General features: G+C 32.8%; 7 protein-coding genes across 21 annotated transcripts in view; 4 read left to right on the top strand and 3 right to left on the bottom strand.

The window, feature by feature from the left end:
- The window catches only part of LOC129294784 (DNA replication complex GINS protein PSF3-like), a 3930-nt gene extending 1687 nt beyond the window's left edge, over nucleotides 1–2243 (top strand). The window contains exons 3-7 of the mRNA XM_054933275.1: nucleotides 1–21; nucleotides 110–210; nucleotides 673–765; nucleotides 1638–1777; nucleotides 1878–2243. The exon at nucleotides 1–21 is cut by the window's left edge and continues 48 nt beyond it. Coding sequence (XP_054789250.1) covers nucleotides 1–21; nucleotides 110–210; nucleotides 673–765; nucleotides 1638–1777; nucleotides 1878–1987 — 465 coding nt within the window. The 3' untranslated portion in view covers nucleotides 1988–2243. The remainder of the gene's footprint in view (nucleotides 22–109; nucleotides 211–672; nucleotides 766–1637; nucleotides 1778–1877) is intronic.
- A 6943-nt stretch (nucleotides 2244–9186) lies between these two features.
- Nucleotides 9187–13458, top strand: LOC129294767 (protein EARLY FLOWERING 4-like). Of its 2 annotated transcripts, XR_008589446.1 has the most exons (3): nucleotides 9187–10118; nucleotides 10995–11128; nucleotides 13443–13458. XR_008589446.1 is itself a non-coding variant. In XM_054933248.1 (1 exon), the coding sequence occupies exon 1, from the start codon at nucleotides 9592–9594 to the stop codon at nucleotides 9967–9969; it is 378 nt and encodes a 125-aa protein (XP_054789223.1). In that variant the 5' UTR covers nucleotides 9187–9591; the 3' UTR covers nucleotides 9970–10270. The 2 variants fall into 2 exon arrangements, 1 of the variants encoding a protein (XP_054789223.1); XM_054933248.1 differs by lacking the exons at nucleotides 10995–11128; nucleotides 13443–13458 and having other exon boundaries at nucleotides 9187–10270.
- A 1663-nt stretch (nucleotides 13459–15121) lies between these two features.
- LOC129294451 (phosphoinositide phospholipase C 2-like) lies at nucleotides 15122–20797 on the top strand. Of its 2 annotated transcripts, none has more exons than XM_054932839.1 (9): nucleotides 15122–15664; nucleotides 16323–16519; nucleotides 16886–17021; nucleotides 17099–17350; nucleotides 17449–17672; nucleotides 19036–19153; nucleotides 19614–19766; nucleotides 19925–20011; nucleotides 20253–20797. In XM_054932839.1, the coding sequence occupies exons 1-9, from the start codon at nucleotides 15359–15361 to the stop codon at nucleotides 20544–20546; spliced, it is 1767 nt and encodes a 588-aa protein (XP_054788814.1). In that variant the 5' UTR covers nucleotides 15122–15358; the 3' UTR covers nucleotides 20547–20797. The 2 variants fall into 2 exon arrangements, with proteins under 2 accessions (XP_054788814.1, XP_054788815.1); XM_054932840.1 differs by having other exon boundaries at nucleotides 16401–16519.
- Nucleotides 20798–27500: 6703 nt separating this feature from the next.
- Nucleotides 27501–34443, top strand: LOC129294590 (NF-X1-type zinc finger protein NFXL2-like). The gene is made up of 13 exons (XM_054933006.1): nucleotides 27501–28775; nucleotides 28854–28967; nucleotides 29061–29116; nucleotides 29656–29722; nucleotides 30346–30438; nucleotides 31525–31610; nucleotides 31927–32089; nucleotides 32226–32396; nucleotides 32609–32799; nucleotides 32930–33011; nucleotides 33181–33387; nucleotides 33671–33760; nucleotides 33839–34443. Exons 1-13 carry the CDS (start codon nucleotides 27633–27635, stop codon nucleotides 33995–33997), a joined length of 2622 nt encoding a protein of 873 aa, XP_054788981.1. The 5' UTR covers nucleotides 27501–27632; the 3' UTR covers nucleotides 33998–34443.
- A 2277-nt stretch (nucleotides 34444–36720) lies between these two features.
- On the bottom strand, nucleotides 36721–44392 carry LOC129294437 (uncharacterized). The gene is made up of 6 exons (XM_054932817.1): nucleotides 43828–44392; nucleotides 42549–42677; nucleotides 42350–42470; nucleotides 42169–42250; nucleotides 37254–37407; nucleotides 36721–37162 (listed from the first exon to the last, which is right to left on the bottom strand). The coding sequence occupies exons 1-6, from the start codon at nucleotides 44101–44103 to the stop codon at nucleotides 37028–37030; spliced, it is 897 nt and encodes a 298-aa protein (XP_054788792.1). The 5' UTR covers nucleotides 44104–44392; the 3' UTR covers nucleotides 36721–37027.
- A 3212-nt stretch (nucleotides 44393–47604) lies between these two features.
- LOC129294089 (uncharacterized) lies at nucleotides 47605–52324 on the bottom strand. Of its 6 annotated transcripts, none has more exons than XM_054932208.1 (8): nucleotides 51799–52324; nucleotides 50103–50988; nucleotides 49507–49786; nucleotides 49282–49389; nucleotides 48765–49043; nucleotides 48491–48634; nucleotides 47911–48027; nucleotides 47605–47765 (listed from the first exon to the last, which is right to left on the bottom strand). In XM_054932208.1, exons 1-7 carry the CDS (start codon nucleotides 52085–52087, stop codon nucleotides 47947–47949), a joined length of 2067 nt encoding a protein of 688 aa, XP_054788183.1. In that variant the 5' UTR covers nucleotides 52088–52324; the 3' UTR covers nucleotides 47605–47765; nucleotides 47911–47946. The 6 variants fall into 6 exon arrangements, with proteins under 6 accessions (XP_054788183.1, XP_054788182.1, XP_054788179.1 ...); XM_054932207.1 differs by having other exon boundaries at nucleotides 47605–47770; XM_054932204.1 differs by having other exon boundaries at nucleotides 47911–48119; nucleotides 51799–52323.
- Nucleotides 52325–54637: 2313 nt separating this feature from the next.
- LOC129294213 (vacuolar-sorting receptor 1-like) lies at nucleotides 54638–59258 on the bottom strand. 8 transcript variants are annotated; one of them, XR_008589321.1, is made up of 6 exons: nucleotides 58801–59257; nucleotides 58308–58360; nucleotides 58150–58237; nucleotides 57119–57255; nucleotides 55128–55212; nucleotides 54638–55017 (listed from the first exon to the last, which is right to left on the bottom strand). XR_008589321.1 is itself a non-coding variant. In XM_054932405.1 (4 exons), the coding sequence occupies exons 1-4, from the start codon at nucleotides 58991–58993 to the stop codon at nucleotides 57176–57178; spliced, it is 414 nt and encodes a 137-aa protein (XP_054788380.1). In that variant the 5' UTR covers nucleotides 58994–59257; the 3' UTR covers nucleotides 56557–57175. The 8 variants fall into 8 exon arrangements, 2 of the variants coding, with proteins under 2 accessions (XP_054788380.1, XP_054788381.1); XR_008589320.1 differs by having other exon boundaries at nucleotides 54638–55055; XR_008589318.1 differs by having other exon boundaries at nucleotides 54638–55212.
- Nucleotides 59259–67892: the final 8634 nt, after the last annotated feature.

Here is a 67892-nt window from a genome sequence, read left to right on the forward strand (position 1 = left end):
CCCAGTTCTGAAACTGACTATGTAAGAACGGCTGATTATCAATGAAAATGAGTCATTGCTTGGTGGATCTCCAATGATTTGACCGGGCACTGGTATGTTTGACTTTCAGATTGAAACAGGTTCCAAAGTGGAGATGCCTTTCTGGCTTGCTTATGAGCTACAACTGAGACAAGTAGTATCTATCAATGTTCCCCCTTGTTTCGATCAAAAGTAAATACCAAATCATAGTTCTGTTTGCAATTTATAGGCTTCTAGGCCTCTTGTAATAATGAATAATCATTAATTAGTACATTGACAATGAGTGAAGAAGCAATGACAATTTAGCTTTCTTTGTTTAATTCTTCTACAAGTTTAACGGTTAGGCAGGCCATGCATGTTAGTCATTGACTCTAAGACTTCGACTTGATTTGCATCTAATGCCATTTTCAACCCTTATTTTTTCCTACGATCTGATTAATTTGTCATAATGAGCACAGTGATGAACTTCCGTTGTTTTGTACAAGTCATCAAAATTGTTAACATAATATTTTAGCAAATCATCATCTGCACTTGGGTCCCAATGTATAAGAGGAGTGCCGAAGTTAACATTGGGCTGGTTTTATTCTCGGTTACAAAGTTTTGGCTTTATTTGTGCCTGCATATGTTCTTATAGTTGGTGCCTCTTGATTTCAGAACAAGACTCGAGATTCAGGCTGACTGTGCTAGTGTGGATCTGAGGTCTCGATGTCCATTCTTTTATGAATTTGGATGCAAGATAGCACCCGTGTAAGTCTCTCTTATACAATAATTTTCCAAGGTTTCTTGCATTGAAAGTTTGTGAATTTCGCAACGGCTTCGTCAGTTTCTTGCATTATTTGAAGTTTACAGTTTCATCCCCATTGACATTTTCTTGCTTATTCTTTTGGTCCTATCATCGATGATGTTATTCGGTTTCTGTCTACCTGGACATCTTGCATAAGGCCAATGAACTTTTCATGTATCCTTTCTCATAGAATATAAAACATTCTCATTCAAGTCATCATAACAATAAATTCCATTTCAAGAACCAAATTTCAAATAGAGTGATGAAAATAAAATGTGAAAGGATTACTGCTTGCCAAGAGCATGTGTGCTGAGTGGTGGCATCTATAATGAAATTGTTGCCAACGTTTTCTGTCCTGCTTTCTCCCGACCCTCCATCCTACCCTCATGGCACCACATAATGCATCGAGTGAAACAAAATAATCAAGTCTCCTAAACTTTGGGTAGTAAGCAATGCTGGTCATAATATAAGCCCTTTTTTACTTTGTCCAACCAACCAATATTTAAAGTGAGCAGTCGTGATTTTTGATCCGCCCTTGTACGTAACCTAGCATTTTCTCTATTTTAGATTAAGAATTACAGTTATTGAAGTTGTCTGAATGATTCGCATGTTATTGGTTATAAATATCACGTCTTGTTACGTAATTGAATTCAACTCATTATGAACTACTTATAAAGAACATAATTATCATGCTATAATTTATGAGCTTTGAATCTTATGCTTCTCAATGTGATTCTATTCATGATTAAAACAACTGAATTGATTTACGATTTGAGAAGCACACATTCAACTATCAAATTACTCCTTAAGTTTGAGCAAGTTTTCCTCATGGCAGGGTTGGTGATCGGACCATTGGGTTTCTTCTCTTGTCTGCATTTAAGAATAGGTACAAGGAAATCCTCACCAAGGCACATTCTGCATCATTTTCAGCTGCTTCCAAATTCTGGTCAATTCTAACAAAAGAAGAGGTCAATTGTGAGTTTTGTTCTTCGTATGAAATAAAACATGTTTCCTGTCTTTGTTAAGTCGCAACTTAACAATTCGCTTAACCTAATGATGTTCCTGCTTCTCGTAGTGTATAATGCAGCTCAATCCTCAATGGCGTCCTTCAAGAAGTGGCGAATTGGGGGACCTAGATTTCAGATAGCCTCAGTTCTTGGAAGAAAGAGGAAATCAACCGAGTAGTTGCTCCTTTGCCTTGTTAGATCTCTATTAATTCAATCTTGGGAGTATTTATGTAAATGCGGAGATTTTGAGGGGTTTATCTCCATAGAGTCTGATCTCTACTATCGATGGAATGCTCCTTGTGTTTCCACCAAAAAAAAAAAAAATTGGAACTGCATTTGCCGCTATGATCGCATCTATCAAATATTTTATTCAATTAATATTAGATGATTTTTATGTTTCAATGTGTAAAACATTTTATGAAATTTTAAGTGTAATTAGTATTTGTTATCTGAAATGCTTCTAAGATTATTAAAATTAACTGCTTCTCAATATTTTGTTTTATTAGAAAAAAATATCAATGATGGCATTAAATAACAGTAAATTTGTAACCAAATTAGGATGTCAACTAACAGTGTAATTAGTCTTTGTTTTTTTCCAGTAATTTTCTTAGAAGCATTTTAAGTGTAATTTAGAAAAGTTGAATCCAATGTTTTGAAAAAGATGGGATTCAACCTTTCCTACAACTTAGAAAATAAGTGTCAAGCTTCTAAGATTATTAAAATTACTTGCACATGTTTGATATTACAATTTTTAAAAATAGGTGCCAATCTTGTAAGAATTTTTTTTTTCAAAGGAATAACTTTTATCATGCCGTTTTCATATCATTTTACATGTAGTGGGTTTATGTTATTGTTGTCTTTAATGTTAAATATGCATGTCAGAGTTAAATAAATATAAAAACTAAATGTATATGGTGTGAATGAATATTATAAGAAGCAAATTAATAAAAGTTTATAATTAATTAAATTAAATTATTGAATGCCTTTTTATAAACAATATTAGAAGCTTTGTTTGTGGATCGACCATCCTCATTAAGAATTAATATTTTTAAACACTCTTTGATTTGAACATGAGAAATAGTAACATATAACTGGTATGTGAAAATATGATACAATTGATATTACATAGGCTTTTGTCTTGGCTTTTTATTAATAGTCATTAAAAGAGCTAACATAATAGAAAACTACCTCCTCATATTAAATGAAAACTTGAAATTGAATAGACACATAGCAATATACGATATACATACTTTTGTTCTTGTAGTTGGCTTGGACATTTGTTGGGTCTCGATGACATGTTTTTCAATTTATGTAACTATAAAACATGTATCATTATATAACCTTATAGACTTATCAATGTTTTGCATTAAAATAATTAGGTCACTAACTTTTAGCTCATTTCATGATTCGAGAAGCCTGACATTGTAATTGAATTTAGGAAATCTATAAAGTGCAAGTCATCAAGTGAATTCACATCTTATCATTTTTCACAGTACTATCAAAATTCAAGTATACAACTTCCTTTCGAGGATCATGGACAACATGCCCTCTTTTACTTCTTTAACTATAGCCAACATAGGGGTTAAGATAGCTCTAACTCTAAAATATGAAAAATTATAAACATTATAAAATAATTTGAGAAAGTCAAATCAATAATAGACTTTATTAGATTGTCTAAATCATCCAGTAACAAATTAGTTAAAATCTTAATATTCATAAATTCTTCATTAACTTAGCAGCAATCCCATCATTAATTAAGATAATCCAATCAACAAAATCCTAAATAGCACTGTTAGATGCCATGTTATTTAATGCCATGAGTCTTATGTTTCTTACTGTAAGAAGTTGACAATTATCTCAGATGTATGAAAAGTTAATGGTAGCAAAAACAATGCCTTCTCTGGATCAACTTGAAATAATAGGGAGGATCTGCCTAAAATCTCCACCAAACACAATAGCTTTTCCTCTAAATGGAAGATTGGCAACCAGTAAGTTACTAAACTTTAGAATATCTTTTAAGTATTTTTCAAGAGTTTTAAAACAAAACTTATGTGTTATTAGAGCATTGTCCCATATAATCAATGATGTGTGAGCCAATAACAGGCAAGTTACTTTCTCATTTTTAATATTTTTAAAACCGAATCGAATATTGAACCAAAAAAGTTAGCGGTTCATGATTTGTATGGTTGAACCCGATTGGACTAATGGTCAAACCGGTGATATAATAATTAAATTAAAAAAATTATATATGTATATAATAATCTAAATATAAGAAATAAATATAAAATTGCTACCTAAGTTAAAAATTAGACTTAATATTTCAAGTCTATTATGACTTAACAAGCCACGTGATATAACATAACATTAAATAATTAAAAAAATTGGTCATTTTCTAAAAAAATTAATAATTTTTTTTAAAAAAAGGACGTTTTTTTGAACAGTTCAATTTTTGAAAAATCGAATCTGGTTCCCGATTTGATCCCAATTTCCATCCTGACCGTTAATCCAAAGTGATCCAATCAACTCCTCAAATGATTTTTTTGACTCAATCAAGCTGTTAACTTGACATTTCGATCGATCTAACTATCTGGTTCGGTCTAGTTTTTTAATCATTGGCTGCATATAGTGTTTTTTGTCACAGAAAGTGGGATACCAAGTTATGAATGAGCTATCCGCCCTCCTAAAAGAAATAAAAGCTATCCTGCTTGATATTATACTAAGAACAATTTTACTTTTAGATTATAATGAAGCAGACAATGTCCTCTAAACATATATTTTCATGGTACCACCATATCCATAGATTAAAAAAAACTCCTCATTTATTAGATGCAACAGCACTAATAATTTTATCATAAATTGTCCTTTGCTCAGGACTTAGTATTTGAAGCAACTTTATCAATTTAGCAAACAATGCAACCTTAACATAATTTAGTTCATTTCTTATTAGTCTGTTCTTACTTGCGTCCAAGCTAGACATGTTAGGTAAAGGTATAGGCTTATAATTCATAAGATTTTTCCTATTAGATTGAAGTATTTCCTCAACCTCAATCAATGTAAAGTTGCAAAAATCAGCCTCATCTAATTATATTCTTGTGAAAAGAATGTTGTTGTGCCAGTAGTGTTGTTTGATAATTTATATAAATTATATCAATATTATTAAACTGTAGAAACAGATTAAAGAAAGCAAATGTTTGACATACTCTTGCAAGTCAAAAATATCAATAGAATTTGAATCATGTATAAATTATCTTGTGTATATTTTTGAAAATGTACAGTCTAGGACTCTTAAACCTTATGGCAAGCAAAGGACACGTTGATGCACAATACGTGTACTCAGTGATAATCTTAACAAATAATTCATGGTTTTTTTGGCATAGATAATTTTAAAGAAGCTATAAAAATTTTAACACATGTTCTTACTGGAGATGGTTTGGTTACAATTAGAGAAGATGTAAAGCAGCTCCTTAAACAATTTACATGGGGCGTAAACTGAATGCGCTTTGACCAACCAAGGAAAAGAATATGAAAGTTCAATAGATGCACTAAATATTGTCAATTTTGCACCTTAGACGAAGATATAACATGGTTTTATATCACATTAAATCTCAAATGAAATTAAGTGATATAGTTCTTTTAATTTCTTTTAAATTTGTAGACAAATTTTATTTTCCTACTTTTTTATTTGCACACAAGTATTTATACAGTATTTTTAGTTTAGATTTTTTCTGGCATGAAAGTGTTATATTACATTTTTATCTCATTTGTTATATTAACAATTGGTTAAGTTTTTAAGTCAAGGTATAATCACCACATGGTTATTTTTTGTTAATCGGATGGAATCAACATTTAATATTAGCCAAAATGTTATGCAAAATAATTATTATTGTACAAAATCCATATAATTAAAATTGAAAATGACTTAAAATTTGAAGTCCGGCCTTCGGTATTAATCTATATACATTAATTTGAATTCAACTGAATAAATATCTATACTTTATATATGATTGAAATTTTTGGACATGGCGAGGATGGTCTAAACTTAAGTTATTTTTCTAAATGTTTAAATAGATATATTAATTTGAATTCAAATAAATTTATAGATGCTCAATTATGTCAAGCTTAATTTTAGAAAAATATTAGTGTAAATTGAAATGCACGGAAATAATCAAGATATATTGAAAATTTTAAACACATATTATTTTTTTCCAAAATTTCAGATAAATAAATATTAATTTGAATTTAATTAGATAGGCATCTAAAATGTAATGTTTTCATTCAATTAGTTTTATCATTAATATAAAGTCATTTCCTAAAATTATTATGTTTGATTAGGTTCATAACTAAACATTGTTTTCAATTTCATGCCTTTATTTACTTTATTACTTGAAGGATTTTTCTCTGTATGTTTGTTAAAGGCTCTTAAATAAATAAAAAATAAAAAAGAGACCCCATTTATAGAATTATAAAGAATCATTAAATTTATAAAGGATAAAATTATTGCCATCGTATTAATGGAAGAACCCAATAAAAATATATAAAGATATCAAAGACACTAAAAAAAAAAATTGAAGAGAGAATCCTAAGTAATTAGGCTAAGAAAAATATTGATCAAAACACAATACTCATAATTAATGAATATGAAGACGCATTTCATTTCTACGTCTTCACACCTCTTTACCATCAACAAAATAAGTTCATCATTGCTATTATCATTATCAATAGTCATGCCATGTATATTTTTTACCTTTATTGGAGCACCGATTGAAAGGTCATGATCCTTCTTCGCATTCATGGTAGAATCACCACCATGAGCATCTTTTCCACTTTATTTTGAGCATGTTTTAGAGCTAATAATTTTTGAAGGAGTGCTTCCACCTATATTACTAACCTTCTATTTTTATAGTTCAATACCATATTTGATCCTTCAAAATTTAATCATTAATATAAAATTTTTAAAAAATAACATATTGCTCATAAAGAAAAAATAGTGTAGAAAATCAACTATTTAACAGGCGAGTTGTCAATATTAATTAAATTAAAATGATAACTAATTCAATAGCTATTATATTCATATTGATATTGATTATCATTTTTGAAAACTTGTCATATTAAATAAAATTGTCATTACTCTATTTTTTCATTATCTTAAACTAATTCCATACACAATCTTTATATATAAAAGACAATACATGATTAAAGTTTTCGAATAGAAAAGAAAGAACTAATATAGAGTATTATCTTAAACACGCTACATAGATTTTTCAAATAACAAATTCAAAAAATTTAAATACATGTCAACTAAGTAATTATCATTGGCTGCCTCCCTATTTGTAATATCTAAAATATTAACAAAATTGAATCCAAAACAATGGATGGAATCTGTCTTAGAATGCAATTTCACAGTAGTAGAGAACATAAAGCTAAACTTATAAGAAGATCCGTTGTCCGATACATTCTGAAGCACTGAGAAACCCCAAATTTGGTCATCCTATAGCAATGCTCTCCCATAGATAGGATAAGTATTGTATATTGATTGATGAGATTCAAATTAAAAAAGGAAATACAAAAGATATAAACACTTACTCCAACATTTTTAAAGACCAATTCAACACCGTTAGATTCTTCAAATGCATTTTTACTTGGTAATTTTTAAATATGAATCACCTTAACCACAATATATTAGCATGTTGTGTTGATGGTATGAATTGTGTGGATCTTAGATATAAAAATCATGAATAATATGAATAATAGTCAAGAGAAAATAAACCTAACACATTAGAGGAGTGACTTAGACGTTAAGGTGTGAAGTGTGCTATTAGCATAACCTAATAATTTGTAATTGATTAAGGCTAAATTTAGGAGGAAAAATTAAGGGATATTTTTTAAAATTAAAATGATAGATATTAAATATTTATTTTTGTGAGCATAAATATTTAAGGTATTTGAATTTTAACAAACTTCCTTTTCAACATATTAGTATTCTCTAAAATTTAACATCTTAATATTCTCCATAAATAACAAATGGTAATCCTATATACTTTATTATTAAATAAAATAAATTAATATCTATGTTATGACATTTATAATACATGAAATTTAATATTATGAGATCCAAATTATTAAATAGATTAATATATATAATAGATCTAGATAATTAAAAACAAATTCTTTTTCAAAATATTTAAATAGATAGAGATTAATTTAAATTTAAATTTAATATATATATGTGTATGTGTGTACTCGATCATATGAATATAAACTTTTGGCATATATTTAGGGTTGATGAAAACTTTAAATGGATATATATTAATTTGCATAAAATATTATCATATTTGAATTTTAAATAGAAAAAAAATAAATTTTTATATGCATCTAAAAATTAATAATTCATCCCGTATTCAATTCCAAATCTAAATAATATATTTTATATACATTAAAAAAAAGTAATTTTAAACTTAACTTTAAACCTGAATTTGAAGTATAAAATCCCATAAAAAGGCATTTTGAAATATAATATCTCCTAATCTTTAACCCTATTTATATATATATATATATATATATATAATCTATTAAATAAAATTCAAGTAAGGTTTACGCGTCTAATAGCTTTTATATCTTTCAAAATTTATCTTTTAACAAAAATATAGTTTTCCTTCTCACATAATGAATAGCATAACGAATAAAATGGTGTATTTGTCTTTAAAATTTAAAATGCTACATTCATTTTAAGAAATCGTTTTAATTTTTAAAAATTTAAAAAATAAACAGGTTATCAGTTAAGTTATGAATTCCCGAAATTTTTTATATGTTTACTTCGCAGAGATTTAGAAGAATAAACCAAATAACCTTTGAGTTCATACAGTTACAATTTGGACTTTAGAATCTCCGGACGGAAAAAAAGAAAAAGATAAAAGAAGTTTGGAATCTCCTTTATACGCTACGCTTCTGGTCACTCCGCGGCTTAGCTTTTCAGCGCATATGGGAGACTGTTCCAAGTTGTTTTTCCTCTCTTTATTTTATCATATTACAATTTTTTTTCCCTATTTTGGAAATCCATATAAACTTCATTCAAAATTAGAAATCATATTACATAAATCTTCTATCTATTTTTAAAATTTAATCTCAAGTCACTTAATTCTTGCTTCATGGTCAAATCACATATTTTAAAATATCGAATTCCCTGTCAAAATGTCTTGTAATTTAGCACTGGGCAATGAAAAAGAAAAAGGAAGGCATCGGTAAGCGTTGTTTTGGGGGCAGGTTTGGGAATTTATTCAGGGAGGGCGATATTTATGGGGGGAGATATTTTGAAGACACTCAGATTCGGATCCACGCAGGCAAAAAGACACCGTCTCTTTTAGCCGTCGTGGCACTGTCTGTCTTTGCACTTTTAACACTTTTCCACCCCTTGATATTTTCTGTCCCCCTCCACCGCACACCCCCACTCGCATTCAACAATCCACCGCTCTCCCATCGCCACTGTTCTCATACACCATGGCTTGAAACGGGCAAGAGTTGGTTGCTTTGGTATTATGTGCGGGCCACGCCCTTGCTTAGTCGCGTCCGTCACATATAATGGGGTCTGATTCTCCATTGATGAAGGAGAGAAGATGATCGATCGGAAGCCATATTATTCTTTCTCATCGCCAACGCTGATCAACAGCTCCTTGCTCCCCCACCTGTATATATGTATGTTGCCTCTTCCTCATCCTCTCCACGCTAAACCAACCGAAACCAAACCCGACTTCGGCACTCACCCGCTTCCATTACTCTCTTCTTCAAATGGAAGACCCCTCCCACCGCCGCCATCACAAGAAGACCCACTGCCACCGCCCCTCCACCATCGCCACCCCCACCACCGGCGAGCCCGTCGACGAGGTCAAGGAGGCCGAAGAGGGCGACCCTCAGGTATGGGCCACTTTCAACAACAGCTTCCGACAGGTTCAGTCCGTTTTGGACCGCAATCGGCTCCTCATTCAGCAGGTGAACGAGAACCAACAGTCCAGGATCCCCGACAATATGGCCAAGAACGTCTCTCTCATTCAGGAACTCAACGGCAACATTTCTAAGGTCGCCCATATCTACTCTGATCTCAACTCCGAATTTACCACCATGTACCACAAACGCTCCACCAACTCTGCCTCCCGACGCGACAAATGAAACGACGCCACGTCTCCACACTCTTTGCCCTTGTTACCACTTCTCCCTATCTGTATCTCGTGTGTTCCTGGGCCGGAATAAATTATTGTACCTGTGGTTGAAAAATATTTAGTGATTACATCCCGAGTAAGGACGATGAAGGCAAAGCCGTGAGTCGTCATCTTCAACTTGTCATTTGTAGACATACTTAATTAGTCCTATAAACATGTAGAGCCTTTCTTTTGGCCTAGCAGAATAAGTTGTCGGGTCCAAATTGCACGTCAGGGGTCCTGAGTGCACTAATAAACTAACTTGTATGATCTCTCCCAACCTCCCTGAATATCAATCCTTTCATTTTGTGCTGGGCCGACGTTTTTTTGTTCTTAAATACGCACTTTTCTTCATTATATTCCATTCTGAAAGGTCGAAAAGAAGAAAGCAGAGCAAGGCTCTTTACTTTTGTACTCTTTTTGTTATGAGCATGAGCATAAAATTGAATTTAGCCACGAACGGAGTTTATCCTCTCTTTTACAGATCATGGATTCGATGTAGTGTTTGACCATTAATATTCTGAATTCTTGATGTTGCACGTCTCTATTGGTGGCACCTTTTTCCTGTGTGAAGTAGACCCCCCGCCCCCTTTTTTGGGATAATCATTGCCATTTAATCAAGTTCTGCCAGTGGAAATAAAGGTTTCAGTCAAGATCTATGTGACAGTATTTGAAGCAGCACAAAACTTTGCTGAGTGCTTTTAGCGATGTAGAATGTATATACTTGTCTTGAGACTACTGTTTTAGATTTTCTGTCATTTATTTTTAAAATTTAGTAGCATCTTAATTTGTCATTTTGTTGAATTTTTATTCAACTTGAACCAAGTTTATAAAATGCGAGTCTCATAATTTGCATGTGTTTGAGATGATCAGTCATATGCGTAGTGATGGTAAATCTTTTTTTATATATTTTACATGATATATAGATTATATAAGGTTTTCAGTGTTGACGATTAATGAAGATTCTATGTTACTCTTTCTTTCTTTCTATACAAGGTTACAGTCAAGAGATATTGATGTAAAGGCTGAGCCTCACGAGGTGGGGAATGCCTCTCATGCCTCACCACTCTTACTACGACCTCCCTCCAACACGATCACTACTGTTTATTTCATGGTTGCCATTGCGAGAGGTAAGTAGTTATGTGGGTTAGGTATGCTCTTGTGGCTGCATGTTGTTTTGCTAGTTAAGATCAGCTTCATAACAAAACCTAGCTCACCAACAACACCCTCGTTGTAATTGTAACAAAACTAAAGCCCCTCCAAATAATTAAGGTTCTAACATATGCCGAACAGATTCTTGACTTTTCCGTACCACGATCATCAAGGCAGCTATGCTTTGAAATAAATTAATAAACCTGTACGTCCATTTTATCTTCTTCTACTCAATCTTGTCAAAAATACAATATATTTTAGTCTACTTTTTTTAATATGCATTTAATTCAAACTAGAAGAATAACAGGCAACAGGGCTCGTTTTTTTTTTTTAATACAAGGCCACAGAAAACTTATGTAAGAGAGAAAAGCAAAAAAAAAAAAAAATAGGTCAAGTTAAGACTCAAAAAGTTGACATCCTAAGAGTAGATCATTCAAAATCAATGTGTCTATATTATCACTTGAAACTTGGCGAGCAAGCCAGTCCGCACAGTTGTTGAATTTTCTAAACTCATAATTGAAAGTGATAAGTCAGGCTCGTTTAATTTAACAGGATTTTTGGATTGGTTTCAAGTATATAATTGGACTTTGTTTTAATAAAAATAATTTAAAATAACTTTTATTAGAAAGATGTCTAATAAATGAGCGAGTCTTAACTGTAGTGGTTGTCAGCATATTAAAGGTGAGATGCCAAAGGCTAAGGCTTAAAGCACATGATAATGGGAGTTGGCTTCCCTCCGCTGAAGCAGAAATAAATCAAAATCATTTAAATCTTTAAATTTAATATTTAATATTTTTATTTTTAAAATAAAAAATGTATAGAAATTAAAAAAATTAATAAATAAGTTTATTAATTTGATAATCCAAATTTAGTATTAAATTTTTTTAAAAAAAGTTTACTACTCTATTCAAAATATATTTGCACTGTCCAAAATATATATACAAAATCAATTTAAATTTTTAATAAGAAAAATGATAATAAAATCTCTATAAAATATATAAATAATAATTTAATTTTTTAAAATGCTAAAATTTCACTAAAATCTCTACGGACTTTTCTTTTATTAATGAATTTATGTAAATGATTAAAGTATTCTTGTTGAAAATAAAATGATTCACAAATTTTCTTTAAATAATTAAACTTTTATTCTTATATTCGCAACAACGCAACAAAAAATTAAGAATTTAAAAAGAAAAGTTGTGATTATCTAGATAAAACTTGTAAATCATTTTATTTTTAATAAGAAAAATTTAGTCATTTATATGAATTCATTAATGACATAAAAGTCAGACTTAGTAGAATTATGATATCTTAAGGGATTAAATTATTATTTATGTAATTTAAAAGAATTTTATTGTCATTTTTATTTTTTAATATTAAATTTGAACTATTCATATTAAATATGAACTGTCAAATTAATAAGTATATTCATTAAAATTTTTATAATTTTTATTTTAAAATATAAATCAAAATTAAAAATAAATATATTAAATATTAAATTTAGATCATTCAAACTAAATTTAAATAGTTTAAATTTACTCCTGTTTCAATGGAGAGGTTGATGATGCTTTCCTCCCACCCTATGATAATAAAGCTAGAAAAATGGGTTGAATCTGCGGGCTAACTTGTTCAACCTACAAATTTTGATGGGTTGAGTTGAAATAATTAGCTCATTTTTTAAATTGAGTTGGCCAGTTGGGCTAGCCCAACCTACAAAAATGACAAGTTAAAATGGATTAGCCTATGGGCTAAACGGGCTAGCCTGCAGGTTAGCCTATTTTTTTAAAAAAATAATTTATTTTTTCAATTATAATATATCTTCTTATAAATTTATAATAATGATTATATTTTTTAAACTTATAATTTATGATTTTCAATCATATTCTATATATTTGAAAGATAATGTAAATTTTTCTTACAATTTACAAATAAAATTTTTATTATAGTTTGCAAATCAATTATTTATTAATATTTCTATAAGAAATATTTTAAATATATATTATTTGTTAATCTTATAATATCTATTGATTGAAATTATAAATATAAATTCATTGGCAAAAATAATTTAGATTTATATTCAAATTTTATTTTAAAACATAATATGAAAAAAATCATTATCTATATATATGATATGTTGATTATAATTTTTAAATAATTTTAAAAAATAAAATCATATTTTGCGGATTGATCCGTGGACTCATTAGCCCGTTAATATATGAGTTGGGTTTTTTTTAACCCATTTATCTTGACAGATTGGCCCAACTTAATCTGCTAATATGCTAACTTGTGCAGGTTAGCCTATGGGTTGCCTTATAACTTATTTGTACAGCTCTACGTGATAATGGAATCATGGGAATGGACATTAGCAAGTGGGTTTTTTTGTTTTTTTTGGACAGACATCAACGAGTAGTAGTAATCCAAATGTTTTCAAGTTACCAGTACGACAATTCGATACTTCCGTGCTCCATCCTGCTCATCCAGCATATAAACATTTTTAAATTACATATTGATAAAGTTTTTTTTTATAAAAATACATATTATTTTTTATTTAAAAATATTAATCATTTAATTTTTGTAATTTTAATCTAATTGTAATTTTGTCCCTAAATTCTGATTTATTATAACTCAATTCTTAAAATTTTAATTTAGTTATAACTTAGTTCCTAAATTTTGCCTCTTATAATTTAATTCCTATATATAATTTTAACCACTTAAATATTGATCTTTATATTTTAAAAAATAAAATTATAAAGATTAAAAATTTAAAATATTTTTAATTTTTATAATTTTACTTTTATAATATAGGGACTGATATTTAAGTGGTTAAAATTAGAAAAAATTAATCTTTTAATTCTTCAACTTTTAACTCACTTGTAATTCAATCCGTCAACTATAACTTATTAAAATTTAGTCCATCAATTATGACTTACTGTGATTCAATCCCTCAACTTTTATCTCACTTATAATTTAGTCCTTATTTTTAATTTTTTTAAAAAAATTTCCTTATCAAATAAAAAGAATAAAAGAATACTCTCCTCTTGCTCTTTGATGTAGGATGTAAATTAACATAAAAAAATAGAACTAACAAAAGTTGAGGGATTAGATTAAAAGTGAGTCAAAAGTTGAGAAATTGAGTTATAGACGAGTTATAGTTGAAGGACTCGGCCGCAGTGAGTAATAGTTGAAGGATTAAGTTATAAGTAAGTTAAAAGTTGAAAGATTAAAAGATTAATTTTTTTAAAAATTATAAAGACTCAATTGCAAGAAATAAAGTTTAAGGATTAACTTACAATCGAGTGTTAGAATTGTAAAGACTGAATTATAATGAGTCAAAATTTAAAAATTATTTTATAATTGGGTTAAAATTACAGGAATCAAATGATTAATTTTTTTTTATATTGAATTATCAATATACTTCACGATGAATGAAAAATAAATTTATACAAATATCTATATTCATACATATAAGAAGTAAAATGGAGAATATATTTTGGACGGCCGGGATGGCGTGTATATGAAAAAGAAGAAATGCATAAAGACTTGATATAACAGAATTTCAGAAAATTCAAAACCTTCATTATTTGTGGATCACAATTTTGGGGCGCATGCAAAGTGAAACGCATTTGTTGACCAACCGGAAAAAAATGGAGTTTTTTTTTATTTTATTCTATTATCAGTCGTCATCAAGAATAATTATCAACAAGCGATAATGGCCACTTGATGCTTTTCAGGCGAATGGGTCCTTTTAAGTTGGGAGAATTACATTAAAATTTTATATAAAAAACTTAATAATTATAAAGTTCATAAATAATTAAATTAAATTGTATTAATAATACACTTAATTAATAACATAATTTAATTTAGTTGTTAATAAATTTTATAATAATTATTTTTTGTCTCACACTGGTTGTAATTCTTTCTTTTAAGTTTTAACACCTGTTAACAACGATGTTATGCCATAACAGATCGATTATAGAGTTCGAGTGCGCACGTGCGAGTTGGCAGTGTTCTCAATGGTCGCTGGCTCTTGGGTAGGATATGCAGTATCCATCCTCACCTTCATGGAGACAACCATTGCTCACGAGTAATCACATGTCGTCGCTAACAATTAGGATTTAGTAACGCATCCGATTCCCATCACAAGGCACTCCTCATCCTCGATCCCTCCCGCATCTCTGATTCTTGCAATTTGGGGGAAAAAAAAATCTATGTCCAACCAGGCCTACAGAGTCTGCTGTTGTCGCCGGCGCTTCAAGCTGGCCGTCTCCGAAGCGCCGGCCGGGGTCAAGACTCTTTTCGAACAATACTCTGAGAATGGTTTCATGAATGCTGCTCACCTCCAGAGGTTCTTGATAGAGGTGCAGAAACAAGAGAAAGCCACCGAGGGGGAAGCGCAAGACATCATTGATAGCCTCCAGCATTTGAATATCTTTCATCGGGCTGGCCTCCATCTTGATGGTTTCTTCAAGTACCTCTTCAGTGATGCTAACCTGCCGCTGTCACCTTCTCTTGGGGTAGCGTTGTCTTTTCTTGATTTACTTGAACCTCTGTCCTCTGGCCTTCAATTTAGTGTATCTTAAATTTAGTCTCATCAAATTCATTCACTAGTGTTAGAATCCATAATTGAAGTTGTTCTGAAAAGAACTGATGGAATGGGGAAGAACTAGATTTTTCTAAAATTCGGTAACGATATGGCATCGCTGGGGGAAATCATCTGCATCAGGTTTCCTTTTCTGGCAATACCCCCATTCCTGTTTTTGTTTGGAAATAAAAAAAAAAAATTCTCCTGGTGAAGCGAAATAGACCATGTTCTGTGCTCAATACGATGTAATGCACTAATGCTATCCCATTAATCCATGGTGTATTCAGTTGCATTTACAATAATTTGTGATATAATTTGGGTCTACTTAATTTTGTTTACAACAATATTCCCTTGTTTTCAAATTTCCTTTACGGACTCTAAATTTGTATAATAAAGTCACCCCCTTTTCCCTCGTGAACTACGGGGGCAAAGTATCTGTCTAATTAGAAAAGGATTCGGGCCAATTTGTAAATATGAAATTACATCTAAACATCCAGAAGTCATTATTACCTACTTCTGCGGTACTCTATAGTTATAATTTCTTTTTGTTCTTGTTATTTTGTTTTGTGTAATTATTTCTTTTGTTCTAGGTGCACCATGACATGACTTCACCCCTGTCTCATTATTTCATATACACTGGCCATAACTCCTACTTGACTGGGAATCAGCTTAGCAGTGATTGCAGCAATGAACCCATAATACATGCACTGCAGAGAGGTGTAAGAGTAATCGAATTGGACTTGTGGCCTAATGCCACAAAGGATAATGTGGACGTTCTTCATGGAAGGTATAAGCTTTTTCATTAACTAAAGGCTCCCCTAATACCGCCTCAAATTTCTTTTTCTACGAGAAATTTTTTTAGGGAAAGTAAATACCTCTAATGATATGATGACAATTTCTTTTTCTGGTCATTTTGTCATGATGACGCTTAAATCTGTTGAAGGAAAACCTGCTTGACAAAAGATTACTTTTTTTCTTCGAAATTTGGCATAATGGACGAAACATAAGATTAGGCAGGCTTGATTTTTGTTTTAGGAAATAAATTTAGTAGAAGTCATAGTTGCAAAACTGGCTCAGGTATACCAGTTGAACTTAGAATTTTCCTGGACTTTTCAAATTTAGTTTACACATTTATTGTTTATTTTATACACAGGACGCTGACTACTCCTGTGGAGTTCATCAAGTGTTTGAGATCCATCAAACAGTATGCCTTTGAAGCATCTGAATATCCAGTTGTGATAACTCTAGAAGACCACCTCACTGCAGATCTTCAGGCTAAAGTGGCTGGGGTGAGTTTCTGTGAGTTTATCGTTATTCAAAATGATTGCATTCTTGAGGCTGACAGCCCCTTCCAATTTTTATTTAGATGGTCACCCAAACATTTGGAGACATACTATTTTATCCTGACTCAGAGGCCTTGAAGGAATTTCCTTCTCCTGAATCGCTTAAGAAAAGGATTATCATATCAACCAAACCACCCAAGGAGTTCCTTCAGGCAAAAGAAGCAAAGGAGAAAGAGGATGATTCACAGAAGGGAAAGGCCTTAGGAGTAGGAGATGAAGAAGCATGGGGAAAAGAGGTCCCGAGCCTGAAAGGTGGTTCTATAGCTGATTACCAGGTCTGAAACTCTAAGGCGATGCTTTATATGCATTCCCATCACATTTGTTTTGGCAAGTAGAATTGATGATTTAATTTACAGTTTACCACCTTTAACAGGACAATATGGATGAAGATGATGACGAGGATGATATTGATGAAGCAGACAAGTCAAATCAAAAGGCTGCTCCTGAATATAGACGTTTAATTGCCATTCATGCTGGTAAGCCTAAAGGTGGATTAGATGAATGTCTCAAAGTGAATCCAGATAAAGTGAGACGTCTAAGCTTAAGTGAGCAACAGCTTGAAAAGGCTTCTGAAACTCATGGAAAAGACATAGTCAGGTATTAATAATTGATTATAGTGAGTTCTTTTGGCATGAACCGGCATCCTATAAATCAATAATAGTTTTTAGAATATTGCTCTTCTATTTTCAGCAAAATTACTAACTGTCATTGTTAGGTTGGCAACTTTTCCTATTGACCTTGCTGGGATTTTAGGAAATTTGAAGTGTGGTATTAAATTGTCTGAGTATGATATCCAGCATATCTGATGGCACCCTGCTCAAGTGTGTCTTGCCACGTTATAGTTGATAATGTTAGGGGCTCATTGGTCTATATGCTATTTTTTTGATCACACACAAATATCTTTTTATTAGAGATAATCCTATTCAGGGAGTGATTGGGCACTACATGTAAGCACTTCTTCCAATAAGAATTCATCTTGGTTCGTCATGTTGTGAGAGACTAGCCTTTTTCGTTAAACCGAATCCATGTTAGTTGGTCTATATGCTATCATGATTTAGGTGGCATATCTAATAAGTGTGATGGAGACTAAAATAACATGAGATGACTCGATCCCATATTCAACGAGATGTTAAATGGGGTGTTTATGTATGGATTGGTTTTCCACTTCAATGAGTTGCTTTTGTGAGTTTTTTTCCATCCCATTTGAGTATCCATTAACTAGTATCGGAGTTGGTGGTTCACCCAGGGAGGGCTCCAACAAATGGTCGCAGAGTGCAACTGCGGGAGATTGTTGGGTTAACTTTCTTCTTTTTATTGACTCTATAATTTTGGAGGGACCTCTATGTTTATTTGTTATTTGGAAAATTAAAATATAAAACACATCATGTCCTCGAGATTTAATTATCTATGACACGGTATTGCTTCTGCATCTCTTGGCATGTTTTTGTTCTTTTATCCTAGGGAGTGACGAGACTCTCTGTTTAATTTTGTTCTTCAATATTTTTTGTTCGGTTTGTGAGTTGGAAGAATACAAAACTGAGTTTCCTGTGTTCTTTCTGTGTGAAGGAATTGTTAAATACTTAAATGCGACCGTTGTCCCACTTTGACTAAAATTATTTTGTAATATTCTTTTTATTTTAAAAGAATGGACTGGTGTCTGGGTCTGTACAAGTTTTTCGACGCTAGCTTATGATATCTCGGGCCATTAGCCGAGATTCGGGGGGAAAAAAGGGATCAGGTTTTGTATTTCAGTCATCCGGGGAAAAAAAAAGTCAAACAGTTCCCTTGCTCGGTCTTGTCCCGGGTTAGCCCAGGCTAGACCAGACTACGTGAGCCTTATTCAGGCCGGGATCTGTGTTGATAGTCGCCTTAGTCCTACCCGATCTATGTGCAACGTTACATTAATATATCCAAGATGGAAAGGGAAGTATTCATTGCTCAAATCGTGGCTTTTCTGCAGGTTTACTCAGCGTAATATACTAAGGGTATACCCGAAAGGCACTCGAATTACCTCGTCAAATTATAACCCACTAATTGGGCGGATGCATGGAGCTCAAATGGTTGCATTTAACATGCAGGTTTCCATCGCTTGCTTTTATTTTTTTTTTCCCTCTCATCCCTTTCACTCAGGTTTTTTATTCTTATGAGTATATAGTTATATTTTATTTCTGTTCTTTCCTTCTTTTTTTTTTTTTTTGTTTTTCCCTGTTGGGGAGTTTGATAGCCTTAAAAGCTACGAGAACTAGATGCGAGCGTGAGGTTCAACTCTAGGACATTAGAAATTTGGGAAAGTCCAATGTGCTTCTAAACTATGACTCTATGAGGATGATAGCAATTAATAATATGATTTACACTAATAAAAGATATTCGAAAGTTAGCATGTGGTCTTGGCTGCTGCTTTCCCCGAGTCTCTAAATCGTAGAAGATTTCTATTACACATATCTTTGACGCCATATCTATATTAGTTATGACTATGATATTGTTTAAGATCAAGAAAGATATTTGTTCCATTTTTCCTCGTGGGTGATTTCTTGACAGGGGCACGGCAGATCACTTTGGTTGATGCAAGGAATGTTCAAAGCCAATGGCGGGTGTGGTTATGTTAAAAAACCCGATTTTCTATTAAAGACCGGTCTCAATAATGAGGTCTTCGATCCTAAAGCTGAGTTGCCTGTGAAGACTACATTGAAGGTGAGTGCTTTATTACTTGGTGATTCGATGGACTCAGTTATTCAAGCTTGTGTCAATCGGATCTAGTTTTTCTGCACCTCCTAGCAGCGGCATATAGGTATTGCTTTTAATCCTATTTTAAAGCTGAACAAAGATCATTCTTGTTTACTCTTATGTAGGTGACTGTATACATGGGGGAAGGATGGTATAATGATTTCCCCCATACACACTTTGATCAGTTCTCACCTCCAGACTTCTATGCAAGGGTTAGTTAACATGTTCTCCCACATCTTTATGTTTGATGTCTCTAAATTTCATGTTCTAGGTCTGGTTAATAGTCTCCTCTTTCATTATAGATTCGAAATGCAGGGGATGCTCACACAGCAATGTTTATTCATTATTGCTGCGGTGAAATACCATTCACTCGACATTTGTGTTCACCCATTTCGCAATTTATTATTTGTTTTGACCAATGACCTTGATTTAAATCGAGCAACTTTTGTGCAGGTGGGGATTGCTGGAGTGCCTGCTGATAATGTCATGAGGAAAACAAAAACAGTAGAGGACAGTTGGTTGCCTTCTTGGAATGAAGTGTTTGAGTTCCGCCTTACTGTTCCAGAATTGGCTGTGCTTCGCATAGAAGTTCATGAGTATGACATTTCTGAGAAGGATGACTTTGGGGGGCAAACATGCCTGCCTATTTCAGAGCTAAGAAGTGGAATTCGAGCAGTTCCACTGTGTAGCCGCCAGGGAGATAAGTACAACTTTGTAAAGCTTCTTATGCACTTCGAATTTTATTGACATTGTGCAGGCATTTAAAGGTTATATTAGTTAGTTCCGAGTTTGTTTTGTAAGTATTGCCATGTGATGTGAATAATGCTGTTGAAAGATGCTCTGTGATGTGTGATGAGTTGTTTCCCTGGTCATTCTTGATGGGGTTGAGAGTTGGGTTTGTGCTGTAAGGCTTGTTAATATGTATGTATGTATGTATGTATGTATGTATATAACATCCTAAGCAAAATTTTGATGGAGTGCTTCAATTCTTTACCTTACGAGCATGTTGTCAGTTTAGGTTCGCACATCGGCATCCTTTTCCTGTTTCTTTACTCTTCTAAGATGGGTAGGAATGGAAGTGACCTAAAACAAAGGGATAGAACAGAGCAACGGTAATGTATGTTAAAAGTTGAACAGAGCCGATGTGATCGTGAGGTGAACAGAGCTGCAAACGCCATAGCAAATGAAGCATGAGGCCAATTATCAGGTTTGGTGATGCTGGTGGACCCTCCGTCAACGCTTTTTTAGTTGTTGACGCTGTTGTGTTAGGCAATTAGTGGCTTTGCTTTGTTTTAATTTCCTCGTTTCATCAAAAAAAAAAAAAAAAAGGAGCTGACGGCCAGATTTCAAGATGGACTCTGGATTCCCTAATTTATTGTAACATTGAAAGTTTATTGTTATATATGAGAAAAATTAGAAAAAAATTATTAAATGTTTATTATAAAATATACAATGCTTTATAAAAAATTATTTCATTTCTATAAGTACCGAATGAAATATTAAATTTAAATTTCATCATAAAATGTTAAAAAGTACATGTAAGCTTGAAGAAACAAACAACTAATATTGATTACATGCGATGAGTTTCAGTTGATAATAACAAAAATACTTTTGCAAAGATGTCATGATAAGAGCAAGGCCATAGCCCATCCCATAGCTTGTGGCTGGACAAACTTGAAATTTGAAGGGAGCTGGTTAGGAAAAAAGATTTTTATCTATTTGATCTTTATATAGGTAATTTATTATTAACAGATTTTTAGTTTTATATGAAATTTTATATACATTGACAAGAAAATGTAAAAATTTCCCTTTTGTATTTTACATTGACATGACAATAAAAGATCATCATAGTTGTAACTTCTACTTTTAATTTTAAATTCTTCTGTACTACTAGGAAACTTGATATCTTAATAATAATATTAAAGTGCAAACTTAATGTATATGATGTTTGTTGATTGTTCTAATATTAATATCGTTAATAATTAATATAAAGGCTAAAGTATAGTTTTTTGGTCAACTAATTTTATAGAAGATCTAGTTTGATCTTTTAATTTGATAAAGTTCTTTCAATCATTTAACCTTCATACTGTTAATTTTAAATAATTATTATTTTATCAATTATGGTTGTTTTAAAAAATTAAACTTAATACATTAACACATAAGAATATTTTGTTAATGTTTAAAAATTCAATATATATATTTTTTATTGATGAAACAGTGTTAGAGTTAAGTGATTGAAAAAACACTCTATACAATTAAAAAATTAAAATAAAATTTTGTGTAAAATTAAATGATTAAAAATATATTTTAACCTTAGTATAAATAAAATTGAGAAATTAAATTATTGAAAGTATCATGATTATAAAAGAAGATAAACAATTTTATTTTAAAAAGGCTAAAATGCATAAAATATCTTGAATTTTAAAATAATTGTACATGATCCTCTCACTTTTAACCATTTAAAATTAATCCCTTTAACTTTTAATTTTATTTTTTAAAACCCTTTATTGATAAGTATTCTGTTATGTTATTAACAAGTTTGCTATGTTAGCTTAAGAAAAGCAACACAGGAGCTTACATGGGATCTTATGTAATTAAATAATAAAACTAAAAAAATTATATTATATTTTTATTAAGGTTAAAATGTCATTTATCTTTTGAAAAAAACCCTTGTTGCCACATACTCATTCCTGACACAGAGCAAAACTCTTTCAACATCATAATATGTGTTAAAAGTAAAAATTATAGTTTTCTCATTCCTTAAATGGTGTTAAAAATAATAAAAATTTTATTTTTTTATATATTGTGTTATGTATATTGTATTAATATGACATGACAAACTTTATTAATAACATGACAGAGTTAATCAATGATGTGTGAGGAGCTTTAAAAAAAAGAAGAAGAATTAATTTTTTATTTTTTCAACTTTTAACTAACTTATAATTTAGTTCATCAATTATGACCTACGGTAACTTAGTCCCTCAACTTTTGACTTGTTTATGACTTAATTTCTTAACTTTTCACTCATCTATGAATTAGTCTCTCAATTTTTATTTATTTTCTTTTTTATTTTCTCTTTTTTTATAAGGATAATTTTAAAAAATTGAAAGATAAGGATGAGTTATAAGTGAATCAAAAGTTGAAAAATTAAGTTGTAGCAAATCATAATTAAAGAACTGAGTTATAAATAAGTTAAAAGTTGAATGACTGAGAGATTATTATTTTTTAAATAAAACTAAATATTAGGGAGTTAATTTTAAACATTTAAATGTGATATGCAATTTAGCCTTTTTAAAAGGGTTAAAGTTCAATTTTAACTCTGTATTTATTTTTGAGAAGCACTAGATATTTTTTATTTTTAAGTCTAGTAATTTTTTTCCTTTGAACTACTTTTTTTAGGTGCAAAAATGTAATGTGCCATGAAATCTCTTGCTATCTATTGATATGTTATTGTTGTGAAGTTTGATTGTTTCAATTTTGATAGGTTTCATTTTCTTTGTCAATAAAGATAAGAAGCTTTGTTGTGGCTCTTAAGGCTTGGCGCCAGATAGAGGTGAGAATTAGGGCAGGCCCGACTTTTAAGGGCTCAAGCCCTAAAACCCAATTACCCAAAATTTAACCTAATTTTGAGGTTTGATCCTTATTTAAAGGGCTCAGGGCTGGGCCCTTAAGCCCTTTTTTCCAAAAAAAATTAATATTTTAATTTAAAAAAATATTTTAAAAATTTAACATGAAACAAATCAAAGTCTTACATAAAATTTGACAAAGATTTAAAATTTTAAATTTAAGATGAAGAATAAAATATTCAACAATGTAAATTTAAATCCTCCTTCTCATCATCTAAAAATAAAATATTAGATCCCTCATATATAGATTCACTTATTGAAGATGAAGGGAGAGATTCAATGTCAATTATCCTTGCAACTTTTTGTTCATTACCTACAATAAATATTAATCAAATTATATCATTATTAATTAAATATGTGTGTATGTATAAAACAACCAGGCTTATCAGGGTTTAAAAGGTCGCTCGAGCTTTTTTTCATAGGATTTATTAAAGCCAGGCTCTCAAACTCGGTTACTTAAAAATAATTTAATTTTTAAAGCCGAACCTTTATTTAAATAAGGCTTTTAAGCCCAACCCTCTAGAATCAGCCTTTATTCTTAATTACAGCACAAGAGATGGACGATAGTTTCATCGAGTTAGTTGTTGAGACCATACTGCTGCCGGTACCCTCGCCATCGTTATCGTCTCCGGTGCGGTTGTGAAAATTCCTTGCTTTACTATTGCTCATGGAGGCTTAGACTTTGATGTAGAGGTTTGTATGTAGGGATCTTCCAACTCTCTGGTGGATTTTAGTTTTACATTAATGTGTGTGATCTTGTGATTTGTGCCACTAAACCTAGGATATTTAGGGAATGGGCTCCACATCTTTGAATTATCAAACTAAAGACTCTTTGGGATACCGATGAAGATGTCCCCGGTCCCTAAATGAGCCACAAGCTCGCCGCCATTATCCCCACCAAGACGCACAGCCCACGCCATTGAAGGAGGCTCTTCCTCTACTCCTCGCATTCGTACCAATGCTTATTCCACAATAAAACCCTCTCTCTCTCTCTATGTATATATGTTTCCGTTCAAACTTGAATCTTGCTTACTTGTGGTTGTTTGCTGTGTTCTGTAGGTTTAGGGGGAGTCACAAAGTCAGTTCATTCCTACGACTTTACCTCGGAAAAAAGGACCGAGTGATTCCCATTTTCAATATTAAAATTTTGAACTTCGCTTCATTTTTGTTCTTTCTTGTTAGTGGTTGGAATGCTGCTGAAGTGACGATCTTTGCTATTTTGAATGTTCAGAATATATATGAACCGCTGCTGAGCCACCCTCTCCTCGGGTTGCCCATGCTACACTGTTGTTGGAACTATGGTTGTTTTCTAGGTAATTTAGAAATAAATCCCTGTGGGAAATTTGATGATGGTCAGTTTTGGAAAGGAAATCAAATTTATTTTCCAGATATAATGATCTAATTGATTGATACTGTATGGCTAGGGTCTTCTCGGGCATTAAACCGGTGATCTCTTTGTGCTTGACCTGACCAAGCTTGAGCATATATGCATTTAATTTAATTTTATTTTTGGGAAATGGGACCTAAATTTGGGGCATTTGCTTCTTGCAATTTCGAATTCGTTATCTTCTTCCAATTTCAGGGTAGTCAATTTGTGAGAGGAGAAAGATGACTTGGCCAGATGAGAACAGGACGTGGTGGCTTCTGATGTGTAAAATTTGCTACTACGCCATACATATCACACACTAACAAAAAGATATTTTTCATCTCAAAAAAATAGTTTTGAAAAAAAATTAATCCACTTAAAAGTACAGTACCCAATATTTTTTGAGAACAAACAAAAAAGGAAATTGGACATTAAGTTTTAAAAACGAACCCTACTTTCCTATTCCTAAGTCCTAATGCTTAATTAAAGCTGAGCTTGTCGGATTATTTTTATTGAGCTTGAAAAAATTTAAGACTGAATCGCTAATTTAAAGTTTAAAATGATAAATTAGGTTTAAAAGGATTCTTTTACATTTTTTTTAAATTTTAATATTAAAAAATTAAATATTATATTAATTTTAAAACCCTAGCCACATTTTATAAAGGTTAAGAAAAAATATATAAAAAAATTTAATATTTTTTTCACTTATGAGGTTTTATAAGGAGGATGATGAAATTATCTTGATATTGATAATAATAAAAATAATTAAGATTTAACTGATGATATTAGTAAAGCTTGATTGTTATGTTTCTTAATTTTATAGTGTTATTGTTTTTTATTAAACTTAAATATATTTTAAAAAAATTTTAAATTAAATATATATATATAGATATAGATATATATATGAAGTTAAGGTCCTCACGGTCGGCGCTTTAGAGCATGTTTGGATTGTACTCTAACCTTAGTTAGAGTGGGTCAAACTGAGGTTAGGATGCAAAATGTTAAAGAAATTTTGTTTGGATTATCATAAAATTTCAACCTCAGTTAGCATGCAAACGAGCGTTATTCAAGAAGCCCATTAACCTGGCTTTTGGTTCTCAGCGTTAGCGTTGCTGCCCGTTGGAAGCATTAAATGCGTTTTAAATTTTTATGTTTTCTCTCTCTTGTCTTTTATCTACTTGAGCTCTGCCTTTAGCATATCCAGCATGAGAGAATAGGAAAAAAAAATACCATCCAAACAGAGACCAGCTGCGATGGACGATTTGCGATGCGAAGGAAGAACAATGGAAGCTTTGCGTGCACACCCACACACACAACAGCGTCGACTAGTTTTAAAAAAGCTAGGAGGAATCAGCTACCGAATATGATGGAGAAAGAAGAAGAATCCATGAACTTAATAGCAACAAACTGAACTCCTCTGCGCACGCGCTCGTTGACAAAACGAACAAGAAGAACAAAGGAGATAGAGGATGATGGAGGAGGAAGAATGGTTGGAAAATCACTCCGATTGGGAACAGAAGAGAAGAATCGAGAAGGGTTTTTTTTGAAGTTGTCTCCTACTCCCTGTTTTTTTTATATGCAGAACACGAATGAAATGGGAATTAGGGGAGAAAATCTAATTTTTTTCTAAAAAGGGTATTTTGGTAATTTTGTAGTGTTTAGAGCAGAATAAAATTTCTCCCTTATCGCTGCGGAGACTCAACAATATGTAGGCGACAAGTACAGACTCCATCAAGCCAATAACTTCTTGTTGCATCTATTTTAAAATTATAAAGTTATAAAAATATCATCAAGTTATTAATAATTTTAATATCATAATTATTTTCTAAATCATTGCATGTCCATATATAATATATTATGAATTTCACTAACATTTAAGTCAAAATACCAACAAGAACAATTGATCATTTTATTTTAATTTTTTTGCTAAAAAAATTATTTATCACATTTTTTAAAATTCCTAAATTTCCTAGCCATTACATTTATTTTTGGAGTGTGGAAGTATTATCATTCAAATTTGAAATGCACTATAAAAAGAACTTTTGGAGTGTGGAAGAATCGGTTTGCAATTATATGAAAAATGCCTAAATTTAGATATAAAATATAAGTTCAAATTGTTTGTGTAACAATAAAAATACATAACTTTATTAGAAGAAATTCAATTACTATTGAGCAATTCATGCAATTTGAAGATGAAAGTATAGATGTCCATGAGTAAAATACCAATATTAGTGAGGCATCCTTGTCAAATCTACCCAAATCGTCAAGACAGATGCAGCGTGTTCGTGATATAATTAAATATCAATTGACTATTAATTTATTTTAGATTTTCATGATTGAATATTTAAGATATTTTACTTATTAGTTGTGATTTTAAGTTTAATATTTTTTACTTATTAGTTAATCAAAAAATATAAACATGCTTATTTAAGGTTTAATATTTAAGATAAAAAAATTTATACTTATTTTTATCATTAAACATCTCAACTGACTTTTGAATTAAATTATCCAAACAAGTTTCAATTTATCTAACTAACTTTTGAAAAAAAAAATATCCAAACATAAATTACATTACATTAACTGACTTTTCTTCTAACTTCATTTTGCTAATCTCAGTTAAATCTTAACTTCAATTGTAAATTTTTTAATCCAAACACACACTAAATTTTAAGAGCCAGAGTCGGGCGGATTAAAATGATGCTGTGAGTCGAAATTAACAGGGTAGCCCACCACTAGCCCGTTTAAGCTCTAATCATGCACAAACGCAAGGCAACGCCCCCGGGGCCGAGACTATAACCATCCGCGACACCGGGTGGCCGATTCGACGGGCACATCCCCAGCATGAACTCTGCCAATTATCATTGTCACCCACCGCTTCCCTCGGACTCCTCCGACTCCGACTCCGACCACGGGCAGTCTAGCTCGGTGCTCCTTCGCCACGCGGACCTCTCAGACTCCATTTTCAAATCTTATTTCGAGTTCATAGGCCAGTCATCCGCAACCGCTGCTGATCTTTCAAAGATCCAGTCTTTTCTCACATCCTCCTCCTCCGGCGCTCTATCATGCTTGATATGCCTCGAACGCATCAGACCCTCCGACCCTACTTGGTCCTGCACGTCACTCTGCTACGCCGTCTTCCATCTTGTCTGCATACAGAGCTGGGCGCGCCAGGCATCCGACCTCGCTGCCGTACGCGTGGCAACGCGCCTACCTATTACAGCTGACAAGGCTGCCGAGACTGCCACATGGAACTGCCCTAAATGCAGGGCTGAATACTCCAAAACCCAGATCCCTAAATCCTATGTGTGTTTCTGTGGAAAATTGGAGAATCCTCCGAGTGATGATCCCTGGATATTGCCACATTCATGTGGTGAGATTTGTATTAGGCCATTGAAGAACAATTGCGGGCATTATTGTTTGTTGCTGTGCCATCCAGGGCCATGCCCATCGTGCCCAAAGCTTATCAAATCTCGATGCTTTTGCGGTTCACTTGAAGACGTTCGCAGATGTGGATATAAGGGATTCTCCTGTAACAATCCTTGTTCGAAGCTCTTGGACTGTGGTGTTCACAGGTGTTCTGAGATCTGTCACGTTGGCCCCTGCCCACCTTGCCGAGCCCGTGGAGTTTTTAAGTGCCAATGCGGGGAGAAAAAGGAGGAGAGGGAGTGTTGTGATCGCATTTTCCAATGTGATACTCCATGCGAGAAGGTTCTTAGCTGCGGGAGGCATGTTTGTCAGAAAGGATGTCATTCGGGTGGGTGTGGCGAGTGCCCTTTTCAGGGTAAGAGAACGTGCCCGTGCGGGAAGAGTATTTATAAAGACATCCCTTGTGATGCCGCAGTACAATTGTGTGGGGGGACTTGCGATAAAATGCTCAGTTGCGGATTTCACAAGTGCCCTGAGAGATGCCACCGTGGGCAATGCATTGAGACCTGCAGAATTGTTGTAAGGAAATCCTGCCGCTGTGGGAGCCTGAAGAAAGAGGTAAGTGTCATGATTTTGACTGCATCTTGATAGCAGTCTTAAAGTCAAAGTAGGCTAAGTTCACTGAATGTAGAATAGGTACCTTGCTATCAAGAGTTGTCATGTGAAAGGAAGTGTCAGTGGATACGTGACTGTGGGCGGCATCCGTGCAAACGTCGCTGCTGTGATGGTGACTGCCCTCCGTGTTCAGAGGTGTGTGCATCTTCTTGTGTTATTCATTTCGACAAGAAACTTGTTATGACAATGTGAGTATGATTTTTGATTTCTTATTTTGAAAAATGTTAGATATGTGGCAAGAGGCTTCGATGTAAAAACCATAAATGTCCCTCTCCATGCCACAGGTATGTCCCCTTCTCATGTTTCAATGTCCTTCGGCAAGAATTTGCATTTTGTTTGAATTTCTTGAATCTGAAACCGCCTGCTTGTTCTGTTTGAAGATCGAAGTCACAGGCTCCTCAAACCCAGTGATATTATGACCCTTTTTTGATCATTCCTCCTGAACAAGGGTTTGCTTAGATTTTTAGACACACACACTCTCAAAATTTTTGAAGGCTTTCATATATTTCAAATATATAAAACTTTTGAAGGCTTTTACAAAGGTAAGTTTGTAGACTGCTGCTGGCTGTCCTGTATGTAAGGAGAAGACAAAGATGTGTGTTGTTGGAAATACAATAATACCCATAGTGAAATCTTAGCTTCAAAAGAGTTTATACACGCTACACACACAGACACAGAGACTACATGATAAGGTAAACTATTGTTCTTGAATCTTTTTGTAAAAATTGAGAAACATTATCATTTAGAACATAGGACAAAATTGATGCAGTTGAATTTTGAAGTTCAAGGAACCATATGATGATAGCTGAATTTGCTCTTGCAGGGGTCCCTGTGCTCCATGCCCAATAATGGTGACAATCTCGTGTGCATGTGGTGAGACGCATTTTGAGGTCTGGGTTTGGCTATCAGGATTCTGTGTATATCTAATCTAAGTAGGAGCAGGATCCTATCTCACATGACATGCAATTTAATTTCTTAGTTGTGTATGTTATCGTGAATGATGTATCTTAGTTGTAGGCTTGGAGATAAAATCCAATTGAGTTGTGCATTTTATATAGCTGATGTCAATTGTCAATCCTACTCATTGTTATTAGTTTCGATATGTACTATAGCTATGAAAGTCCTAAAAATTTATGTTCATATGATTTCAGGGTCATCATTTTCAATACCTACATTTTCAAAGCACGTGTCATTTCAAAATTTCTTATATTTTTTGGGATCAAGATAATTTTTGATAAGATTCAAGCCAATGCTGGTATTTATTTATCTTTTATTATGGAAAAGTTGTTATTTTTCCTTTTTAATCTTGCTGATTGTTTATGTCAATAAAGTTGCAAATGCATTCATAAAATATATTTTCTCTTGTTGCTTCCTATTGTGTTTGTACATTCTATTTGTAATTTTTATTCGACATCTTTTTCTATAATCTGGATCTTCAATCTTTAGATGACGATTACATTAATTTCTGCTAGTACTTGGTAACAACTGTGCTGAGTGGTGGATTTTGCCCCAGGTTCCTTGTGGTACTGAAATTAATCAAAAGCCTCCTAAATGCCCAAAACGTTGTCCTATTACTCCTTTATGCAGGCATGCACCAAATTCTAAGGTACAATTGATTAATGATTTTGTTTGTTGTAGGTATTTACATTTCTAGGTGGAGATTTCTTGAAACATTGTGTGCTTTTCATCAACACTCCCCAAAGTGTGTGCATGTGGCAGTGATGGAGGAATGAAAACTAGGGGGGAAAATGAAAATGCTAGAATCTGTCTCCTTCTTAATAAACGTTGACATCATCATGCCTTTGGCTGATTAACTGGCCTCTTCTTACTCTGATAGTCTCTGTTTGTCGAACCATTATGAAATTTAAGATTTAAGATGAGCTAATTCTAGTGTTTACCTTTTAGGGTTGGGATTCAAGTTCAACCCTTCGAATACTTGCTACCTGATTATGTTCTTAATGTGTAATTAAATACAACTGTATAAAATACCGCAAGCATATTGGAAAGCATTGGATAAAGGGTAATAACAATTGACTATAATAAAGGATAAAGAAGTGGGTACTATAACTAATGTGAAAGTGACTGTCAATTTTTTTTTAAAAAGATATATTGACGAAGCTTATTTTATCAATCACAAATCGTTATTCTGTGAAGTGTGAATTTGAATGTTGCTGGTGAATGATAAATATTGTAACAATAAAATAGAAGCTTATTCGGTGATGCTTGAATTGATGATTTTACTGATATATCTTAACATCAAACTGGTGCTTCAAATGGATTTTAAGTTTTTTTTTTTTTTGGTGCATTAAGTTTTCTTGTTTTTATTTCTTTGTTTTATACTTTATAGTATGATCTAAATAAGATAAATGATTTCCCTATTACTTGAGTTATTGGCCGGGCTTAATTGGTTTTTCTTGTAAAATGCATGACCTGATGGTTGTTAGTTATTAGGTGGTTTTTTAGGGCTGTATTTATGTGAAATAAACCTTGTGTATATAAGCGCTTGAGGTATGCATCGACAAGAAATTTTTATCATGGATAGGATTTTGTTTATTTTTTATTATTTACCTATGTATGTTGATTTTATCATTATACCTGTATGTTCCTTAAAGTGGAAAGATATTACATGTTTATTAATGGATGTTGCATCTTTCTCCCCCTTATCATTAATGATTTTATAATTCTTGTCTAGCCTCACAAATGTCATTATGGAGCCTGTCCTCCTTGTCCGCTTCCTTGTGAAGAGGAGTACTCTTGTGGCCACAAATGCCAATTAAGGTTTGGGATTTTTCTATCTTCACAAATTTAAGATATCACTCGGGGATTGCTTCACTTATTTCCTTTTTTTGAGAAAGGAATCGAATTTCAAAAGTCAAGCATGGACTTTAAATAGTTGAGTTTTGAACTTCCAAGATTTTAAACTTGAGTAGAAAATACAAGTTGGTACTTGTTTTCTGCTCAAACATATCATAGTAGTTCTGTGAGTTTTGTTATAAAAAAATTTGTATCATATGATTGAATAGCTGGGGGCTTATCTAAATTATAGTCGGCATCTTTTCTTTCCCTAACTCTTTTATTTCCTCTCCACACTAAGGTGTCATGGTCCAAAACCTCCTCCTAATCCAGAGTTTACACTGAAGCCAAAGAAAAAGAAGATAATGCAGCGCACTGAAGGTGTTTCTGGCACTCCCTGCCCTCCTTGTCCTGAACTTGTATGGAGATCTTGTGTAGGGCAACACATTGGAGCAGAGAGAATGGTTTGTTTTACTTCTTCTCTTAAGCTGTATGTTAACATCTTGACTAGGAAGATTCTTCTGAATGATTTTGTTCAAATTCAATTTGCATTCATTTTCTCTTGCGCCTTTAATGAAATTTTCTCCCCCCTCCTATTAGATGGTCTGCTCTGATAGGTTGCAGTTTCACTGTGAAAATTTGTGCGGAAACCCTCTATCATGCGGCAATCATTTTTGTACTAAAACCTGTCATACCTTAGAGAGACTGTCTTCCTTGAACCGGCTACAGAGAAGTGAGCCTTGTGAAGATTGTTGTCTTCCATGCCAAAAGGTGGTGAACATTCTGTTTCATTATATATTAGTCTCCATTGTGCTGTTTTCTTTCTCATTTATTGGTTTTTTTGCTGCGAAACTATCATCACATTGGTTGAGTTAAGCTAATGAAGCTTATCATTTATCTTCATTTCTGAAGTTCAGAAATGATCTCTTTACTTTCTAAATTCAACTATAATTTTCGTTTTTGCATTAAACTTCATTGATCAGGTAAGAGAGCCTAAGTGTCCACATCACTGCTCTCAGCCTTGCCATCCTGGAGAATGCCCTCCATGCAAAGTGCTCATTAAACGGTCTTGTCATTGTGGCTCAATGGTCCATGTTTTTGAGTGCATTTACTACAACAGCTTGTCTGCCAAGGACCAAGAGACTGTTCGATCATGCCAAGGACCTTGTCACAGGTAATTTGGAGCCTGGAGCGAGTATTATTCTTGATCTAATTTATCATTCGGAAACAGTTTTAACTGAAAAAGTAGCAGATAGATGCTTAACCAGATGATTGAGAGCTTATTGGTCAACTTGGTTTTGCAGAAAGTTGCCATATTGTACACATCTGTGCCCTGAGACGTGTCATCCTGGTCAATGCCCATATCCTAATAAATGTTGTAAAAAGGTAATGTGAGATAATATAGTTATCACTTCATGGTTCGGTATTTAAGATACATAACTCACTACAATGAGACAGGTATAAGTTTATGCACTATCCGATTCCAGCTACTGCAAAGTAGATGCACCTATTATTGAATGCATTGATCTTCAGAACTGAACTCTTTCTTTGCCAGGTCACTGTTCGTTGCAAATGCCAAACTCTGAAGAAAGAGTGGCTATGTCAAGATGTTCAAGCAGCCTATCATCGTGATGGATGCCATCCCAGAGATATACCAAAAAATCACTTTGGAATTGGACTTATTCCTTGCAGTTGTGATTGTAAGAGTAAAGTGCAAGTTGTTGAGTCAGAACTACAATTACGTAAATCCCGAGTTATGGAGGTGACTTTCCACATCGAAATCCATCTGCTATCCTAGGGTTTTTGACTCTCTAGTTGTGTTGTACTTGTGGAAATTTAGCTTTCCAAAGAATGTATTCTTGTCGTCATTGCCGGTGAAGTTGGTTACAAATTTATTATGTTGAGTATACTGAAATAAGCTGCGATTGGCAAAATGTACATGCAGAGACGACTGCATATGAAGATTGATAATTCTTTGACTATTCTGCAAAATCAGTACCAAAATGTGTGAGAAGTTCTAATACACTTTTGTATGATTAATGAAGGAAAAAGCACCCGAGACTGGAAAGTCAGTACCCAAGCGACGGAAAAGGCGGGAGCGCATACAGGAGTCCAGCCAATCAACAAAACTGCAGGTATGCCAATTCTCTAAAAGAAACAGTAACTTTCAATTTTTTTCGTTCCCAACTAAGATGAAGGCAATCATTGAACAGAAAATTGCATCTGCTACGAAGCGGTTTCTTCTATTTGTCCTTCTCTTTGTGGCCCTTCTTGCTGCTTTATACTATGGTTACAAGGGTCTTTTATGGCTCAATGATTGGATGAATGAAGTTGATGAGCGAAGACAAAGAAGATATTCTCGAATCTCATGAAATATGATAGTTAATTTTATCCACCCATGAGGAGAGTGCCCCAACATGCATCTAGTGCATGCCTTGGGTTCTTTTTTCATACCCAGTGGAAATAATGACCCCACAGATTCTTTGCGTCCCGTTTGTTTTTTTTTGCTTTTGAAAGAAGAAACTTTATCTATCTATTATACCAAGTTGATGGTGTTTAAACATGATAGTTTTGAAGTGTCACTGCTCATCATCATGAACTTAAAGGTGGAAATGCCTTTCCAGTTTTAGCCTTATATGTAGTTTTATTTCCTTCAGCCAGGACATTTTTTAGTTTTTCTTTTTTTTTTTTTGGGATAAATTTAATGTTCTTCAGTGAGAAGTTTTAAAAGTTTTCATCAACATGAAGGGATGGCATCAAGAATACATAGGGGTTGGTTGTTGGCTCAGGAGACATCAAATAAACTGTCTTTTTGACATCTTAGTTTGACTAGAATGGATGATGATGAGTCTTCTTGTTCCATTCTGAGTATACGAACTCCTAACCTATTTGGTTAGTTTAACTGCGTTAATGTTCCGTCTTTTAAAAAAATACAATTAATTAAATGCAATAAATACTTAATATTCATGTCAAGGGAGAAGGGCAGAATTGAAATGAAATACTAATTGTTTCATCAGCTTTGTAAAAAGACGGACTCAAGAAGTTTCTAAAAGCTTATGAATGGTAATGGTGTGTATTATGCCGGAGTTTCTTTTCATTACTTGTTTTTTTCCTAAATAAATGATGTAAATGCCGAAAGATAGTTGGATCTGGTGCACTACGGCATTCATGATATATCTAATATTAAATAAAATTGCGTTATCATATTTAATAACTTTATTAATCAAATGTTGTGAAGAAAGTGGGACTTCATGCCTTTTGATTTGTCGAACGCACAGTTGTGCTCTGCTCTGAGAGTCAACCCAGCATACTCTGAACCCTGAGGAGTATGATGTTATGAAAACTGAATCGGCTATTAAATTGTATGAGATATTAATTTATGGTTTAATAGTCAAATCATAGTTTAAATAGAAGTCCAATCAATTACAAATAAATTAATATATTTTACATATTATATATTTAAAGTAAAAAGAAATAATTATATATAATAAGAAAAGTGAATATATAAATTTTAAAAAAGATAATTTATAATTTATGACATCATTTTCATCTTAAATATATATAATTATTTCATAATTTATAATTTATAACTTTAAAATAAATGCACACACACACACACATATATATATATATAATTCATACATATTCTTTGTATTTTTTCATTTCATCATGTTTATTGGGTATAAATATGTATAAATTATATTTTAAAAATTTGAATTAAAAATAAAAAAATAAAAAAGTAACATTGCCGGTTGAACCTGTTTTTTGTTGGTTTTGGCCGATTCGCAACTGGTTCATCCGGTTTATAAGCATTTCGCAAAAAAGTGATTTTTAGTTGTAATTAAATCGGATTTATGACCGGTTTTTTGTTCAACCAATCAGACTGGCTAGCTTGGTTTGGTTGTGATAACAGTGGAGGAGCATTTAGCCTAGGTTACCAAAACCCCGATCCAATTTTATCCACAAAGAAGGGAATCGCCTGCTGCACGACTCCACGTGGAAGTGTTTCCAAATTCACTGTGTATCTGATTCGCAGTAAATGTGAGCCTCATAATTGCATATAGCTTAAGGAATACGTTGTAGTATTTGTGAATTATAACTAACGTGACCTTTTTAAGCATGTTTGGATGTTACATACTATGGGATGGTGCAGAGGGGCGGGCCAAGCTAGAAATGATTTTCCCTCACGAGGAAAATAATAAACATGCTGTTTGAAACTTGGGGTGCTACCCAACTATTAATTAATATTATTACCTAATTTCTTTAATAACTACTGTACATATATGACTATGAGTAGTCTTTTTATTCAATCCAAAAATTTTGACTTGGATCCGTTTGAATTATTGCATAGTGCAGTACGAGAGGAAAAGAAAAGCTGAGAGGTAGCCATGTTCCATAGTTACGGTCCCATGGGTGGGGAATAAAAGGACTGATTTTGGACAATTCCACACCAAATTAATTGATCTTAGCTGAACATAATTAGTCAGGAACCACTACTAGGGAAAGATCAATCACTTCAACTAATCTATTTACGCGGTAAAGTTGGAATGAACACTCAATGACTCTGAATGAGAATAGGAATGATTTTATTAAATGTTTGATATGACTGAAAGAAGATAGGACCATGACTGCATTACTATATTTGGTAGAATAGAAGAGGAAAAAATACATCTAAAAAACTGAAAAAAATTATTCACAAATAACAATCAATAATAAATCACCATTTAAAAAAACAAGTATATATTCTCATTTCAACAATCAATTTCATATTGGTTATTGTCTATAGATAACTGTCTTTATAGGTCCTAAATGTGATTTTTTCATAAATATGAACGGAATTAAAGGGGCAAATGAGCCTTATTGTTCTCCTGCATTGAACAGTATCATTTCATGAAAAATTTGATGAAATGATTAAAGTCAAATTTGATGGAAAAGGAACGGGAGAAAGATTTCAATTCCTTCGTACCAAAAACATGGTAATTCTCCATTTTATCACCTTATTATTCCATTCCATTCCATTGAATTCCCTCACACCAAACCCTGCGTCCCACGTATCACTTAAAAAACAATTGACACTGTAAACAAAGCAATGTAATGAATACTTTAACTGCTAATAATTATAAATAAACAGTTGTACAAGAGACTAACAAGATTCATTACATTGCGGCAGATTGCAAGCCTATAAACAACATTAACATAAGAATCAAACTTCTATAGATGTAGATACATAAATGGCGAACGGTTTTGACTACAAGAAGCAGAATCTGAAACCTCTAGATTTCCCAGAAACAAATTGATGCTATATAGAAGGTCTATTTCTTCCACCGACCGATGTTGCTTCCAGCAATAAAACTAAAAATTGTACAAAAAGCAGTAGAGTTTGATTCCAAAAAATGTTAATCCTACAATGTCCAACAGGAAGCGGGAATTCCTTGCTTTTGAAACCACTCAGGCATTTGGTACTTCTCGTAGAGCACAGGTCTTACATCCTTCTGCTCAGAGAGGTGCTTGAGAAGAGGAAGAATGACATCTAGAAGCTGATAATAAGCCATAAAAACAACAGAGACGAATAAATAATATAAAATCAGAGGGCTATTTTTAAATGTTCAACGGTCCAGATCCATGTACCTGTGTGTCATGTGGTTGCCCAGCAGAAAACGGGGCGCATGGAATTCCATTTAGTGGTTGCAATAAAAAGCTGAAGGGATTGTTGTCAACAATAACTATTCGGCACAGATCCTTTGATATTCCAGAAAGATCTTTCACATGTTCCCTATATTGCCTGTCAAGAGAGATTAATGTACCAGTTGATGTGAGAACTTGAATGAATAGAGAAACTTAGTTAATCAGTGAGAATTCTCGCCGACAGTTTTTTCCCCGTCGTGGCACAAATTTCTTCCAATTATTTATGAAGTAGACTGCAGTTAAAATTTGACAAACACCAGCGGTAAAAATGCATCGGCATCAAGAAAGTCTAAGTTCTAAGAACAATAATTTCCAACAAAAAAAAAATCCAGTTTGTGTATGATTTGTTGAGTAGTCATTTATGTTATACAAAAGATATTACTACCTCCAGACCTATTGATAAGAAACAATCAATAGTTAAACAAATAGGCCCTGCGCTAGCATAAAGTTGTAATTGCGTATATTGCCCGTCAAACGCTCACATGTTCCCCATATTGCCAGTTTGTGTATGATTTGTTGAGTGGCCATTTATGTTATTCCAAAGATACAACAACAACAACAACAACAACAAGTCTTTATCCCACTAGGTGGGGTCGGCTACATGGATTGCAAGACGTCATTGTGCTCTATCATTTATTAAGCTTTTAGAAATATTATTAATTAAGAGATCACGTTCAACAACTTCCAAGAGTGTTCTCTTAGGCCTTCCTCTACCTCTCTTAATCGGACTCAAAGTTATATGTTCCACTCTTCTCACTGGTGCCTCCCTTGGTCTTCTTTGTACATGCCCAAACCATCTCAACCGATTTTCTACCATTTTTTCCTCAATAGCTGCCACCCTCACTTTTTCACGTATGTGCTCATTTCGAATTTTATCTTTACGTGTATGTCCGCACATCCATCGTAACATTCTCATCTCTGCTACTCCAACTTTATGCTCTTACTGTCCCGTTAGAGCCCAGCATTAACTACTATATAACATTGCCGGTCTGATAGCAGTACGATAAAACTTTCCTTTAAGTTTATTAGGCACCTTACGGTCACAAATAACTCCTTTAGCTTTTCTCCAATTAAACCACCCAGCTTGAATTCTATGTGAAATATCTCCACTGATTTCGCCATCATTTTGGATAATGGCTCCCAAATATCTAAACTTTTCCACTTGAGGTATAATTTGATCTCCCAATTTCACTTCCAAATTATTTTCGAATAGTCCTTTATCAAATTTACAATATAAATATTCCGTCTTACTTCTACTCAGACGAAAACCTTTCAACTCCAATGTCCTCCTCCATAACTCAAGTTTGCAATTAACCTCTTCTCTTGTCTCTGCTATAAGAACTATATCATCCGCGAAGAGCATACATTTCGGGATTTCCTCTTGAATATGTTCCGTCAAAACATTTAAAATCAAGTTGAACAAATAAGGACTCAGAGATGATCCCTGATGTAGCCCAATCTTTATAGGAAAATCCTTTGTTTGACCACTAGGCGTTCTTATACTAGTTTTTACCCCCTCATACATATCTTGTATGGCTTTAATATAAGCAATCCGTACTCCCTTTTTTTCCAACGCTTTCCAAAGCACTTCTCTTGGTATACGGTCATAAGCTTTTTCCAAATCAATAAAAACCATGTGTAGATCTTTATCTTTACAACGATACTTTTCCATTAATCCCCTTAGTAGATAAATCGCCTCTGTAGTTGATCTACCTGGCATAAAACCAAATTGATTCTCAGAAATACTTGTCTCCAATGTCAACCTGTGCTCAATTACTTTCTCCCACAATTTCATTGTGTGGCTCATGAGTTTAATCCCTCTATAGTTAGTACAATTCTGAATATCTCCTTTATTTTTATAAATAGGAATTAATGTACTTTTCCTCCACTCATCAGGCATTTTCTTGGACCGTAAAATCACATTAAATAACTTAGTTAACCATCTCACCCCTTCTTCACCTAAACATTTCCACGCTTCGATAGATATACAATCAGGTCCGTTCGCTCTACCATTTGCCATTTTCTTAAGAGCTTCCTTTACCTCCTTATCACGTATTTTTCGATAGAATGACAAATTTTGTTCTCCTTCACCAGTTACTAAATCCTCCAAGTTACTAGATGAATCCTCTCCATCATTGAAAAGTTTAGAAAAATAAGTCTCCCATCTATTTTTAATTTCATCATCTGTAACTAAAATTCTTCCCTCTTCATCCTTAATACACCTTACCTGTTCTAGATCTCTTGATTTTCTTTCCCTGCTCTTGGCAATCTTATAAATATTTTGCTCTCCTTCCTTCGTCTCAAGGTTCTTATAAAATTCTTCAAAAGCTTTAGAACGAGCTTCACCCACAGCTCTCTTAGTTTCCTTCTTAGCCATACGGTACCTCTCCCAATTTTCCTCATTGTTACACAAATGTATGGCTTTAAAACAGTTCTTCTTATACTTGATTTTGTCCTGTACACTATTATTCCACCACCAAGACTCCTTATCTCTCGGACCAGGACCTTTCGATTCTCCCAAAACTACTTTTGCAACCTCCCGTATCTTTTTAGCCATATCCTCCCATATGATGTTAGCACTTCCCTGAGAATCCCAAATTCCTTTATCCAAAAGATTTCGCTTGAAAATATCTTGCTTCTCACCTTTTAATTGCCACCACCTAATCCTTGGTGTTACTACTTGTCGACGTTTTTGGATTTTACTCATAATACACACATCAAGGACTAGGACCCTATGTTGTGTCGTTACAGCATCTCCAGGGATCACCTTACAATTTTTACAAAGTTTTCTATCTGTGTTCCTAACCAAAAGAAAATCAATCTGCGACCTTGAGGCTCCACTTTTGTAGGTGATGAGATGCTCATCTCTCTTCTTGAAACAAGTGTTGGCAATCTTAAAATCATACGCCAATGAGAAATCAAGAAGAGTTTGCCCTTCATTGTTTAGCTCTCCAAAACCAAAACCACCATGCACCCTCGCATACTGACCAGCTTCCCTCCCGACATGCCCATTAAAGTCTCCTCCAATAAAAATCTTTTCACTCTGTGGTATGTGTCGAATCAACCCCTCCAGATCCTCCCAAAATAATTCCTTAAGACTGGCTTCTGTCCCGACTTGCGGCGCATAAGCGCTAACAATATTAACAGTCTCACGTCCAATTATCATTTTTAAAGAAATAATTCTGTCTCCAATTCTGCTAACTTCTACAATGTTCTTCTTCCACTCCTTATCTATAATGATGCCTACTCCATTGCGTGCACTTACTTTTCTTGTATACCAAAGTTTGAAACCTTGAATATCCTTAGCTTCTTCTCCACGCCATTTTGTTTCTTGCAAGCAAAGGATATTGATTTTCCTTTGAATCATAACCCCTACAACCTCTACAGATTTACAATTTAATGTCCCAACATTCCAAGTACCAAATCTAATTTTGCTCTTATGGACTAACTTCTTTAGCCGCGTGCGTCCAGAATGACGCGGTAGCCCTTGCTCATTTAACACTACATCCGGGCGCCGATGCAGCGGCTCTAACTCACTTATCACTGTACTCGAGCCATGCAGCGCGTTACTTACGGGCAACGACCTAGCATTAACATTATAACGTCTATTGTCCATGTTCATGATAGATTCAACAAATTTTTACATTGGCTGTTGATGGCCTAACACAACCCTCCTCCTTTACCCGGGCTTGGGACCGGCTATAAACATAGGCGGAGTTATGTTATTCCAAAGATATTCTTATTAAATTGTAATTGCCACCGGAGCTATAAAGATTTTACATTTAATTGCTTAGATACTTGGTCTTGGATTTATTCAGTAATTTTCATGTTTCTAGATCATGGAGTTTATTTGTTAGGACGGAGTCTCAATCCTCATAGGATTATGATCTCAATCCTCATAGGATTATGATTTTACTCTCACTGAACATTCAGGCTTCTTGTTGTTGAACATTCAATTCACAAAATTTTCACCATTGACTCACCCTAGAAATCCAATTTCTAATCTACAACATCCGTTGTGAACAAGTCCAACATCCCTTGCTGTCCAAGTCCAACATCAACCATGTCTTATAAAGTGAAGTGACATGATGTAAACAAGACAAAGTTGGATATAAGCGGGTATTCTATCAGTGATGTTAATGTTAAATCATCTCCGATTCAAGTTTTATGGAAGCCATGAAGACATAGGTCAGTACTAAGGAATCGTAACTATATTAAGCATAAAAAACAGTAATGAGTAACAGTAATCATTCAATATAGTCAAAATGTTACCAAAAACAAAAATACAAGAAAAAAAAAAGGTTAATTTAAATTGAAAAATTGAAAGCATATCTCAAATCAAAAAGTATATTTCTAAATCACGAATTGTAGAATGTGTTTGAATCATAAAATTGAATAACAAGTAAAAAAATTAGTTTGAAAATAAAATATATGGATATTCTTATCTCAAGCATATATTATAGCATAAAATACTCAACTAGTAAATTTAACCCAAGAATAAAGAAAAGTACTAAACTATAAGTCATAGATAAACTCGTAGGTCACAAATTTGCACGTATATAATTTTTCAAAATAATTCCAAATGTATTCTTAGCTGTCTTTGTAAGAGGCATGGAAAATACTCGATGACAGCATAACATTGTCATAGCAATCATTTTTTTCGCACATTTTTGTTTTGTAGAACTGTGCAACTTTGCCACAGTGGTTCGAATCACACATTCATAAGCAATTTGAGACTACTTTTGATCAGCCATCAATTCATATAGTTAAACTTCTAATTCCTTATGATCCATGACCCTATGATAACTAATCAGGTAGACGTCGAATTCTGAATGAAAAGCAAGGTAGAAGCATTTACGTGTTAGTTGTTGAGGGTCTATAAAGTCGTAGACTAAACCAGTTTTCCATGTCTAATCTGTCAACAAGGGGTCTGGCATAACCTGTGAGAATAAATAGACAAATATTATTTCGCAAAATGGTAAAAACTCCCAGGAAAAAAAAGAAGCAGCACATGAGCAGCTCAGAACTGTGATGCAAACCTTCAAGACCAGCAGTGAATAGCACCAAGTCAGCAAATACACTAAGTTGCCTTAAGAATTCCTTCAAACCAGGACGTTCAAAAACTGTAACATAATTGACATTCGGTTTTCCATCTCCTTCCTTGAAAGTTCAACATGGTCAAGTAAATACATAATATTCAGCTCTAAACAAGCCAATGCAAGATATCAAGTAATACACCTTATCTGAAGATATACATTCCAGTTCAAACCAATTCAAACCAGCTTCTATTGCTTGAGAATGAAGTGTGGCTGGTAAACTTGACGTCTCATATGCACAAACCAATGTTTCATCCAAATCAAGCACTACCTACAAATGCACATGAAATCGGAATCAACATTAATAGCAGGAGTCTTGTGTTAACATAGGAAAATAAGATTTGGGGTTCAAGTAGGCAGGAGGGAGAAGTAAAAAGGAAAAAAAATGAAAATAATGACACTTAATAAAATCTTACAACAGTCATCATAACTGAAAAGAAAAAATGACTCATCTTACTTGGCTTTTACCAGTCATGAAATAGTTGTAAGCAGCATGTTTTGCAATTATATTCACAATGTTACTTAAATATTATTCACACAGGTATATTGGAAGTTAGTTCTCTTCAGCAGAGTGGTATAATATTATTTTGTTACTCAAACAAATCAAATAGTATTTGTCACTCATCTTTCATATCGTTCCATAGCCCCTTAAAAGAGTTGCATTTTGCCACTTCGAAAAATTCCACAAATCAACAGGACCATGCCAATTAGCTGCTCAAGTGAAACTAGCTTGACATCCAGAAATATGGACAAAAAAAGGAATCACCACAGAATCAGAAAGCAGAAACAATAAATAGAGCAACAGCAAGCCAACGAAATGGTGGGCTGCTAGAAATATTTGCGCTTTGAGTTTGTGGGCATTAGAAACATGATCTTCATAAATGAATGCGAAGCATATTGAAGTTATAAATGGAGTAAACTAAAAAGAACAAGGACATGCCACCAGGGCACCTTCAATTACATTCTACTGATCTGTTTTTGCTAGCAAATTCACCCATGTAATATGGTTACCGATCTTCATCATCTACTGAAAGTAATTTTACCTCCTCCCTCTGCAGTTGTAACATCACAAAACAAAAGGCTTTTCAAATTCCCCTGTTTCAGCTGCCAACTTGTTGCCAAAGTGCTCGCTTTGGTAGAGTCAAATAACATCGTAACTATCATATACGCGTCAACATCCTCCTAAATAGTTCATTCGAGTCTATGACAACTATCTTAGAGAAATTTCATCAAGCATATCCAATGTCTAGTCAATCGTCTTTCCATCATCCAAATAACTTGAATTCTACTAGAATTTGTGGTGATCATGGATAGTAAATACAAACATAAGCATCCCACGCAACGCCCAATTCAAAACCTTCTGTCTATTCCCAAAACCGAGGAGCGAAAACAATTTCAAAAGAATCGCAAATATTTCCTACCGTGAGTTTTTGGACAGACTGATCGTTGACGCCGGAATACTCCGCAGCGGTGATATCAACAGCGGAGGATGTCGGCAAATCAGATTCCTGCAACTCAACGGTGGGCAGAGGTTTAAAGGAAGGAGCAGAGGAAGAGAAGGAGAGTAAAGGGTAGTGGCCGAGAGCTGTAATAATTTGGAAGAAGATATGGAAGAAGGCGGCTAACCAGCTCAACAGTGCCCTCCAGACTTGATGAGTCCTCGGCGAGTATACCTCCGCCTGAGTCAACTCGCCCATATGGATCGATTCTTCCTCACCACACAACAACTACGATGGCTTATAGTGCTGATATTACTTATGAGCGTCTCTGTATATACGTTTGACTCTCCAGGGCGCGATGGTGGCGATACGACAAGATCTAGAAAGGAGGAGAGATATCGGAATGCGCAGAGGTGGCGCGTGTATTGGATAGACTGAGGGAATGAATTGGTGACCACAGGATCTGGTAACTAGTTCCGGCAAGAGGCGACAATCGAGCCATCGAGGAGAGGAAACAGGACGCGCAAAGGGGAGCATGGGGAGAGGGGTGGTGATGATAAAGCACAGCTATTTAATAGGTTTAAAATTAAATTGAGGTTGCTAGGCTCTTCAAAATAAATGTTTTTTCAAATTTTGTGAAGGCTCCATCTTTTATTAATTGCAACCCTATATATAATTACTTTCTTTCAACTATTATTAGCAACATTAAAAATATCATTATATAAGATTGAGAGATTATGTTTGATCATATTTATAGATAAGCTAATAGATGTGTTGATTTTTTGGCGTATAAGGCACCCAAAAAATATTTTAATATTATATTATTTAACAGATCACCTAATGAATATAAGAGCTTTATGGTCTTTGACTTAATCTAATTTTAATTTTTTTCTACAATTTTAACCATATCCTTGTATTTCAAAAAAAAAATTAAATAAAAGAAACTCTGCTATAGAAGAGAGAATCAATCAAGGTGATGAGATAGTATTTAGATCTTTGTTTTAATTGAAAAAATTCTTGTAAAGACTTCTCCACATCACTTATGTTTAGTGGAATAAAAATGTGTCATATTATTTCCCATTTTATTTATGGAATACATTTTAAAAATTTTATTTAATTCTATTTATAAATTACATTATAATTTTTAAAATAATATTTAAAATATATTTTAAAAATTATCTTTTATAAGAGAAAAAAGATAACATGAATTTTTTTATATTGAAGCATATTTAAAATTTTAAACATTTTTATTCCTTTTTTTTTTTTACATTAATATTAGTGAAACCGGTAAGAGTAACTTGTAAAAAGAACCAGAAAGTATCATATAACTTTAATGCTATGTTTGGCAAGAGAGAAAACTAAAAGGTGAGGGAAGGAGAAAAGTGGAGGAAAATAGCATTTTCTTCTGTTTGTTTGTTTGGCTATGAAGAGAAAAGTGAAAAAAAAATATGTATAAATTATATGTTTTTATCTCTAACTTTTTTTTTTCAAACATGGAGAAATTTTAAAAAGAACATTTCATTTCCAAATTTATCTATCATTTTTAATTAACAAAAGTTTATAATCAAAATCACCACAAATATAAAATTAAAAATTGGTGAGTAAATTTGAAAATGAAATTTTTATGGTGATTTTGATCATAGATGATTTTGATCATGGATAGTATTTGTCTAATACTAATTCTAAATTTTTTATTAAATTTTTTATATTTGGTTGTAGTTTCAAAATTTTAATATTATTATATATTTATTAATTTAACAAATAAAACTATAAATTAGATAAAATAGTTTTTAGTCAGTATTGGACAAAGTAATTTATCGTTATGTTTTTATTCAATCAATAATATATGATAAAAATTATTATATATAATATGTTAAAATATTAGATTTTATTATACAAAAAATATTTTTAAAATAATAAGGTTATTATTATTCATATAAAATTATAATCTTTTTTTTTCCTGTTTTCACAATGGGGAAAGCTACATCCCTATACTTTCTTCTTCTTTTTTTCCTATTTTCCCTTATGAATCAAGCACAACAAAAATATAAATTGATGATATTATTAATGATGATAAAAATAAAATAAAATATTAAAGAGACCCATTTTAAAAATAAAATAATTAAAAATAATGATACTAAAATTCTATTTTATCAACTACACATCATAACATGTTTTTATTAATAAAACATAAATAATGTAGTGTACTCTCGTTCATATAAGAATTTCTCATTCAAAAGAGATGGTCCTCCTCCATTGTCACTAACACCAATTCGCGGATAGATTGATTCAATTCATAATTATTTCTTAATACATTTTTTGAATTGAATAATTATTTACACAAGGCAGTATTTATCAAATTAACTATCCATGATTCAAATTCAATCATTATAGGTTAAAGATAGGGTTAAAATTAAAATGAGTGCCATTTATTGAAATGCTCAACTTCTATCCAATTCATTGAATCTTGGGATTGTTTCCTTCAAAAATTTTCAACAAATTTTGGGCTTCATCGATTATGAATTCCCAATCCCTACAAGGTATAGTTTATCCACGAAATAAATTTTAGAAATCTTGAGGCTGAAAGTTGTTGATGCCCTCATGATTTTAGATGCCCTCATGATTCTAGATATTATTCTTTTCACTGGCTTTAGATATTATTCACAAATTTCATGTTTGTTCAAATCATTCCCATTAAGATCCAAAAAAAAAAAAATCATTTCATTCCCATCCGCGTCTCGATAGTAAGCGCCAAATTTTACTTGGAAGTTGAGAGTGATAGAGTTTGAGAGGTTGCTTTATTGATATATTCACTCTTGTAAGGTTTTTCTTCCGCACTCAAAATTGTACCTATTTTTCTCATCTCGTCATAAACACATGAAATTTAAAATATTTTATTTAATCTTATTTATAAAATACTTTTAACATGTTTCATTGAAATTAAAAAAAATTAAAACTCATTAACTTTATTTAAAAATTTAATAATTTGTTAACTTGTTCCTTTTAAATATACATATATATATATATATATATATATATATTAATATGTTTTTTCTCTTCAATATTTAATGGAGATAAAATAAATTTTTTTAATGAAAATCTAATAAGGTAACTTATAAATAGGACAAAAAAAATTTCCTTTCTACCATAAGAAGTATATCATAATTATTTTTATGACTTGAATAATATAAATTTTTTAATGTTGATTAATTTTTATGCATCATAAGGATCATTTAGATAATAAAATTCTATCTTTATTTTTTTTTATTCCAATCCACGTTTTTGTCTTTCTTTAATGTAGATGAAGATTACATAATTGTCATTGGGTCGACCGTTTCTCAATGAAATCGTGCTATTGGGCAAATTCATGCACTAAATCATTGGTAGCACTTGAATTATATTACTTCCATCATATATTATAAAATATTTTTTTAAAAAAAATTAACATTTCAAAATATAAAACATTTTAATAAAAATAAAATTTTATTAATTATACTTTTTTAATATTATTAATTTATATATTTTCTTTCTTCAATATTCTTTCATTAATGAAATATTAAATAAAAATTATTTTTAAAAATTTATATTTTTATCTTGAAAAAGTAAAATGATAAAATGTATTTAATAAATTTTATTGATATATAAAATTTTATCTAAAAAATATTTTATAATTTACAACAGAAGAAGTACTATATTAATCACAAATAACTAAAACTATTTTCCTTTTTTTTGTATAGACATAACAATAACAAGGTCAGATTGTAAATAAATTATTTTGCACTTAGGCGTTTTATCCCCAACATTTAGAATCACCTTTTCTTTTCTTTTTTTTTTCCTTTTTTTTCTTTTTCCTTTCTCTTCTTGTTGAGCAATGCTCAGTCTCCCCATACTAGAGAGTAAAGACAAAATCAAAGGGCATACTGTCCTGTACAAAAGAACAAAATTTAATCAACAGAAAGAGAATAAAAAATGTACAAGAAAAAGAAGCAAAATAATTCAGTTGCTCTTCAATATAATCGAAACCCAAAATTGTGACTGCAATTTCCAGTATGCAAGATGCTTAACTTCCGTCCAGGAACTAAATGGATGCTCTACTGGGAGTCATAAGCATGTGCAAGCCATGGATGCTTGAGTGCCTGTCTTGCAGTTGGTCGCCTTATGGGATTGGTGCTGAGCAAGAATCTGACAAAGTCAATAAACATCGTGTCAGAAACCTGCAGGTGCTGCTCCAAGGACCATTCCTCTGGAATTATGTACTCCAATTGGTTTGTCTCCTGTGAACAATGCTAGGAAATGTTAGAAACATTTGAGATGGAGATTTTGCTGACGAATACAGCTCGGTACTAATATATCTGGATTTTTTTCGTTGCGGAATCTTTCTACCTTATTCGAATTTTATTCAGTATAGACATGAACAAGTTTGACAGCGGAGCCCAATATGGAATCTTAAATTTTATCAGATCTAGCAGAGAAAACGCATAAACAAGAACCGTGCTCATAAATCAGCAAAAGAATAGAACTAGGCCTAGATGCTGAATAAGTGAGTCAAACTGGGACACACGTCATTTAGAGCTAAAAATGCAAATGCTGAAATTCTGATTCTAAAAGCGGATAGTCATGAAGCAGTTAGAATCGGGGAACGAACCTCATTTACATGGTAAATATCATATTCTTTTGTGAAATATTTGCATGTTTCCTGCCCCCTCACTAACATCTCCAGATCAATAGGACCAAGCATTCCAATCATGCGCGCAAGAATTATTGTAACAGCTTCATTTGGAAAGAGCACCTTGAGAAGACACAAACACTAGATTAACAACCAGCACATTTCTCCAAATTTTGTAGTGTGCTAAGAAAGCCACATCTGTCTGGGCTGCATAAAATATAAAAATATCATACTGAGGCAAATTAGGACATACTTCACCAGAGCATAGCTCAGCCAAAATACAGCCAAGAGACCATATGTCAATCTTTTCATCATATTGGAGGCCTAGCATCACTTCAGGGGCCCTATAGGATCGTGACTGTACATATAGGCATAAATTGTCTGATTGGAAGCAACTGCTACCTAGATCAATAATTTTAATCTCACATCTTTTGTAACTTCTGATAAGAATATTTTCTGGCTTCAGGTCACAGTGAATTATTCCCAAGCTATGCAAGTATTGCAAGGCCTCCAAACATTGACGAGTAATGAGCTGCAAATAGTAATAACACAACTCAATCATTTTGTTCTGAAAATTCCTCACCAAATGAAACTTCCATAAAACTGAAATTGCTAATTTAACCATCTAACAGTAGATTATCAATGTTATAGAGACAAATATTGTTGGTCAGAAATATCAAGAGACCTGAGGTGTTCTAATATTTAAACAAAATAAAATAGAAGCAATTATATAGAATAGCCACAGAAGTTCTAAGTCTAATTGAACAAACCTGCAACCTGTTCAATGTAAAATATGCCTCATCACCAGATTCTTGATTGTATTTTTGAAACTCATATAGGTTTGCTCGCAGAAGCTCAGTAACAATGAATAGATGCTCCTATGACGTTTCCAACTAAGACTAATCAGTGACAGTTAAAAGTGAATCGGAAGCATCAAATATAATATAGCTTACATGAAAGCAATCCCAGTTGCATATTCAACCTTCAAGGAATACCTGATGATAGAAATAATCATAAAGTCGCAATATGTGGTGTTCATCAGCTGGGTCATTCTTATTGACAAGCTTTAGAAGTTTAATTTCATCCAAGCTTTGGTCAAAAAAGTCTTTGTCATTTTTTATAATCTTCAAGCAGACATCTATTCCTGTCAGAAGATCATGTGCCTGAACAACCTTACTGAAGGCAGCCGAACCCAGATATTCTGTTACATAGTACCTGCCGCCTATGACTGAATTCAGCACAATGAGCAGATCCTTGCTTTCTTCAAATCCAGTCCTGTAGATGAAACAATGTAAAACCGAAGGTTAAATGTAAACGCAACACCAGTGAATCTCTGTAAAGAACTAACAAGCAAAAGCAGATAAACATGATTCAGGCCAAAAATAAAACGGAGATAGCCACCACAATATGAATTTGACCGCAAAGAAATTCTGAGTCGATACCAAACTGAGCAAACACAGAGAGCTAAGGAAGTGATAGTTAATTTGAACTTTTATCATTTCCTACATTTACAATTAATTATTCATTTGTATTTTCATGAATACTAAAATGATGGGAATGAGACCATCAAACACAACAATATGAAACAAACCTGTTCTTTCTATGTATAATTCTCAGGTCAAATACTTCATATTCATCCTCGTGAGTGTACTTTAATAGCTCATCATCAGTAACATCCTCTCCATCTGCTGCATTTTCTGGATCTAGGCATTCTTCAGTGAATTCTCCACAATCTTTAGCTTTATATCTGGTGAGTCCATTTGGCAGGTCAGTTTCAGCAACTTTGATAGTTAAGTCATAGGGAGCTTTGTACCCCTTATTGCCATTACTGTTAGGATAGAAGTCAAAAGTTTGGTTCATAGAATGCTCTGGAGCAGAATCAGTAGAGGAACTATCCCCAACAACCTTTAAATGCAAATCATTCAGATGAATTTCCTTTAAGCTTAGGTAGCTGTCATTACCAGGATCCCCACTACAAGACTCTCCTGAACCTGCAGAGTATTTGCTAAATGGAACATCACAATTATTGACAAAGGTAGGATTCTCAACCTCTCTAACTAATCCTCCTTCAAGCTGCTCTTTCTTATCAGCATGACAATAGTCTTTTAAACAAGTCACATTCTCATTTCCTACATCAGAACGATTATAAAGGCATAGTCTCTCCATGCAATCACCATTTCTCTCCACTTGGAATGCTTCACTTTTGTAATTATTTTCCAGAAGATTTTCATGTTGATTCTCCATTTCTGATGTCAGGATGAACTTATCCTCACTTTGACCTCCAAAGAACTCTGGTCCCTCAAAACTGGGGGTCATGAAATCATCATCATCTTTCTCATTATACCAGTATGGTTCATTTTGCATGTCAAAGTCATGGTAGTCACGTGCTGTGTCAAATTGAGATAATCTATCTGACGAAGATTCAGAATCTTTGTGAGTTTGAGATGAGGAGCGAGTTCCATATGGATTGATGAATTCTGTAAAACAAGGTTTCAGGACACTCAGATGCATTGTGACTAAAAAGGGGAAAAGAAAGTAAAATGATCTTTCTGAAGAAAATACTGTAGTGAGCGACAGGCTATAAACATATAGAATTGGCTAATAATTTTGGTCATTTATGAAAGTATGTGGCCACATACTTGTATGTGAGCAACTTATCAAATGTTAGCCGAGATTGATATTTCTTAACATACTTTTTTCACCAACAACATCCTTTGAACAGCCACGCAAAAGAACGCAACTGGGGAAATGATATGAACATGAATCAAGAACAAATAAGAGATGATTATGTCAGCTGTGTGAGAGAGAGAGAGAGAGAGGAAATTTTGGGGATGCCAGTCTTAAGTTAGATTGTTCACTGTGTGATCCAACATACACAAATAGAAGCACCAAACACATTGAATTCTGTTGAAAACCAATTATTCAACTTACGCAGAACATGAAAGAACATTTCAACGATCAAATAGAGCAGATGTTTATGACAAAAATCTCGTCACTTAAGACCAGATCACAGAGAATTAAAATGCTCATTTGTATAATGACCTAACTTTTAACTGGTTTCAAATATATGAAGTGGATGCGCTTAAACGATAATAAACATAAAGCATTAATTTCAGAGTTTTTCTTCTCCTTCTTTATTTAGCTAAGCAGCAGAACGGAGCACAGTCATCAGTAAGCCACTAAGCCCCGCATTACTAGAATACATAATGATCATTGATGAACGTGAGCAAGTAACTGGGAATAAACAGATCACTAAAGGATAAGCCAATAATAAGGAAAAGAAATACCCGCACAACAAACGCCCGAAGTAGATGACCCCAAGCTCACAAACTCATCGTCCGACGACTTAGAGCTTGCTTTCGAGCAATCTCTGCCATACTGCCTATCCGAAAATCGAGAAAACGATTTGACTCTGACCGGCGGCGGAGGCGGCACCATCGGGAAGAAGAATTTCTCGTAGTCGAACGACCCCGTCTCACCATTTTCTATGATGTCCTCTTTAAGGGCGGACTCTGCCTCTGTGAAGCCATTGTTCCTCAAGAATTCTAGGACAGCTCCGACGTCGGAAGCAGCCATGAGTACGAGAATTCAAAGCAGGAGAAATAGCTGAAGTTGGCTGAGCTGAAGGGGCAACATCTTGGGAATTAAGGAAACAGAAAGGGACAGAATTGTAATAAACAGCATGGTTCGGGATGTGCATGCTCGATTGGAATAGAGAAAGAGGCAGAGATAGAAATAGAGAGAGATTCTGTGTCGAAGACTCTCTCTCTCTCTCTCTCTCTCTCTCTCTCTCTCTCTTCCTTGTCTCGTGTTTCTGTAAAACAGAAGCAAAGGGAGGGGTTTGTGTGTCTAACGTCTTGTTAACTTTCAAAAGGGAACGAAGGACGTGGATTGTGATCGTGAGAGGATTTGGTTTGGTGGGGCCCAAACTATTATAAGTAAGAACATAAGACTCGTGGAGGAATAATCATCTGTTCATTTACTGCCCGAATACGGTAGGAAGTCAACATTTGGGTAGGACCCTCTAATTTCACCCTCTCACACACACCCTCTCTCTCTCTCTTTCTCTATATTATTAATGGCATGGATATTTATTCACAAAGAAATAACACTTATGCAGTCAAGGCTATCCTATTATTTTTTTAACTTATTAAAATTTGAATAAATTATTATTAATTTAAATGATTTTTATAAAATATGTGAAGTTTTAAAACTCTTAATTTAAAATTAATAACACTAAATTAATAAATAATATTATTAAAATAATAAGTATCATTTTAAAATTAATAATACATCATTGTGTCATAACAGATAATATAGTTTAGAAACTTGAATTGTTACATACACACATATATACTGTCATATATAATTAAATGGGTTGGATAGCCACGAAGCTTTTTTTGGTGGTAGGGGTTTCCGTGTCAGTCCGATTGTTGTTTAGGTGACAGTGGGAGTGAATTTTTTATTATCTTATATTATAGGTGCAATTTAGTTATTTTACATAAAAATTAATATTTGTTGAAGATTAAGGGAGTACAATGAAATTTCAAAACCTACTGATATTTGATATAGAAATATTTTTCAGCAGTCTTTGAATGATATTTTTCCTTTTTTTTATACTTTTTTTTCTTTTTTCCTTCCCCGTGAAGATACTGAATGAACAGAATTTTTTTTTTTTACTTAATTCATATGCTTTCAATAGTTCCATTGGCGCCATTACTTGGTTAGGGATATTTTTAATGTTAATTTCAAACATTCTTGTGCTGATACTGCCTGAAATTCTTATTACACTTCGGATATTCTCATAACTCAGAAGCAGTTTCATTATTTGCGCCCCTTTCCTTGGTTTTTTTAAGTTTTTTTTATTTTTGTTAAATAAGATTAATTTCTTTTACTGCCTTTTGACTGCTTTCACTATTTCAAATAAAGTAAAATATTGGGGGGGGGGGGTCATGCTCATGGAGGGGTATAAATTGGGCCCCTAAAACAGAGAAAGTGCATTGTTGATCAATCTTGACAGTAGCAGAGAGAACTTAAAAGAAGTGCTGGAGACAGAGTTGTGGGGATATATTATAATATTTTATAATTTAAAAACTGAGTATATTATAATATAAAAGCAAGAGTAGGATCTTGGAGTAAAATGAAGTTTTACAGAGAGAAGTTAGGTGGCTCTGAGGGCAGATTGATGAAAGGTAATAGAGACCCACCAGTGGTAAATAATAATGGTTGTTTGGGTGACCACCCGCACACCTGACGCTTCATGATTCACCAGACAGCCTCACCACTCACCTCGCTGGTTTAACGAATCATTAACTCCCCTTTCCATTATTATTGTCCTCCTTTCCCCTCCTTTCCCCTCCTTTCCTTTCTTTTCTCCTCTCTCTTTTGAGCTTGAATTTCAAATGTCTTGCCCGTTGGTGAATGCCCATGCATGCCAGACTCGTACCTAATCTCACTTTTTCTCGTCCCCCCCCCCTCTCCCCCCCTTCTCTGCATCTGTAATCTCCCCTAAAATCATCAACTGTGATGACACGACCCCCGAGAAAAATAATTATTTTTTTTGACTTATGGAACCTTTAATTTCTAGGGAATATGCCCCACGAAAGCAAATGTCTGGCTCTCTGATTGAGCACTTCGATTTTTTTTTTAATGCCACCCATGACTCGGAACCATTTTTAATGACAATAGCAGTATTGTCTTCAACTTTGAAACGGTGGGGTTTGTGCATAATTTAATAGTTATTCTGAAATCCCACTGACGCCCGTCGATATTGGGGTTGGAATTGGATTCCGACGCTCCTCGTTCTGGAGCATCTTTCAGTTTCAGAGATATGGCGGCATGAAGAATAATTTCCCCGTCCTTGATTATTCAAAGGGAAAGTCGTTCAAGCAACGTCAGCCAATAAAACAAATAATTCTAGAAATTAAGATTTGGTCAATGATTGCGACTTAATGTTAACCAGACACCATTTGCGGGTTTTAACTTTTAATCCCCCTTCTTCTTTTTTCCCCAAAATCCCTCTAATTCAGAATCGTGAAAAAAAATATCAAATATTCCAGGATTTCTGCAGAAATTTATAAATAGACCCAAAAGGCTATTTCATTTGTGCACTCCGACCACTTAAAATATATATAGGCCAGAATGACCAACTAAAATATGATACCTTATGAAATTTTAATTTGAGTTGGCACTTATTAACATTTATATTTTTCTTACGTGATATATACTGTTTAAATTATTTTAATCCCTTTTTTTTTTTCATCGGCTTTCTTCTCTGTAAGAACCCTTCTTCAGCCAGCCGCCAACACCCTTCTTCATCCATGGTTCTCCGCCGCTAGCAAAATGTGTCTGTGTAGTAGTGCTTCTGAGACTCGATCATAAAGATTGCCTTGAAGATGCTTGTGCTGTTCTTTCAGTGGGTTTTTACTGCAAAGTTCTTACTAGCTCCTGGTTTGTTATTTCATATATTCGCATGAACATCGTTGAAAGCGAAGGGCACTTCTTTCCTGATATAGAGAAAACCTCAAACCTTTCGTTCAGATATCTGCATCGCATGATGCTCCTTGTCGGCTTCTGGAAGAACTGAAAAGGAAGAGGAGGGAGAAGAAGCCCTTACGGTCATGAAGTGTAGCCATGGAAACCGATCTTGGGCCCGATCGGAGAAGGCTCGTTCAGTTGGAGACGTAGAGAGCGATGTCAGTCTACAAGACAAAGAATAATGTTTTTTGACCTCGAGACACTGAATAATTTAAACAAAACAAATTTTATAAGAAAACTAGACTCCTTTGCGTTGCAACGGTTTAGAATTCAAGAATTTGAAACAATTATAATTAATTCCATTGATAAAGACACATGTGAGATTGCCCTATTCACCATTTTCCCTTCTTGGATATTGATTTGTTAATATCTTATCTTTGTTTCTCAACCCTATAGCAAGTTATAGGTAGAGTTTGAAATATCTAATCTTTAATGATTGCATTATACATGATTGAGTTGTAAAGGAATGAGGTTTAATAAAAATCAAATACAGAGATTTGTTAGATAAAGAATACATAATACGGATAAATTTATTCAACTCTAATATAAAACATCTTGTTTTCCCCTTATACAATATTTTAAAAAATTTTCTGTAAACTACATTTGTTGTAATTGACAAAGGCCTAAATTTAAATGCCATTTTTCTGATTTGTATGTCATTTTCTCAAGACTCTAACAGCAATACACCATATCTCTATGGAATCATTGATGTCTTGAACAAAGTCATGCTAATTGAGTTCCATCTTTGCCTTAGATGATTCAAGTACACAATCAAATGTGAGAGAATTAAAAGGAAGAATATTATGTTTGGAAGGAAAGAAATATAAAGTATTAAAATTTGGGGCCTTTTATAAATGGATGCACACAATAAGTAGCATATTGTAATTTATTGAGTGTTCAGAAAGAGGAGAAAAATAATTATCATTGCATGATTAAATGTAATTTAATTAATTTGATAATTTACACATGAAATATTCTGTCAACCACATGTAAATACACAACTTCCGAGAAATTAATCTTTCAATGTTTCAGTTTCTCAGGGGCACTAATGAGAAACTTTTGGTTAGAAATCAATTATGTATTTAATAGTGAAATATTAGAAAAAAGATTTTAATCTTGAATGTTTTAGTTTTTCAAGAAGACTTCTTGTTGAAAAATCAATTATGAATTTAATAGTGAAATATTAGAAAAATGGTTTTTCAAGTTTCAATAAGATAATCAATAATTTAAATCTTCAAAATTTAATCCTTCCCAATATTTGAAGTAACAGATTTATTTTTTTATGTCAAATTTGAAACTGATATTAGAAAATGGTTTTGCGGAAGATAATTAAATATTTGAATATTTAGTATTTAATTTTTCCCAACATTCAAAGTGCCTGGGATTTAATTCTTACTATCAAATATTAAATATTTTACATAATTTACACACTTGATAATAAATGTTCATTAATGAAGTAATTGAAGAACATGTGAATGGAATATGAAATAATTAACATTAATGATGAGTTAATGGAAATATGCATTTCTTTTTATTTGAATGCAATAAAAATCAATAAAATACTAACCTGAAGGTAGGGTGCATGTTAATAGTTGTTAATAAAAAGAACCTAAATTTGTAGACGCAGAAGCTAAAGCAAAATGGTGCACTGAACTACCAGCCCTAACAACACTTTCAGCACCTCTAAATCATTCTAGAACTAATGCAGGTTCACTTCTTTACATAACAAACATTGAACATTATCAGAATCATCTCAAAAAGCTTGCGCCTATCTTCCCACCCAGGCTCTTGTATAGAATTATTGTGATTCTATATAAACTAAGGTTCCTTGAACTCTTAAATGCAAGTTGAACCAAGAAAATAAAAAAAAATAAAAAAAAGCATAAAAACTCTAAAAAGGAGAAAAACGGCAATATGCCATGGAGGAGGAGGTTTTACTGAGAAAACGTCAAAACCTACCTGAGATCCCATCATCAAGGTATGAGCATTAGGCTTTATAAATGAAGAAAGGATGATATGATCAAATTGTTTTGGAAGTGAAAATTAAAATTAATATAAAATTAAACTCACAGAATATGTGGAATAGGTAGTGTCATCATCATCTTCTTCTTCAGCTTGCCATCTCCATCAATATTGAACTGTTAGACACAGTAGGTTGTGTTGATCCCTCCAGTTTTTCCCTAGATTCACTTTCCGCACTTCCTCATCTTCATACCAGGATGAGAAAATTAGATACACCAGCACAACAAATAAAAAAGAGAAGATGGGATTAAAAAACGAAATATTAAAATAAATTAATCAATAAGAAAATAGAATTCACCTTAGATTAAAGTAATCAGACCAATGTGCAGATGGGATCAAAGTAAAAATAAATAAAGCTTTATTTTCAACTGAATGTTACCCTCAGGACTTCAGACAAAAAAGGGAGAAAGTATATCTAAATTACAAGCTTGCACAAAAGTAACACAATCAAATAAACCCTTGATGCATCAAACCCACGAGAAGCATCAAATGGACCTAAAAGACTTTGGAATAGGTACTGTCTTCCCATGGACTTAAATCAAATAAAGCTGATATTTGAATCACTATCAATGAAAAGAAAATCAAAATTAAACAAATAATATCATGATATTTAGAAATCATCCCTTCAAGATAGGTCTCACGATCTATGTGATCCTGAATTAAAATATCATGAACAACAATTAGCAATGGCCAATAATAATAGTATGGTTCTTTTAATTCTTATGTTATTTGCCAGTGATTTCAGTAAGTTACATCGAAATTCTCCAAAAACAAGAAAACAAATCACCCACCATTGTCATCTCTGGTCAAGACAGGCTGCCATATTTATCAAATTAGCAAGTCAAGATTCAAGCTCCATTCCCAGTGTTAAAGCACAACAACCCCAGGGATGCATAACCTAGGCTTTTAAAGACAACGAAGTACCTCAAAGTTCAAGATGCATCTCACTAAAGCATCTTAACAGTACTCTTGCATACAAATTTGAATTTCAAAATTCCAATGTCTTTTGATAATATAAGGAAAAGCAAATGGCTGATAACAAATCAGAAAAATCTGCAAGTAAAGAGATTCCAACAAACCTTTCTCTTCCTCCTTCTTATTCTCTGCATTGGCTTTATTCAATTTCCCTCTCCCAGACCTCGGTGCCATTTTCTTCAATATAACAGACTGCAGGAGACCAAAAGGTGACAGTGCTTCAAGTTGCATGAATTTTAGAATGTCGTGTGAAGTTTCTAACCTTTTCATCCTCAGGAAGGTTTTCAAGATAATCAGCCAGAGGTTTTGAATACTCTGCCAATGTAGTAATCTTGTTAATATATGTGATATCAATTCCAGAACCCTTGAGATCAAGTACTACTGGAAACAATCTTGTTTCTTCAAGAAGGGCTCTCAAGAATACCCAATAACTAAGCTCCAAGAAGTTGAAGAACGAATTAAAGAGCAGTTCAGGTAAAAGATATCAAAGTTCTGTTAAGTGACTTGGAAATGAATCTATCAGTTCAAATAACTTACACGCATCGTTTTATGTGGCAGTACTATTGATAATTTGATTGCTTGTAAAAATTAAAAAATATACCATTAAGATTATTCTAATCAGTGTATCAAAACTCTCGAATCTCCATATTTTCAAAAAGGGTTTACTTGACCAGTTAGTGAACCAAAAAAACATAAACATCTGAATCCCAAAATTCAACATACACAACAGATTAGTCAAAGTACAAGTATCTTACTTCCACGATCGAGTAAAAGAATGGTCGGAAGAGCTCCAGGTTTTGTTTTGAAGGAATCCCCTAACTTTGTACACCCTTTATGGTTCTCTTTCAGGCACACGATATTCCCAGCCATGCTGCCCCCATATTGAGGGATTCCAAAGTTTTCAATTGCGCTATCTTGTGTGCCTTTAATCTTCTCCGGCGACGTCATCGTCAAGCTGTTCTTCTCTGAAGCCGAACAGAAACCCTAGGAGAAAACAAAGCGATGACCTCCGAAGTTTCATTTTTTTACACTGTAAGGATGACGAGAAGGAGATACGGAGATTTCTAGAATTTTCAAAGAGCTGTCTAGCGAGAGCCGAGGACTGAGATTGGGAGAATCGATGTCTTCGGAAGAGAGGACTCGTTGCTCGGAAGAGGAAAAGACTCGCTGCCTTGGAAAAGTTAAAAGCTCCCGTAATGATAAGTTAACAATGAGAGAGAAGAATAAAAAATTTAAAATGTATTAAGATTGACTAAATCAATTATATGATAGTAATTCTAACCAATCAACAGCATTCTACAGGATTTATTAATATATATTGATATTGATGATTATAAATGTCAAGTAAATGCCAACTCAGATTAAAATTTCATAAGAATGTCTCAGATTTCTGTTTCCTGCACGAATTTATCAAATTTTGCTGACTAAATCAAACAAATTCAAAATTAGTTATACCAAAACCCCGCCTCGGAACACGTAAACGTATCCGAATCCAAACTTATGTATATGATTTCCATCACGTTAATAATTTAAGAAGTGTTGCCTTGCCACGTTCCTTGAGAGGTTAATATGAACTTAAGAAAACAAAAAAACAAAAACAAAAAAAACAAAAGACACTGTGGTCCTCCTGGAAACCCCACAGGACTTATGTAGGGTAAGGATAGACCCAATCACCCAAGGAACTGGTCAGGTTAGGCGGCCCAGAAGATATGAAGTTGAATGGGTAGGCTTGGAGGCCCATGCAAATTTCCAAGGGACACAATGACTTAATTCTGTCTCCAGCATGCATACCGTTAAACCTTTGCAATTTGTATTTATCATCGGCACAAAATATCCGAATACTTTTTTCTTTGAAACGTTCCTAGTGATGGAACCTCTGTATATTTATAAGTCAATTTTTCAGATGTAAAAGTTCTAAAAAACTTACAACTTTAATAGTGCATCTGTAATTTATAAATGGATTAAGGTTTATAATTTACTATGATGTTTCGATTCACAACATGGCTAGTGTAAATAACACACTCCTCTATAAATCATGGACATAATGGTTGAACGGTTAATTTTTAAAAACTGATATATAAATTGTGTAAAAATATTTGTAAATAATAATATTTAAATTATCAAAACATTAAATTATATTTTAATTACTTACCAATGTTGTTTTCCGATAATGGTAATCGAATAATCACCCAGTAATTCATCAACTAGTCAAAATGGAATTTTAATCTTTTACGTGGAAAAAAATACTCCTTCCATTTTAAATTATAAAATTTTTTAGACAAAATCATACATATCAATAAAACTTGGTAAATACACTATATAGCTTCATTTTTCTATAGTAAAAATATAAATTTTTAAAAATACTCTTCATTTAATACTTCATTTATGAAATAATATTAAAAAGATAGGATATAATGGAAAGGATAATATTGGCAAAATATCATTTATGAAATCTTATTCTTATCAAAGTATCTTATATTTTAAAATGTCAAGTTTCTTCCAAAAATATCTTATAATTGGGATAGAGACAATAACATTTATCTCTTGATATCTATAAATTTTAAAACCTTAATTGATATTGATTTTATTACAAGAATTTATTTGTAATTTTTTGATATTTTTCTATAATTTTTAACTTATTCTCTTAGTTTTACGATCAACTAATGATTCAAGTTAACTCCTACCAATAGAAGGGATAGTATTGTGCCACTTTTAATTATTGAAGGAAAGCATTTCAACAACAAAAAGTTCAAAATTCAAATCGCCGCTAAACATATAATTTAAAGACAAAATTTTCCTTTTACCGTTATTTGTAACATATTAGAGTAAGTACTAATTACTTCCTTAAGCATTATTCTGGTCCCTATTATATCATGTTTTCTATAAGGATTTTTTATTTTTAATATGAGCTATAAAGCACTCGATAGAGTATTAATTATATTTTTTAGTATCATTCCTATTTAAACTCATTAATTGTGATAGAAAATATAGTAAAAAAATTGAAAATATTTCATTCAAATAGTGATAAAATTAAAATTTATTTTATTTTTAAACATAATTAATAACTTTATTATCTCTCATTAATTTTGACAATGTCGATATAATTGCCTTATAATAGAAATTGGAGAATGCATATTTATGAAGAGTAGTTTTTAATAAGATTTATTGCCATGTTGATTTTTAAATAGAATGTTACAAGAGAGTTGACAATTTTTATATTCACATATACTCATTATGGTCTCTATTACAAGTTGCCTTGTTAAAACTCACTGTCTATTAGAGACAATGTAATATATATTTAAAAATTTTTTATTTAAATAGGAGATAAAGTTGAGAGTTCATTCTATTTTAAAATAAAGTCAATGACTCAATTACTTCTCCTCAATTTTTCATTATAATAGGAATTAGAGGAGCTATAAAAGTTAGTTGAACACTTTGCATATAGTGCCCGTTTAAATTTTAGTTAAGTATAATATATTATAAAATAATTGATTAAATGATAAATTTTAATTGTAATTGATTATGTTATAATATAACCTATTTGGATACTTATGCTAGTAATTTTTTTAAAGATCTAAATTTTAATAAGAAAAAAAAAGAAGAGAAGAAAGTTCTGTTTATTTTTATTATATTTTGTGCCTTTTTTGTGGTTTTTTTCTCAAACCTTTTATATAATTTTTTCATATAACTTTGTAACAAAAACACATAGAAGCCGAGAAGCTGAAACTTGGAGCTTTGGAAAAATATCAATTTTGAAAAAAAAGTTGGTGTTTGGGTAAATTATGGATTAATCAATTTTTCTCCCTAAAATTGATTAATCCCTCAATCCAAACAGGCATATAATTGTCCAAACAAAAAAGTTGTATATGAAAGATGGAACAAATTCTCTAAAATTGAGTTTCATGATTTTGCATGATTCTTTATATTTTTCTCATTTTTTTATTTTTATAAAACACCTTCTCCATTTTTTTTGTAAGTTATTTCTAACTAACTCACAAAAACCAAAATGGATCCATCAAATTAATAATTTTTCAAAAAAATAAATTTGTTTGGGGCTAAAATGTGAATTTTGCCTTAAACCCAACTATTTGAGCTAAAAGAAATGATTGTAGTCTAAATTTACATGAATCTTTTTAGAAGGGAGATAGTTACTTGTTAAAGAGAATAATTGATGCACCACTTTGAAAAAGGCAAAAAGTGGATGACACTTTGAAAAAAATTGTAGCTAGTGTCTTTAAAAAAGTGGAGCATGGAGCCAACAAAAAAAATGTCACTCTGTGTCCATGAAAAGGAAGTCACCACACGTGCATCATTACATAAACCCTTTGAATATTTCATTGACTTAGTCCCATAATGTACTTGTCTAATGCAAGAATTTTGATTCCATTTCATCTTTTACTTTACCAATGCAGTTCCTTTTATCTTTCATCAAGTTCAACATAACACCCTTAGCACACTACACATTTAATAGAGAATAGTGAGTTCTTCAGCAATTTATAGAGTGCCAACTTCTATTGAAACAACAATAGCAATACAGTGTTACCTCTTCTTTTATTTTTTTCATATTTTATTTCATGTAGTTTCTCTTTTATCACATGCAAGTGTTACATGTTTCTCTAATTTTATTTTTCATTCCCTTTATTTTCAAGCACTTGAATTTCAAAAAATTATATTAAATGATCATGAAAACTCACTGATTTGATTTAAAAGTCAAGTAAATCACACATTTTGAGAATATGTTCTTTAGTATACCTACACAAAAGACATTGAAAACAGAATTACTTTCCAATTAAAAAAATGATTTGATGAAGTGGAGATGTCTTTTAGAATTGAAATACTACACTTTTTTAAAGAATTTGCTAGATGAAATTTTTGAAATTGTACCTCAAATTGTATGAGAGAGAGAGAGAGAGAGAGATTGGTTTAAACAGAGAATAAAAAAATCTATCCACAATAAGAGGGACTATAAAAACTTTTAATTAAAATATATTTTTGGTCTTCTAATTTTATATAAAATTTTATTTTAATTCCTTAATTTTATAAAATATATTTTTAATTCTTTAATCTAAAACTATTAATTTTAAATTATTATTTTTTATATTTTTTTCTTAATTAAATTTAATAAATTAGCATTTAAGGATATTTTATTAATATTTAATAGGTCAAAATGAGCCGTTTATTGAATTCCACGCCTCTAGAGTTTCTACGCAATCATATTTTTAACGGCAAAGTGTACGCACATGTATTTTTTTTTTAATTAAAATACACGTCGAAGGCAAAAACTACATTTTTGGCACTGGACTTCATGGCGATCCAGATTTCAGAACGTGGATCTTTCTTATTCACACCACCATTCTCCTTCATTGCTCATGTAATTTATTTCAAAAACACAAAGAAAAATAAGATTAAGAACATTCATATAATGAGTTATTGTGAATGAATCAATGACGAAATCACGTGATGAAGAAAAAGGCGGGATGGCATGCTGCACGCAGACGCATCCTGTACACTGCAAGAGCAGTGGGAAATTAATTACATGGGGCCAAGTCCACATTGTGGTGCCAATATACTCAGGCGCGAACAAGATTCAGGAGCGAGTGATTTACTTAAAACTCTCTACAAGACATGGAGTATGTGCCTGTGAAGGGGAAGGGGAAGCAGGGGAAGAGATTGATAATGAGAGAGGACGAGGCAGTGAAGAGAGAGGCATAAGTTGGGGATGGGGGTGGTTGACATGGGGAGGAGGGAGGGCAGTGGCGTGCTCTCATGTCAAGAATAGAGGATCCACTCGAGGAGGGAGGGAACAGAATGAATGTGATCTGAATTTGAGATTTGGCGGAAAGCAGAGAATAGCAAGTTTGCTTGAAAGAGAAAGAGTGAGGTCGCATCCCGTTCACCCTTTATGCGACGACCATATAAACCCTATTCAATTCCACCATGAGAGAAGGGCCCACCAGCTTTATGGTCATTCCATGTTCCACCTTCTTTTTAATTAGTCAACAATTATTTATTTATCACATTCTTATTCGCCCCCTTTCCCTCTCTCTCAAGCAAAATTCAAAAACATTTGCAATTCCAATGCCCCCAATTATTGACCCCCTCGAACCCCACTCTTCTCCTGCAACCGCCTCTTCCTCCTAAAATATGAAAGTATGAGTCCTTCTTTTAAGTTTTAACCATCGCTGGTTCGATTTTGATTTCCTTACACCCCATGTCCACTTTTTCCCATCATGTCTGCTTGTATATCTATCCATCATTTTTGCGAAGCAGAGCTGCTACACGTACTCATCTGCTTGTTAGGGTTAATATGCTAATATGTCATGTCAGGTCGAGAGCAGTGTAACAAGGGGAACAGAGGATAAAATCTGCAAGGGAGAAAAGTCTGGGAAACGAAAGTGAAAGAATCTCTTTAAAACGTTAAACAGGTCGAGGAATTAGTTTTGATTGTCAAAAAAATTCAAAGAATGAATCTGGAAAGAAAGTTAAATAATGCAATAATTGTATTGAAAAATCAGGGTTCACCCTGAAAAGTAAGTGAAAAAGCGAACTCAATGTCTTGAAGTAATATTTTGACCAATTAAAAGTCCTGTACAATTAAAAAAAGAAAATCATGCTGGGGTCGGGGGAGGAATGCCTTCAAGTGCAAATCGACCAATAATAGCTGAGATGAGATATAAATAGAAAGAGAAGAAAGTAAAATGATGGTAAAGGTCGAGTGTAGATGAAAAGCAGGGGAGAAAGAAGGGTTGGAAAAGAAAGGCTGGGGATACTAGAGAATAGAAATCATGCGCACTAGGGCTAAAGCTACAAAGAAACGGTCCATCCTCAAGGGGGAAGATCCCATATATATCAAAGTCAACATTAGATGCATCGCTTTATATCTCTCTCTCAAAAAAAAAAAAAAAAAAGTCAGTCCGCGTTGTGCTTGGTGCGTCCTATTTTCTCCTTTTATTTTCGGGGTAAACCTGGCCCTTTTATGGAATTAATACATTTTCCCACCCCGGAGTATTCACCATGTCTTCTTCCTCTTTTGTGGCCTGCTTTTCAGTCGCACTTTAATTACTGGGTTTCTAAAAGTTTAATTAGAATCACAACATCGCCGAATTTTAAGCTTTACAAGTAGAGTGAACATCGGAGTCACAGATTCTGGAGCCGAGAGATCTTCCAGCCCCAGGCTCTCTCGTTTTCTCCTTTCCTCATTAGATCAACGTCCGTGCTAATTGCTTGATTTCCCAGAATATCTTAACCGGATTAATTCGGTGGCAACAATTTGTCTTTTTGGCCCCTTGATTAGATGCCACGAAAATGACGTAGAGCCAGCAGGAAGGGGCCTTGTAGTGTAGGACTCGAAGATCTTGTTATTAATTCTATTCGCAGGCTTAATCTGCCATGTGTGCGTGAAATATTGAACCACTGCTGCCCGTGTTTTTGGCATTTTGAAACAATAAATTAATCTATAGATGCAAATGACTACACGTATACCTTATTACCCTTTTGTCTTTTCTTCTTTTAGCTGGGCTGGGTTTTCACCAGGGGCGCCTTGAATGTATATAAGTTTCATGGCTTCAAAAGCTTTTATATGAATACTTTCAGATTTTTACATCCACGTTAAATTCCGAACACATACATGTTTTTATGAAACAAAATATAAGACTAAATCCTCGCAGGCTAAATCAACGATTGTTGACAATAGGCAGGCAGAATTCTCTCCATCATGTAAATTTCTTGCGTGTTCGAGTCCTTCTGCCCTTACTTTGTCCCTTGCGGCCACAAAATTGTTGAGTCAATTAATTTTCTTTTTTTTTTCCAACTCAGCAAATCATGAGAAAAAGTTTTTAAAATAAGAAGGATAAATCATAAAACTAACGAGTTACATGTTTTCTAAAAAAATATAAATATATAATTATTAAATTTGTTTTTATAATTAAGATAGGAGAGTGTGTGTAGGTTGTGGGTGGTTTGACTTCAGTTCCTTCATTTCCTGTTCTTCGATTAATCAATCAAATGAGGGATAGGGTTAGGAAGAGAATAAAGCAAGGTCATGTTCCATAATTGAAACGATGGTAAAAAAGCAATAAAAAAAAAGGTGAAAAGGCATGTTCCTTCTTATACTTTTTTGTAAAGAGTGCTGAACATTTTATATTAATACTAAATTGTGAGAAAAAAAATTAATTTAACCCTAAAAGAAATCAATTTTTTTATCCTTAAAATTGCATTTTCATTAAAAAAAATTATGCTTCTCATCAATTGTTTGTGGTTGTATTTTTTTTTACTGAGATATGGAATCATTTTAGAAAATTATTTGAGCATTCTCAATCGATTCAAATAAATCAATAATGTTCATAATTTCTATAAAATAGAGTATTATATTAGGCTTATTTGTAATCAAAATAATTGTATACTTGACCATAATAATTTGTTGGAAGATTTTTGGTTGCATAAGAAGAATAACTCCAAGTAGTTGCAGTTAATATCTTGTAAATTTTTATTTAGCTAGAAAAACTTTCATATTTTTCTTCATGAGTTGTTGTGGATTTTTTAGCCACTAATATTAATTCATAATATTTTTTATATTTCTTTAAATTTATTGAAATAAAATTCCACATGTCTTCTTCTTCATGGGATGGAAAAATTACCTTTTTTGTCTCAGCAGTGTTTTTTCTTTAGAACTATGGTTTAAAAAATAAGCTGTCATGAGACATTTTTTTTTTTGAAATGCATTGGCTTATTTTGAGTTTTGTGGTCTCTAATTGAGAACAACTTGTTGATGTGTCTAGGTTCTACTATGGTTGGTTTTATTAAAAATATAATCCTCTATCTTTAATAATTAGTTTGTTGTTGGCATAGGGTTAAAGTACATTTTTTCGTTATATATTTATTCAAAAAACGTTGGACATCTTGCATTAATAGGTGAAATATTTTTTTTCCTAAATTGTTTTTGAAAGGGACAAAAATCTCTCTTCATTAGTAATTCAAGAAGATATTTTTATTTTTTTAAAAAATAATTTTAAAAAAAATATCTCACTTAATAATATAAAATGTATGGGGCAATAGAGAGAAGTACAAAAGAAAAAAAAAGCACTTCAAAGTTCAACCCAATCCAAGATGTTGGTTTTTTTTTTAATGGGGAGGGGATGTTTGCCTGTGCAGTAAGTGGTAATTTTTGAAATTAAATTTTTGGTTGAACTTGATCTTTTGGAATTAAATAAGAGAAGAAGGAGTCAAATAGTGTTGGTAGAAGTAAAGTGTCAGAAGCATTATGCACTTTGATGTAAGGAAAATGAGTAATACTCGCTCGGATTACACTTATCTATTTTTTTAAATATATAGCTGTTTTTATTTGTTCTTTTTTTTTGGAAGGGAGGAAATATAGTAACAAATATTAATTTAATTAATAAAAAATTGACTCAACTCATAAAATTATGAGTCTATTAATGTAAAGATTTTGTTTGTTTACGATATATATATAAGTATTATTTAATTTAAAAATATGCTATGATTTATCCAATTCACCTAAACTCTCTCTAATAAAAAAGAAAAGAAAATATGAACTATTACTTTTTTTGAATCTTATCCTTTCTCAAATTTGTACAAGTTAAGGACAGATATTTTTTTAAAGATGATATATTCAATAAAATTAAATTAAAAGTTTTTTAGATGATATTAATAACTCAGTTAACTCAATTTAAGTTAAATTAGATAATTAAAAATGATTTATATATAGTGAGAGTGGGTAATGCAGATAGGCGAAGGCGCCCAAAAGGTGGAGAAAGAATGAAAAAGGTGAGAAAAAAGAGGGTGGGAAAGCAAGACATAGGAGGTACTCTCCGGAAGTAAAGGCAAGAAT

This window comes from Prosopis cineraria, unplaced genomic scaffold (genome assembly GCF_029017545.1).
Source record: "Prosopis cineraria cultivar Desert tree isolate PC_DT_omini unplaced genomic scaffold, ASM2901754v1 PC15, whole genome shotgun sequence".
Classification (NCBI taxonomy): domain Eukaryota; kingdom Viridiplantae; phylum Streptophyta; class Magnoliopsida; order Fabales; family Fabaceae; genus Prosopis; species Prosopis cineraria.

Coding starts and splice junctions, on each gene's coding strand:
- LOC129294451 (XM_054932839.1), top strand. CDS start 15,359: ATGTCCAACCAGGCCTACAGAGTCTGCTGTTGTCGCCGGCGCTTCAAG. Junction 19,767..19,924: donor CTGTGAAGACTACATTGAAG/GTGAGTGCTTTA, acceptor ACTCTTATGTAG/GTGACTGTATACATGGGGGA. Junction 20,012..20,252: donor CTCCAGACTTCTATGCAAGG/GTTAGTTAACAT, acceptor ACTTTTGTGCAG/GTGGGGATTGCTGGAGTGCC.
- LOC129294089 (XM_054932204.1), bottom strand. CDS start 52,087: ATGGCTGCTTCCGACGTCGGAGCTGTCCTAGAATTCTTGAGGAACAAT. Junction 48,635..48,764: donor CTGAGCTATGCTCTGGTGAA/GTATGTCCTAAT, acceptor TGTCTTCTCAAG/GTGCTCTTTCCAAATGAAGC. Junction 48,120..48,490: donor ATATTTACCATGTAAATGAG/GTTCGTTCCCCG, acceptor CATTGTTCACAG/GAGACAAACCAATTGGAGTA.
- LOC129294590 (XM_054933006.1), top strand. CDS start 27,633: ATGAACTCTGCCAATTATCATTGTCACCCACCGCTTCCCTCGGACTCC. Junction 31,611..31,926: donor GGCCACAAATGCCAATTAAG/GTTTGGGATTTT, acceptor CTCCACACTAAG/GTGTCATGGTCCAAAACCTC. Junction 32,090..32,225: donor ACATTGGAGCAGAGAGAATG/GTTTGTTTTACT, acceptor CCCTCCTATTAG/ATGGTCTGCTCTGATAGGTT.
- LOC129294213 (XM_054932405.1), bottom strand. CDS start 58,993: ATGACGTCGCCGGAGAAGATTAAAGGCACACAAGATAGCGCAATTGAA. Junction 58,361..58,800: donor TCTTTTACTCGATCGTGGAA/GTAAGATACTTG, acceptor CTACATTGGCAG/AGTATTCAAAACCTCTGGCT. Junction 57,256..58,149: donor TAAGAAGGAGGAAGAGAAAG/GTTTGTTGGAAT, acceptor CCTGGTATGAAG/ATGAGGAAGTGCGGAAAGTG.
- LOC129294767 (XM_054933248.1), top strand. CDS start 9,592: ATGGAAGACCCCTCCCACCGCCGCCATCACAAGAAGACCCACTGCCAC.
- LOC129294437 (XM_054932817.1), bottom strand. CDS start 44,103: ATGGGCGAGTTGACTCAGGCGGAGGTATACTCGCCGAGGACTCATCAA. Junction 42,251..42,349: donor ATTCACTGCTGGTCTTGAAG/GTTTGCATCACA, acceptor TTATTCTCACAG/GTTATGCCAGACCCCTTGTT. Junction 37,408..42,168: donor AGACCCTCAACAACTAACAC/GTAAATGCTTCT, acceptor CTCTCTTGACAG/GCAATATAGGGAACATGTGA.